Genomic DNA, 72089 nt, shown 5'->3' with positions numbered 1-72089 from the left:
CGCTGCATACATGTGTTGCTAGATGGGCTGCATACATGTTGAAATGAAACGCCGCCGCAGTCACTGCACCCCCCATGCACCTGCCGCAACCGCTGCTGCAGCTGCGTCGGCACCTGCGACGCTCGTGACGTTATAACGGAACAAGCGCCGGCCACGTGCACAGCCGACGTCGCCACAACTGCAGCTGCGCCGGCAATATATATATATATATATATATATATATATATTGCCACAGCCACTCCTTGCAAAAGGTGCCACATAATTAGCAAGGCGAAGAAACAGACGAAGACTCTCCGATCCACGTGCGAGTGCTTGAGTTTTCCGTTTGATCAGCTGGAGGTCAGAGACTTGGACTCAACGCTTCAGGTCGCCTGTTCTCTAAGAACGTGACAATTCTGGTGGAGGTGCTGCGCATCTTCGACCTATGCTACAGACCCCTCCTAGCAGAAAGAATATCAGCGCCATACCGGAGCTTGCACCAGTGCACCGTGCCAGCCGGAGAATTTGAAGACTGGCCCCCGAGATTTTACCGTCATCCGGGTGCACAATGGCTACACACAGCCCAGTACCAACTCATTACACGCTGCAGAACCCACAAGTGCTACGTTCCTACCACGCGACCTTTATAAAGATGTGCAATACTGTCTGGACAACATTGAGCGAGTAGCAGCTTTCAACGAGTGGGACGTCCGAACGAAATTAAGGAATGTGTATTTCAGCCTCTAGGATGGCGCTCGCACCTGGTTCCAGAACCGCGAAGAAGCCTTGACCTCATGGCGCGAGTTACGTTGGCAACTCTTGGACACCTACTCGATCCCCGATTGCCGAGAGCGAGCCGAACTGACCCTCAAATCACGTGCTCAAAGCCCAATGAAAGTGTCCTGATGTACGTTGAAGACATCACAAGACCCTAGCATGCTGCGTAATTTGACAGCAAGCTGCGTAATTTTATGCGAGGTGTCAAAGAACAGCTCTTCGGTGGGCTTGTTCGTAACCCGCCGAGGACGGTTACCGAGTTCCTCACAGAAGCCGTTGCTATAAAAAACGCGCTGCAGCAGTGGTAGAATCAGTATGACCCCCAAGTAAATGCTGCTTCGTCAACCGTCGGCCTGAGAGCTTTCGTGACTGACATTGAAGTGCTCCGCGAGCTAATACGATCGGTAGTCCGCCACGCGCTGCAACAGCTGCACCAAGCGCATCAGCGGTCAACTGCACCGCCGACATCGTGCATGACGAAGTGCATCATGCACTCGGGGTACATCAATCTCGCCCCCGGAAGAACACCCCAGGCGAGTGAATTTCGGCACACGACATACACTGACGGGGTGAGGCGCCGCTTCCCTACATCGTCAACAACACCACCCGCGGCGAGCGATTACCAGCGTGCGACATATGGAGTAACATTCAGCAGCTCCATCCCTGAATCAGCGCCGCTAGATCTCGTAACCCCCCCCCCCCCCCGCTCGTTGCGCGCCACTCTGCACGGGCGGTTCCTTACGTCCCCGACAACCACCGTGCCACACGTAAAGCGTACATTTGGCGCACGCGCGACCGACGACCAATTTGTTGTCATTTTGGTGAGGCGGGTCACGTATACCGAGAGTGCCACCACCGCCAACTTCGACTGCAGGGTTACGCTGCCGCTTCACGTCAATCCCGGTTCAGACAGAGGCCGCCCAAAATTGAAGCGTTCATCGCCTAGCAGCGCGCGCCACAGTCACCAAGATGCCAGTGGAGATCCCCATCACCGCGGGAGATCCTATCCAAGTGGTGAAGGTACATACAGGATGACGCAATGACGGTCGCCGAGCCCTCGCCTGGAAAACTGACGTCAGCGACCTTTCGAGGCGAGGCCGGTGATACGCGACGTGCTGAAGACCTCCAATCGACGCGACCTCGACCCGACGGAGATTTGACGACGCCTGTACCTCAGCCTGCAGACAAGTTCGCGATGAACATAACTGTGCTCGTCGACGGGATAAATGTCAGTGTGCTAGTAGACACTGGTGCTGATTACTCGATTATTAGTGGAAAATTGGCGAGCCTTCTCAAGAAAGTTATTATGCCTTGAATTGCGACGCCAGTTCATACAGCTGGCGGACACGTTATCGCACCTCTTGGCGTTAGCACTGATAGGATACGAATCCGAAATTGTACGTTTCTGGATAGCTGCATTGTCCTGCATGAATTTTCCCGTTATTTCATTCTTGGAGTGGATTTTCTCCGGGAATATGGTGCCATCACCTGACCTCAGGAAGCGTTACATCACTTTCTCTGCGAGGAACGCAACGACACAAGATGATGCCTGTCGCCATAGAGCGGCTCTTCGCGTTTCCGACGACAGCGTGACTATACCGCCCTGTTCCAGCATTATGATTCAGCTGATATCTGAAGAAGCGCGCAACGGTGAAGTCCTTGCAGAAGGCAGTATTTCCCTTTTTTCTGAATCTAGAAATTTACACGGCATGATGCATCGTTGACCTCCGAGATGACCGGGCTGAAATATTGCTCACAAATTTTACCAACGAGCATCGACACCTTTTTCGTGGCACTGCCGTCGCCTACGCTGAATCCTTGGAGGACGTCATTGAGTGTTTCACTCCTGAAGAAACCGGCACCGATGAAGCCTCGCTCGCAGGCATTGACATCAATAACGAGCTGATGCAGTAGAAAAAGAAGGACTGCGGCACCTATTATCGGAATTCAAAGCGTGCTTTGCGTCTTTGTCTAAAATTATTCAAATGCCAATCGCGCAACGCAGAATAATCACCTACGACGATGCAGCAAGAACGCGTGGCAATCAAAGCACAAGGAAATGATTGACGATGGCGTTACCCAGTCTTCAAGCAGTCCGTGGGCCTCATCGGTTGTACTCGTCAAGAAGAAGGATGGCTAGCTTCGCTTTTGGGGTGATTACCAAAAGCTCAACAACGTCACAGACAAAGACGTTTACCCGCTGCCGCGCATCGATGTCTATCTGGACCGGCTACGGTGAGCTAAGTACTTTTCATTCCTTGATTTCAAAAGTGGCTATTGGCAGATTGAGGTCGACGAGCGGGATCGTGAAAAAACTGCCTTTGTCATTGCGGATGGTCTTTACGAGTTCCGGGTGCTTCCGTTCGGTCTCTGCTCTGCTCCAGCAACTTTCCAACGGATGATGGACACTGTGCTCGCCCACCTGAAGTGGCAAAGCTGCCTCGTCCACCTAGATGACGTGGTAGCTTTTACAGCCACTTTTTCTGAACATCCTATCCGACTACGTCAGGTACTCGAGGCAATCTGATCGGATAACCTTACACTAAAGCCTCAGCAATGCCACTGCGGCTATAACAAAAGCTGAAGTTTCTCGGTCATGTCGTCAGCGCGGAGGGCGTCCGTCCCGATCCTGAAGGCCGTTTCACATGGTGTGATTTTCGTCGCACCGGAAGTGCGATTTCCGTCGCATGCGACGAAAATCGCAGTCGCAGGGCCGATTCTGCGATTTTCGGCTGCGACCAACCGGTTGGTCGCAGCGTCGCAACGTCGCAGCGATCGCTGCGATTTTTCGTCGAAATTGCGGCGAGAGCTATTTCGCGGTCTGTTTTGGAAAATGGCGTCGGTCGCTCAACACAACGTTTATAGATACGTTTATAGAAGTGTGGGTGGGTCTTGCATGTCCACAGCTCATAAAGTGTGCAGACTCATCACGAGGCATAGATATTGCCCATCAAAATGGAGGCAATGTTGTTAATGAGTCTGCACTTACATGTATTACTGCATAAACTTGTATAACCATATCTTATCATTACTCACGCGAGCTTGCACCGAGTCATATTCACCAAAAATCTACTTGCCGAGCTTGCTTTGACGCATATTCACCAAACTTATACTGAGATGAGCTTGTTCTGACTTATATTCATCAAAATTATACTCAGGCGAGCTTACACTGAGTCATATTCACCAAAAATGTACTCGCCGAGCTTGCTTTGACTCATATTCAATTAAATTATACTCAGACGAGCTTGCCCTGACTACCACATGACAATATTCACTAAAAGTTTACTCAACTGAGCTTGCATTTACTCGTATTCACCAAAATTCTACTCAGTCCGGCTAACACGAACTCAGACTCATGGTTAGTTCGAAGTCTTAGTGAGCCGACGTTTGAGTGAGTTCACCGTGGTATGTATACATTACATTATGTGACCTGTGCGGTGAATAAGCAAACATTGCATTTGAGTGGGTGTTGCATCGGGTGAAATAAGGACAACTGTACACACTGCAGTTAGTTTTCTAGAGTTTAACTGACCGTTGCGTGAAAGCTTCGCCTCATGTCGATTCAAGCATGTGCATTGAATCTGCATCATATTTTTTGCCAATCCTGCTGGCTGTCCTGGCCATTACTGGGTGGCCACATTTTGTACATTTCAACACAAAGTTGAATGGTGCAATATATTGCACTGTGGTGCAATATATTAAAAAAAAGATGCTTGCATCACTGCACCTATAACAATCAGAACATGATACAAACACATGCACATAAGATGCACACAAACGATATATACATAAACAGACGGAATCAGCTAGCCAACACCTATTGAAAAAAAAAAGAAAAAGCACAGGCCAATGCTGCAATGGGACTACGTAAAGCCATTCCCCTTGCCAGGTACATGGGCTATAGGAGAACCACACGGGCAACCTAGCAGTTACCAGGAGGTAGCAGCTATGGACGCTTTTGCATTCGCAGCTGGCCACGCAACCACGCAAACCAAGCGTGTTCAGTGTGTACTTGTACTTCAGCACACTGTTGTTGTCCATATCTCAAAAATTTCATGTGGCTCCTCAAAATTTTGAGAATGTTTGGATTCTGAGGCTGGCAAAGGTAACTATTTTTATTCCATTCTTGTTCAAGGTGAAAGCTCATACAAAAGCTTAGAGATATTGTCAGTGCCCCTCACTTTCCCTCAGAACATATGTAGTCTGTTATTGACATTCGGGCAGCTTTTAAACACCAAGAAAGGGAGTCAGCTTCCCCTGTTTTCAGCATTGGGTTAACGCCGGCAATTCAGGGAGGCATAAAGGTTTGCTAATACAATCAGTTTGGAAATACCAGACTAGATTGTACCTTGACGCTTTCCTTTCACTTTATTATTTTGGTCAAATGTAGTTTTAAATGGCTCCAATTAGCATTCTCTAACATTGGTATAATATAGGTTAAGTCTATGACTAGCTTAACAGACTGAGATGCTGGCTTCCATTTCCAGGAAAGGAACCATAGCACGCGCTCCAGTTGCATATGTTTTTGGTTATACAGGGTTTTCAGCCTCACTTTTAAGATGTGCTGAAGCAGGTAAAGGCACACGTGTGCTATTAGCGGATAGTTTCGATAGCTTCTTACTTTACAGTTGCCACTACGCATACAAAATTTTAGCGTTCGATTTTGTTATCAAACAAACAAACGTACTCCTAACAAGGTATTTTAATGTTGGCCGTGGAGCTAGGCGTGGACTGTTAAAATATCATGCCAGAAACCTCTAAACGGTTGTTTCGCGCCAAGAAAAGACTTATTTGAAGAGAAAATTGCGTGTGAAGCGACCGCGTACCTCTAACGCAATTCAAATCGCCCACCCGAGCGAGGAGTGCTGACGTCATGGCCCTATAGTGACGTTGTGCCGCCGGTGGGTAAAACGGCGCCCGAAGATGGCGCTACGTTTTTTTTTTCTTTTTTTTTTAAGGAAAGCGCTAACGCGCGGCCCGAAACAGAGCCAAGACAGAGCCTACGGCAGTGCACAAACGGAAGTATGGTGGCTAGCCACCACATAGAAAGGTAAAGCGCGCCGAATTGTGAGCACGGTGATCGTCGACGCTCGTCGCAATGAACCAACTAGTTGACGGCCCTGACAACGACACATTGGCTCGCGATGCTGGGCTCGATTTTAGTGATTTAAACTCCGATGAGTTTGACATGCTGCTGAGGGCTCGCGCTGCCAGCGTCGTTGCCTACTACGACTGCGGCTTCGACGCCGGCTCTTCCGAGTGCGAAAGCAGCGAGGACTCCTGCAATGCGACGTCGGGCGACGAAGCTGGTCACCGTCTGGACGTGCCATCGTGATTCTCAAGCTGCTAGCAAATTGAAGTGCGAGGTTAGCGAGCCAGCAAAACCAGCGTCATGGAGGAACGAAAAGCTTTTCCTCCATGAGCGCAGTACTACGCGTTAACGAAACTTCTGAAACTGGAAAGCAAGCGCGGCGCAGAGTAGATCGAAAACGAAACCTTTTGACCGCCCGCGTTGTTATCAAGTGTAACGCCAAAAAGGTATATTTTCTAAGAATCTAATAGAAGTAGACGAGTACCAATTTCTTCCGTCTTATAATCCAACGAAACAATCTTTTTAATATGAGTGGTTGAGTACTAGTGACATAATTTTTTGAGGAGTGCCTTCGTCATCGGGTAAGTACCGGAATGTCCCTGGGGAGTCTGTTATCGTGTCCTGCATTTACCTCAATTTCTCGCTTACTAAAGGTCTGTTCGCGATTATATTGCCGCCTTAGACGTTCTAGAGCATTGCTCTATCACTTTAGCTTGACTTTTTGTATGACTTTAGTGTCCCTTTAAGCTTCTTGATACAGATTCAAGGCACACTAACAGCGCGAGAAACAGGACGAGAAAATATACGACGCCCATGTCTGTCAGAATGATATGATACTACTTACACAAGTGACTGCAGCTCCCAAAAAATGTGGTGTCGGCTTTTACGTGTTTCGAAATATTCAGACAGCACTTCTATGAATATTTACAGCAGACGCGCCGAGACGGACGAACCAGGCTGGCGCCAACATTAACGTTCACAACACGAATTCCTGTTGCACTTTCAGTAATTACACACAAATCATTTGCGGCTTCCTTCAGAGGCAGACGTGAGCTTTTAGGATGGTGCTTGCTGCTAAGCTTGGTGCAAGAATATTGCTAGGAGCAGGAACCGCTTATGCGCAATCACGAGCAATACACACACATCCTTTTTTTTTTTCAGATGCACGGGTAGCGCGAGGGTCTCTGCCTTGACATGACGACTTCGCTGCAGCCGAATTCCGAATGCTGCATATGCCATGACAACAGCTATAGAGGCTTGTTGATAGGTCCTCTTGTAATTTGTTGTACCGCAGGAAGAACGACACGGGCATAAAACACACACGAGAGAGCACACAGCGCTGAACGGCCACCTGCGAACAGCTGTTTACGTCCGCCATTTCTCCTCGTATTTAACTTCACAAACCGCTGTTGCGTACTCCAAAACAAGTTAAACATTGAGGCGTTTTCAAATTACAAAACTCGCGTATTATTTGGTCCTAATAAATAGAGATCAATTATATTATAACGCGCGCGTCTTTTTCATTCCATTAACGGAATTATGCGGCGTGTGCGACAAAACCTGGCAGCAAGCAACCCTGGGCGTCGCACCAGTCGCATTGTTGAAATCGCAGTCAAGTGAATGAGCCCTCAAAAAATTGCATCGCGACGCGTGCGATCGCACCGATTGTTTTCGCTCCAGTCGCAACATGTTAAACGGCCTTGACAAAACTGCCGCTTTAGGCCGCTTTTCCAACCCCTTACGATAAGACAAGTGTCCGACGCTTCCTGGGTATGTGCGCCTACTATCGGCGCTTTATCATTAATTTCTCAAAGATTGCTGAACCACTTAATCGTCTCACAAGAGACGATATGCCGTTCATTTGGACCGCTAAAGAAGAAGCCACTTTCACCGAGCTCCGACACCACCTGGTTTCGCCGCCCGTTCTTGGACACTTTGACGAACAGGCTGAGACTGAAATTCGTACAGACGCCAGGAACGTTGGTCTGGGTGCGGTACTCGTACAACGGCAGGAGGGCGTGGAAAGAGTTAACGATTTCGCAAGTCGCACTTTACCGCGTCCTGAGTTCAACTACACCACTACGGAGAAAGAGTGTATTGCATTCGTATGGGCTCTTCCAAAGTTTCGGCTTTACCTTTATGTCAGCCCATTCACTATTGCGACAGATCACCACTCGTTGTGCTGGCTCGCAAACTTAAGGGATCCTTCTCGACGACTGGCACGGTGGAGCGAACGCCTACAGGAATACGATGCAACCATCGCATACAAATCCGGGCGCACACACGAAGACGCCGACACGCTGTCGCGCGCGCCTGTCGAATCTGATGATCAAGACATTGAGGACAATAACGTTTTCATTGGGGCTGTAAGCCTGACAGATTTGACCCAACAGCAGCGCGCAGGTGCGGAATTATGACCTATTATCGAACATCTCGAAGGCCGCAAGGCCACTCTGCCGCCACAAATAGCTCGCGGGCTGTCGTCCTTTTGTTTACGACAGGGCGTACTGTATAAGAAGAACTCTGCTGCCAGCAACAAAACCTACCTTTTGGTCGTGCCAGCAGAGCTTCGTGACAAAATCCTGTTCGCCTCCCGACTAGCCTCCGTCTGGTAACCTAGGCTACACCAGAACCCTTGCTAGAGTGCGAAAATCGTAGTATTGGCCGAAACCCACCACTTGCGTTAAACGGTATGTCCAAGCCTGTCGTGAGTGCCAACGCCGGAAGTCGCCAGCTGTGAAGCCTGCGGAATTACTAAAACCCATTCACCCACCTCGAAAAACATTTGACCCAGTCGGCATGGATCTCTTGGACCCGTTTCCTCGGTCATCTTCGGGAAACAAGTTGATAAGCATTGCCACAGATTATTTACCGCACTATGCTGAAGCAAAGGCTCTACCTCAACATTGTACTGCGTCATGGCGCCCCATGCTGCGTCATTACCAACCGAGGAACGGCATTTACGGCACGGCTCATTGAAGACGTTTTCCTATTAAGTTACACAACACATCGAAAGACGATTGCCTATCAGCCACTGACAAATGGCCTGACCGAAAGGTTCAACAAAGAGATGACTGACATGCTGTCTATGTACGTACACGTGCAGCAGAATACGTGGGATGGAGTACTTCAGTACGTAACGTTTGCATACAACACCGCGACGCAAGAGACCACACGCTTCCCACCGTTCTACCTTGTTTACGGTCGTGAAGTCTAGACCATGCTTGAAGCAATGCTTCCATGCGACAGTTTTGATGACCTTAACCAAGACGCCGAGCTCGTCATGCAGCTGCGCCGAGGAAGCACGCCAACTGGCTCGCACGAACATAAGCAAACAGCACTGCATCGACAAACGTTACTACAACCTCACTACAACCTCCGCCATCGACAAGTCGAGTAAAAGCCAAGACATCGGTTTCTGGTCTGGTCTCCTGTCCGCTGCAGAGGCCTATCCAAGAAGATTCTCAGCCGCTACTTTTGACGTTACAAAATGCTGCGGCGAGTGAGTGACGTCAATTACGAGGCTCTTCCTGACGGCAGCCAACCAACACGACGACGAGATGCTGCACGTTGTGCGGCTGAAACCATACTGCACTCTATAACAAACATAGTTTTAGGACCATGCCATTCTTTTGCACTTTTGGACCATGCCATTGCTTTAGCTGCTTGCACCCATTCTGTGTGTGCAAGCAGCCAACGCGCTCAGCGCACGCCATGCCTGGCCCGACAACACGATATGGCTGGTTGCAGCAGGGCGACTTCGAGGTGGCGCCAAGGCGTAGGACAACTACGACGGCCACAAGTACTGGTCCTGGGCAGAATAGAGCGCTGCCTTGATGGCTGTTTTTCACCCTCTGGCAGTGTGCCTGCGACGAGCCCGACCAGCACTGCTCAGCGACCGGAGGCTCGTGAAATACCCCGCTTTGACGTACCAGTCGTGCCCAGTAACGCCTCGCCAGGGAGGCCCGCAGGCTGCCCGCCCCAGAAGCCGGCTCCCAGAGCGTCGTCGCGGGCCCCATCGCAGATGGTAGGAAGCGCACGGCGACTACCGTTCCCCCTTCGAATGACCACCGAGCGGCAGATCACAAACTGGCATCATCGGCTCCACCACAACCCGTAAACAAGCAGCAGAACGCCGCTGCTACTTCGACTTGGCATTCTACTGGCACCCGGGACATGGCAGCCGGGAAGGTTTTGGCAGATTGCCTCGCCACTTGCCCAGCTGTAGACCCAGAATACGAGCCATTTGTACCACCACGGGTCTCGGACTCTGCGTCGACAACTTTCGACACTTTACTATCACTTCCAGAGACTGAGACCAATTTCGGTCTCCACAGCAGTCAATGAAACGACTCCCAAACACATCAACGCCTGGGCGCATGGAGGGGCTGACCCTACCACTCCGGAAACCCGACCCTTCCATGGATCGTAGCAGGGAAATGCTTCCTGGCGCGCCGGAGCCACGTCGTTGCATGTCCACGCTGTCGTTGGCCGAGTTCGCTGCCGTTCACCGCGCATTGAGGGAGGCCTCGCCGAAGGTAATCATCAGCAGAGACCTTCCCGCACGCAAAAGACGCGCAACACGCGCAAGGCACCGGAAGAATCGCGCAAAAGGCCAGTCCCGCTATGATCGCGTATTTTCCTTAAGCACGGCTGATGCGAGCGCAACGACGCGCCTCGATCATTTTGCGGCAACGTTGCGAAGAACGCGACGACTGAGCATATCAGCGTCGTTTCATTGTGCAGCATCTTCTGCCTTACGTGCACATCTGCGACGGTGTCTGCGACCAGCGCGCAAGAGTCAGTGCCACCCGCTCAGAGAAGCTGGGCCTGTATTTTGTAGCGATGCCTTTCCGGTAATAATGTCTTTTCGTGCTTATCGCGCTTTGTCAGTGGTCAGAGCGACGGTCCGCTCGCGTTATCAACGGGATCAGCCAGCCGTGAGCGGTGGATGATAAGACTAGAAAAGAATAAGTCATAAGGCATGACTACAAAATCGCGGCCATGGTTGCCCGCTAGACGGCTCACCAACGATTACCTCTCTCCCTGGACAAGTTGACTGCTTGCAAGCGCGCCGGAAACTTGCAGCGTGGCCATGTGTGAAGTTGAAGTCAGCTTGACCTCGGGCGCTCGAAAAGTTGGCGCTAGGAGAGAATAGAACAGCCGGCCCAGGAACGGGCGCTGTCTCTGTGCCTCCTAATCCATCACAATATATAAAGAAGAATAAGTGAGCTTGGCCCCGGGCGCTCGCAAGTCGGGCGCTGGAAGAGGGGACGACGCGAAGCAGAATAGGACAGCTGGCCTAGGAACTGGGGCTCTCGGTGAAGGGGGCTGTCGGTGAAGCAGTCCGTGAAGCGGTTCCCGAATTTATCAATGGCGGAGCACATGGAGGCACCGGATGCTTTAGTACTTGAGCAGCTAGCACTCCAGGAACCCGATATTTCCACGGACCACAGCAGGCAGAATCATCCGGACCCTCAAGATGCTAGAATTTCAACGCAGTCATTGGCCGAATGCGTGGCTGTTGGCCCCGCGCTGAGTGAGGCCTCATTGACAGAAACGAATGCAAGTAACACGCCTGAGCTCATCATCATCGAAGACCTGGCTGCACGCGAAAGACGCGCATGAGGCCTCAAGACGCTCAAGAGACCATCGCAAGTTATCATCACACGAAGGCCTTTACTGCAGGATGCCTGTTGCCCGAAGCCACCACCGCACCAGGGGAGAGTTAGCAGCACTTCAGTATCTTCTAGTATTCAGCAACAACCAGCCCCAACACCTCGTGTTTCCAGCAGCAGTGGAGGTGGCAATCCTTCAGTTCCGATTCCTGCTACTAGAGATCATGGTTTGGCGTTCAAGCAAGCGTCAGTGGCCATTGACCAGAGCCATCCATTACCACGGTCGCCTATTTCCGAGAACTCCCATGCTGCAGATGTCGGCGCTGTCGCTGTTAAGCGTAGCATCCTCGCAGGTGTCAAGGTGCTCCCTTCAGAATCAGTGCGGCGCCCAAGGTATAGTAGCAACCGCAACGAAGCGCTACTTCAGAATGGTTTCGACTGTGCCCTCCAGTCATTCGGAGCATCACTATCCGTGGACAGTCTGTCAAACTCTTCCACACATCCAAAATGCATACTCCTACTGGATCTTACAGCAGCATTTGACAACGTAGCTCATGAGGCCATCCTAAAAAACTAAATTCTATCTAAAATCTACAACTACATTCGAGCATCCTTAACGGACCGCACGGCAACGGTAGGCGTGGATACCCTGAGAACAAAGAGAAAAAGTTCCAAATAGAGGCACTCCTCGGGGATCAGTCTTATCACCTTTTCTCTTCAACGTCGCCATGAAAGACCTCCCGGAGCATCAAGAGAAGATTCCGCACCTTCGTCACGCAGTATACGTGGACGACATTACCATTTGGATAACTCGAGGCTCGGAGAGAGAACAGCAGGACGCCCTACAAGCGGCGGCAGACGCTGTCGCCGAATACGCCAAGGAGTGCACCCTGGAATGCCCCCCAGAAAAATCAGAGTTCCTCGTCCTCCAAAAGAAGTCAAGCAGAAGAAGCACAGGTAGAGAGGTCATAGAAATATATCTAAACCAAAAACCTATACCCAGAGTCAAAACACTCCGCATATTAGGTGTTTACATGCAAGATAATGGACGCAATAACCACACTATAAGCGCACTAAGACAAACTGCCTACAGCCTAGCTCGCATCCTCAATAGAGTCGCCAGTCGCAGACATGGCATGAAGGAAGCAGACCTCTTCCGTCATGCCACGGAGAAGAAGAAGAAGGCTCTTATTGTCAGTAGGGTCACGCAACGATACCTTATCTGAGCCTAACATCAAGAGAAAACTCCCAAATAAACGTGTTACTGCGAAAAGCGTACAAACAAGCCCTCGGACTTCCTCCAGGCACCGGAACAACGAAACTTCTATCCCTGGGCACCCACAACACCTTAGAAGAACTTATTGAAGCACACCGACATGCGCAAATCACACGCCTCAACCTCACTAGAACAGGCAGAGCAACTCCTCGAAGGTTGCAATACCCCGTGACGACAACCAACAGTCAAAAACACTCCTCAAGTCCCTACATGAGCAAATAATTGTGGCCCCTATACCGCGTAACATGCACCCGGAATATCACTTGCGCAGGATAAAATCACGAGCCAGAACAATAGAAAGAAGATACGGCACTCTATCCACTGCTCTCTGGACAGATGCGGCCATATACCCGAATGGGGAGGGCATGGTAATCATCGTGGCAGGACACAGACAGCAGGAACTGGTTACGCCTCCGTTCGTACACAGAACGTCGCCGCAGCAGAAGAGGCCGCCGTTGCCCTCGCCATCTCGGCATCAAGACAGGATGATGAAATATATATTCTTACAGATTGTCAATCAGCATGTCGAGTCTACGCGAACGGCCATCTACATAGTATACGATATTCTCAACCGCCTCAATGAAATACCCCGCACCATGATAATCTGGACACCGGGACACGAAGCCGTCAGCGGAAACCATCGTGCACACACGATAGCACGAGATCACTGCAACCGGGTACTGGAAGAGACGCCAGAAGACCCCAGTCCACACTTACTACACGCTTACTATGAGATACTTCAGCACTGCCGCCTTTCGAGAAGAACGATGCTGCCACCGCTTCCATCCCTGACCAGAGCTGAAGCCACGGCCTGGAGACAACTCCAAACCAACCCCTATTCTCACCTCACGCCCCTCTACGCGATGTACCCCACCCTTTATCAGCCCCTTTGTCCTTTCTGTATAGAGCGGGCTACCCTATACCATATCACATAGGCATGCCAAAAAATCCCTAATAACTCCCCCAACTGAAACGCAACGCACGAGCAGTGGGAGATGGTGCTGACCAGCTCCGCACTGGAGGATCAGCGAAAGCTGATCGCCAGAGCCCAAAGTGGTTCCACCGCCACTGGGACCCTGGACTGAAGGTTCCACCCCTCTCCGTGCCCCATCAAAATAGTTTTGTCTCTCTCTCTCTCTCTCCTGTGATCATCCTCGAAAACCTGAGAAGTGGGAAATACTGGTAGCAGTCGCACCAATCACAGTAATCAACGGAGCACCCTTTAAGGGAATCTCCTCAACTTCCGCTGAAATTGACAACGCTGAGCGACGGGATAATCGTCGGCGAGTCTTGCAAGCAGCGCGCAACAGCCAGTGCCGCCCGCCAAAGCAGCTGGTTTCGCGCTAGACGGCTCACAAATGACGACTTCAATACCTGGACAAGTTGCGTGGTTCGAAGCGCGCCGGAAACTTGACGCGTGGCCGAGTGTAAAGACGAAGTGAGCTTGGCCGCGGGCGCTCGCTGGGAGAGAAGACCACGAGAAAGAGAATTGAACAGCTGACCCAGGAATGGGTGCTGTCTCTAGCTCCTTACTTTCGTTACAATATATATATATATATATATATATATATATTGTGGGCGTTTATTACGCACGTCTTCTTCATCTGTATATTATTATCATCATCTTACGTTACGCGATCCTCATCTTCAGTTATGTGTGATCGTCATCACCATCGGGTGTGTCCTTTTGCTGGTTCGCTCCCAAGTACTCGGGCCGAATAAACGTCGTGCCAACAGACACGTCATACTATATATACAGTGTTTCTCTTACAACGCCGAATTTATTTGGTTATATTTGAACCGAAGATATAATTATTTTCCGTAGTTGGCGGGGTGATTCACCACCTGCTACACAGCCGCTGCGGATCAGCCCGGCATTGCACAATCTCCGGGATCGGCGGAAGCATTTCTGCCCACGCGCCGTGATGCGGACTTGAACCAGCCAGGGTGCCCCCCCCCCTCCCTCCCCCCTTCGCCGGGAACGCATGCGAGGGATGCCTACGGGGGCAAACGTAAAGAGCTTCGCTGTAAAAGGAAATCTACAGACGTGCCATCGTGGGCGGAGCCACCGACTTGACCTGAGGGAGCCTTCGGCTCCCCCTAGCCAGTTTCTCAGGACCAATAAAAGTTCTTGTCACTGTCACCTTAACTTCTGTATAAGGCGGTGGACCGCTGTGCTGGGGAACGATGGAACGCATGCTTGATGGCATATTTGAAATACTGGAGGTTGTCCTAGAGCTACAGTACGTGAAGCCACAGGAATCTATCACCATGCCATAAATATTTGTTAAAGTTTATCTATTTAACACTTTTTATTCTTTTGAGCACAAGGCTACAGTGTTCTAGATAGCCATGACTGAGTCTGCACCGCTATACAGGAAAACTCGGTTTCGTCCTATAAAGCAGTTTCAACAATGTTAGCGGGGGTTGACTTCATCAAAACCGTAGAATAAGCGGGTGCGCCGCTGGTTCTCTAGGAGGCGGCAAAGACCTATCGAGAGAGGATAGCGAAGGCACCCGAAAACTTTCCAAGACCGAGCGTTTGTTCGTGTAAACAAGAATTCGGTGTGCGTACGAAGTCTGTAAATGCTGTGGTTTGTTCTGTCTGAGTGCCGCAGGGGCTAGGCTTGCCTTTTTCCCCATTCCTCGAACTGTAAGGAACCGAGGAGGCTTTTCCAGGCAGCACGAATGATATCGCCTTTTTGCGGGGAGTGAGGATATGAATGACTTCTTCTTTCTGGGGTTTTACGTGCCAAAACCAGTTATGATTATGAGGCACGCTGTAGTGGAGGGCTCCGGATTAATTTCGACCACCTGGGGTTCTTTAAGATGCATACAACGCCAGCACACGGGCATTCTTGCATTTCGCCTGCATTGAAGTGCGCCCGCCGCGGCCGGGATTCAATCCCGCGACATCTTGCTCAGCAGCGCAACGCCTTAGCTAGGATGTCAATGACATAAAGTGCAGGTTAGCCACAACTGGTATTGTAAGTGCATCAGAGCAAGACGGTGGTGAGAAACTCTTGGTACATGGCGAACATGGGGCAAGAGTGCGTCGTCAGCTATTATCCTCGTAAGTCCTTCTGGTGCACTATATTGCACATTCCATTTCAATCTTTTTTCTTTCAAAATTAACTCGCAAGCGATTACTCAACACAATTACCCGGGATATGAAGTTGGGAGCATGTGATACCTTACGCAAGTGGGTTACTCATTGGTTTACTCATATTCTTGTCACAATTCATCTAGACATCTGCGTTGTCACAGACTGCGGAAAGCAACCTTGGTGTGTGTTTCGAATTCCTGGAGATAATTCAAAAATTTAGAACGCAGCAGCTGGATGTAAAACTGCGTTTTTTTGTCTGCTTTGTTAAGACAATGAAGGGCAGTTTTTTTCTTAGCGAACATAGGCGATGCTTACTTCTTCCACGTCCATGGAGCTGCAGCTTTTGGCACCGAACTACGGCATTTAAGCAAAAGAAGTGCCTTACACGTTCGTAATGAACAGGTCGACAATAAATACGAGCTTGAAATGCGATTGTGTACCATAGTTGCATTTACGTCGTAGCAGAATATATGTTGTTAGTGGCTTTAAGCACACCAAGGTTGTCCCAGACATATTCGAAGGGCTTGATCTTGAATGCTCTGTAGGACAGGTATTTTAGTTTTACAAGCATAGCACAGCACTGGTGTGCTTTATATAAAGTTTCCTTAGAAGAGCGTCCTGTATAGTTGAAGCACAGATGTCACGGATTTGCCCAACGTTTCACCGGGCGAGAAACTTTAGTATGCGCGCTATAAAGCAAGCCTGTTCTTCTCGTATGAGATGTGAAGGTTCTAAGAAAGGTCTCTGTCGATAATAACGCCTAGATGTCGATGAGATTTTGTATCTGAATCCACTTGATGTTAATAAATACGGGGTACCAGCTCATGGGCTTGCGCATAAAGCCCATTAAGGCGCTCTTCTCGTCGATATCCTGAGGCCTTGAGCACGGAGGTACGTCGATGTCCGGGTTACTGCTTTTTGGAGCCACGCAGGCACCTGGGGACGCGTTACTGCTGAGACTCACATGCATATGTCGCCAGCATATGAGGAAAGGTTGATTTTCTGTGGGAAAGCCTCGGCAAGTGCAATGAACGCAAGGCTGAACAAATTGGGGCGGGAAACACCACACTGTAGGTGTAATGATCAGGGGTTCGGTCTTTTACAAACTGTGCAAAGAAGGATGTCCTTAATAGGTAGGTTCGAATTCATTGAAACATTCGGCCCTCGATTTCTATATTGTCTAGGGCATCGCGAATGGCTTCTCGTGCTAAATTATCAGATGTGCCTTTCATATCGAGGCTAAGTGCAACTGATAGTCGTTTAAGGTGTTTTTCTTTTCACACGAATGTCACGAGATCGTCAACTTTGTTAACGGTGCGGCTGCCTCTTCAATGTTTCCTCATAGCGCCGAACTATATAAACGCTGTGACGCTCAAGATACAACACGAGGCATGTGAGGCCCATAGTTTACATTACCCCCCCCCCCCCCCCTAACGCAGTTGGACAGCTCAATGGGTTGGTTGAATGAGAAGTCGAGCGGCGCTTTCCAGGCTTCATGAGTGGTATCAAGCGGCTGTTCTTCCAGCGTTCAGGAACGGCAACTTCATTCCATGACTAGTTGCAACAGTTCAGAAGCTGACCACGGCCATCCTCATCATGGTGGCGTAACTCGTCCTATGGGATACCATCGGGCTCTGGGGACGATGAACGCCCGCAGGAGTGTTTTTAGCAACGCGTGTCGCGGGAACCACGCCGAAAGCTTCAGAATTGATCATAAGCCCATTACCTGCAGACCTAAGACAGAAATCTTCGGTTATATCGACTTGCCAACGGCTGTAACGGAAGGCCAGAGCGCACAATGCATGCGGTTGCTGTGGATACAAACGAAGGCTTCTTCTTCTTCTTCTTTCTGGGGTTTTACGTGCCAAAACCAGTTCTGATTATGAGGCACGCCGTAGTGGAGGGCTCCGGATTAATTTTGACCACCTGGGGTTCTTTAACGTGCACTACAACGCAAGCACACGGGCGTTTTTGCATTTCACCTCCATCGAAATGCGGCCGCCGGGGCCGGGATTCGATCCCGCGACCTCGTGCTCAGCAGCGCAACGCCTTAGCTGACTGAGCCACCCCGGCGGGTTACAAACGAAGGCTGCGCACCGTCCTGCATAAGAGCAGCACTGGCTTGCAAGGGCCGAGTGTTAAAAAAAATGGTTTCGCATGTTGGTCCTCCAGCCAGTCCATTCGACGTTGAATTTTCTTTTGTATATATCAGGCATCTCTATGGCCGCTAATTGACCTGGGGCGCCGGTATGGCCTCTTGACTTGCTGTCGAATCAGCTAAAGTCGCTCAAGTCGCGCGTGGAATTGTGTACGTTTTGTTGCCTACGCAAAGGTGCACCTAGCCATTTCCATCATACTTGGGATGAGGTTCTCAAGGCTGCAGGAGGGACCTTCCTTGCATTCCTCCTCCAACTCTGTCTCATACGTTGATCAATTTTCTTGTTGGGAAGCATAATATAAGTAGCTGCCAAAAGCTATGATTGTGAAGTAAGGGGAAATATGGTCACTGCCCTAAGTCTAAATGTCAGAAACCATAGAACGCGTTGGTAAAGACGTCGTGACACCAGATTGAAATCGAGCCAACAGCTGTAGGGAGAACGCAACTAGATATAACAAAAGTTTCACATGTAAACTATGTAAAGCGCGAATAAATGTCGCGTTTGTAATAATGCGAATAGCATTTTTCACCTACTTCAGCCGTTTTGAGTCTAATATATATATATATATATATATATATATATATATATATATGTAACGGTGCACAGATGGTCCGTGCATGGAAGCAAAGGAAGACGAAGAATTAAAGGCATTGTTTGGGTGACCATGCTGTTCTACGTCCGCAACATCCTGCTCGCGTCACACAAGTCGACAGGATAAAGACCTGGCAGCCACCGCATGGAGCTCGCATCATCATGCAAGAGTTGAACACCACGCCGTGAACCCCATGCGCAGAGATCCACCACCTACACAGACCAGCATCATGACCACACAATCGGAAGCCTTGGACGTCCCCAAGTACGCTGGATCAGCGGACGATGGGCCCGTGGAAGACTGGTTCCGCTTCTACGAGGTGCACGCAACCGCTGCATCATGGTCGGAACGGGAGATGATCGCCAGCTTCGATGAATACCTGACCCGTGAGGCATTTCGCTTCTACCTGACCCTCATATTTGAATATAAAGAATCATGGAACGAAATCAAAGAAGAGATGACCATTCGATTAAAAGTATGCGCTGCAGACTCCCTCATTATCCAAGAGCTGGAGAAATCGCCACTGGGTCGCCGTAGTCACCCGCAATCACCACGTAGCTATCATCATCAATGCCAACCAAAGCCACGCATGACTCGATCATCGACAATTTCCTCAAGTAGTGGTTTCAGTGCCGGTTTCAGTGCCGTGCAGGAGTCGCGAAGATGTGCGTCTTCATCATGCTATCGTACTCCTGCCATCGTGAATCCATCAGATGCGTTCACTGCGTCTTATACGTGCGACCCGCCGCCTGGTTTCCAGTCACGCCAGTCCTCTATGACGCTAATTCCGCAGCCCGTGCTTCACACAATTGCTTCGTTCGCGCATGACACAACGAATTTTCCAGAGTCGGACCTATCACTGGAAGCGCGTGGTGAAGTCACGTCTACAGCCACATCATCCAATGATAGAGCATCCAGGATTCCAAGCTGAATCAATTCAGACTACGGTACCGTTCACACCAGTCAAGCAAAGAGCGCCGCTATTACTTCCAGCGGTGACGTGAAACAGACTGCCTTCCCGCCAAGAGTACAGAAGGAAACCACCACGAGCGTGTCCCCTTTTCACGAAGAAGACAATACTCTTTCAGCAGCAACGGATGAGCCATGTACATATGGAGACCAAATCACTTCGCAAGAAATAAACTTTCTTCCGCGTACAATACTCCAAGGAACCGCTGCCACTGCAGAAGCGTCGCAAACCCTAAGCGTCACACTCTGCCATAATACAACACCACCCATTCATCATGTCGTCGCTGCAGCCTCAGAAGAGCCTTCTGAGGAGCCTGACACAATGCTTCTGCCACCAGACAAGTCTAACACAAGCGAGCAATGCACCAGCTACCCACAGAATACCACGTTGGTTTGTACAACAAATCAAAGGACAAATGTGCAGGAAAGACCACCGCAGCAGCTCCCGCATAAACATCAAAAAGATCAACATAAACTCCATCAACAACTTCAGCGACCCCGACGACGGCTTCGACATAATCTACGACGAAGAGAATCACCGCAAACCCAGATACAACAAGAAAGGCGTGAACGCGCAAGCCAGCTAAACCCAAGGCGAAACCAACTAGGTCGTGTCCCAAGAAACGAACATCACCAAGGACCTTTTACAACATCACCAGTCAAGCCTGCGCCTATTGCGGGGACAATCGCGACGACACCGCATGCGACGGCGAAAAGGACGGGTGTCATTTTCTCGCCTCAGCCACCTCGAACAACGAGCAGTCATTTCAGAAAGCACGTATCTGCAACCATCATAAACAAGGAAATTCACGAGCCAACGGTACCTTTCACGTGCGCGCAATATCCTCAAGAAAACTCGCAACGTGCATCCTTTCATCCGCACTAGTTTGAAAAGCAACCACCGTTCCTGGTATACTTCAAGGCGCTTGAACTGTACGCACTTGCATCAGGAGGCGAACGTGAACTACGAGCAGTGTTCACGAGATACGGCGCATGCAGACGTCGTCCGGAACACAACAATCAGCCTCGTCCACCAGAACCATGCGAAAAGTTACCGGACAGCTACGCTTTTCTATGAAGTTGATGTGGTTGAAGAACTATATTGGGACAATGGACTAACTGCGCATTTTTTTTTTCATTTATCAGCGTCCTCTTGCTTCCGCAATATGTTTGTTGCACGCGCAGTCGGCAAGCATGCAGTCGGCAAGCATGCGTCGTCACACCGCCATAGCGATGGCGCCATGGTCGTTCAATCTTGGTGACACCAGCTTCGTGATCCGACTCTTATCAAGTTGTCGTCGCCACGTCTTCTACTGCGACCCAGTGGCCCAAATAGCGTGGGTGACTAAGTCGTGATGCCTTCGTGGTCATTCGACTCTCGTCACGCCGTCGCCGTCACGCCATCGTCATCACACAGCCGTCGTTATGTCGTCGTTGGCACGCTGTCGTTTTATCGTTGTCATCATTCCTCATGCCATCATCGTAATACCACCTTCGTCGTTCCTAGAATTCGCTGTGTTGTATGGGTCAATGATTAAAGTATAAGTTTTGTTTTTCGCAATTTCTAATTAAGGGAGAAAAAAGAAGAAACTGTCATTACTGTGCGATTTTCGTATTCACTTTTGCGTTCAGTTGGTAATACTTTGCTAGACAGGCCATGGAGTCGCTGGCTGATGCGCGTGAAGAGCTCAGTTGTTATACAGTCATTACGGCTTCGTAATTGCGCTATACATGGCTTGCACCGACGTCACATCCGGTCACCGTGAGATGCCTGTCGGTCATGCTGACGAACCGCTGCCGGGCCACTCCTTGCTTACCGCCGCCTCTGTCAACTCGCATCGTGTTGGTTCACGACCACTCGCAGCTTCAATATGGTTTTCTGCGCAGTCGTTGGCTGCTCCAACCGTAGCGGCAGTTCCAGGCGTAAGAAGAAGCCTACTAACACGCACTTCTTCCGAATTCCGAAGATCGTACGTCGTATACAGGTGCGAGCGCTCTAAGACGCTCAGCACACATCGGCGCCCGTTGTGGCTGGCTCGCATTATTCGAGCCGATCTGGACCCCCAGAACCCCAATTTACGGGCATGCAGAGCGTACTTTATTACAGGTAAGAGGCTTGTGCCGTGAACTAAGTGTTGGCGAAAACGTGGGAAGCAAGGACTACGCTCTGAAGAAGTGAATGCTTTTGATTCGCAGGGACGCCATCCGATTTGTTCGATAGCACGAGCCCAGACTGGGCCCCGTCGCTGCATCTCTGCCACAGCATTAGGCAAGCAGATGCGGATCGCCACGAGCGCAGCGAGCAACGCCGGCAGAGAAAGCGGCGTGCCGAGGCCTAGGCAGCCAAACGAAGAATTGGTCGCCAGCATGGACGCCAGCGCTTGACTGGGGCCGAAGTGACGTCAAGTGCAAGCCATGTATAGGTGTCATTCCAGCGCCATCATGTCATCGTGATTGTACAGTCGTCTCTATGCCTTCGTGGTCGTTCTGTCATCACCCCATGACGTCATACAGTCACCATCATCCCTTCGTCATCATCATACTGTTGTCGTCATTCAGCCGTCGTCATCACATAATCGTCGTTGTCTCTTTGTCATACAGTGATCATCGTGCTCTCGTGGTCGTTTCATCGTGTTCATCATAGTGCCGTAATTTTCATTTCGTCGTAGTTGTTGTCATCTTGGCGTTGTCACTGCATCGTTTTCATTCCAGCATTCCCATCCCAGTGTTTCCATGCCGTTGTTGTTTCTCCTTCGTTGTCGACATTTCGTCGTCTTCATTCCATTATTATCATGCTTGGGGTTCACATTTTCAAGCGTCATAACTTTGTTTCTTAATAAAAGCGGTTAGAATGTGCTAATGTGCGGCGTTTGCACCTAGCCTGTCCATCTGAGGCCGAACGAATCTTCATGTATAACCGTTTCTCTCCCTTCACGGGAATGTATTGTCGTGATAGACTTCCGCTAACGTACATGTCACCTTAGTAGCAATGTTCCGGCGTTTCCTCGACGGTCTTGTCGAATTGCTTCTCGATATCGAGAACAGAAGGTCTTGGCCATCTTTTAAACACAGAGACGGCACTTTGGTTGTCACTTTCTCGGATTGGCGAGCCTTCAGGGAGCATGCGCTTTTTGTTTCTAACCACTGTTGTCTTTGAGCGCTTGAAACAAATATTGCGGTACACAAATGTCCGAACGCGCCAGAATCCGTAATTTCAATAGAAAAAATGGAGCGGAAGGAACCGAGATAGAGGCACACTTCTCGCGTTCTGACCATTTTAGTGCTATAGAAAAACTGCTATGCAGTCTCACACGGAATGCATGAATAATTTCTGCACTTTCGGCTCCGCTATTATCGTGGGAGTGGGCGTGTTGACAAATAATAATGTTTGTTCAAAAACGCACGAGCGTGTCAAAGGCATTTGGTTAGCCATTAGCTCGGTCTAGCTTCAGGCAACTTATACGAACATATACGATCCACTTGCTTTCGCATCAGTGCTCGTGTGCTTTGTATTCCTTTCATAAATATTTAAGGAGTTGTGATTCCATAGCACATTGTCCATACTATATAGGCCTTCAAGCCTTCGAGAAATATTTAATTGCAATATTCTTGGTTGCTTAAATTACTATTTATTCTCGCGTAGGCTAAAGAAATTTACTCTTATTCTGTGGTTAATACACATTTCAACGTCATATACTTAAAATATATTTGTGACTGATTTCGCTGTTTCTATCGTCCTCAGGGGACGCAGATTCTGTGGCAGCGTAATTAACTCATATATTAAACAGTTCTACGTAATATATCTCACGCAGTATAGAGGAGGCTAGTTGGAGTCAGATGAAATAATTTATTTGTCCACTAACATATTTGCTTTTTCTTTCACCACTGCAAGTAGGTACGAAGAGTGAAAAAAAGTAATATTTGTTGCCATCTCTGCAGCCATGCATATCGAGACACTAACCTGTACACCCCTTAGAACGCTCCAAGCGTCCCTGAGTTTCACGTATTCCTTTTATGTTGCGCGATGCTATGTGGGTGCTTGCCCAAAGAGCTTTTCTTCACTATAACCAGGGCACCATGATGGTCAGCATTGATACAGTCGTTGTCAGTGTACTTTCATCTAAGAACATTAATCTCTTTAATAATGTGTCGCCATTTACCACTGATCCTTTTTCTTCACTCCTTATTCATTCATGAGCACAGACGGAGAAAAAAACGCTCAGTTGCCGTGCGAGAAAATAATACGAATGTTGGCTATAGAGTTTACGAGACGCCACTGTGACTGAACAAGCCTAAAGTAGCATTTCCATTGCTTTGATCTACCATTGTTTTCATTAACGTAATCGGTTATTCTGTCTCTGTGTTGGCTGGCACAAGCTGTTGTGCGTGCGTTGTGTGTTCCCCTACAGAATGCGGCGTGTTGACTATCATTCGATGAAGCCATGTTGACTACCTTATTTCAGGGAAGAGATGCTTTGAGCGCTATGGATTCTTGTTGTTTAAAAAAAAAACGTCACTTCGAACATTTGAAGGCTTATTAGCAACGAAGGAGCCACACTTTAATTATAGTCACGTAGTAGTGACGGTGAAGAAAACAGTCGTGAAACTGTATGACGAAACTGATTTTTTATTGGGCGAACCTGTGCCCACAAAAGCAAGCTACACCCGAAGCACACTGATAGCGGCGAACAAAGTTGGCGATCGTCAAAATCCGATCAGCGGGGCAACGCGTCGGCTTTTATACTTGAGTCATCGAAGGTTCCAGACTAGCCCCTGGTGACCGCGTGTCTTCCAGGAAGTACTAGACAATTCGCGTCGGTCATACAATCAGATTACATAAGCGTCGATGACAACAGACAACGTTTAGAAGCATCGATAACGGTCGAGAAATTTCCGATAAATGCAGGCGCGTCCTGCGCCGAACGATAACGTTTAACATCTCTTAGCCGGTGAAAAGATAAACAAGTGTACGCGTCAATGTACACGTGTACATTAAAAACAAGACACGTGTCAACGAGTACTTGTGTAAGTAAACAAGTACACGTGTCAAGCACACATTCCCTTAAAAATCACCGTTCAGATTCTACAAACACGAAAGCGATAACGAAACCACGCGTAATATGAAAAAACAACAAAGCAAAAAATTCCCTAAGTTCGTCAGCGGGCCTGCAAAGACTTAAGACGCACTACGTGGATGACTTGAGGTCGTGCGCAGCGCCGCTCTGAATGCGAATTGCTGTCTGCAACGACGTCATTGTCCAGTGCGCCAATACGTCGGATCTTACAGGGTCGGAAATAGCATCGTAACAGTTTCTCGCTAAGTCCTTACGGTGTATTGGAGTCCACAGTGACGCAAGCAGCGTAGGACTCGGCGCTAAGTTACGCTATCGCAAAACTCGGCGCAAAGGGCTGTAAGTTACGCCAGCCGGTCGCTGTCGAAAGCGGAAGCAAATTATTCCACGACAGAAAAGGAGTGCATCGCCATCATCTGGGCTGCATCAAAGTTTCTCCCCTACCTCTATGGCAGGCCCTTCAAAGTTGTGAGCGACCACCATGCCTTCTTTTAGCTAGCTAACTTGAAGGATCCTTCAGGTCGCCTCGCACGATGGAGTCTGAGGCGTCCAACATTCGACATCACGGTCGTTTACAAGTCCGGGCGAAAACCCTCTGACGCCGACTGCTTGTCTCACGCCCCTGTCGAACCCACACCACAGGACGACCAGGATGACAACACTTTCTTGGGACCCATCAGTGTCGACAAATTCGCCGAACAACAACGAGCCGACCCGGAACTAAGGAGCCTTGTAGACTACCTGGAAGGCAAGACTGTAGTTGCGCCGAAGGTGTTCAGCCGAGGATTGGCGTCGTTTTTCTTGCAAGACTATATTTTCCTAAAGAAGAATTTTTCGCCACTCCGAGCCAACTACCTCCCCGTGGTACCCTCAGCATTGCGTCCGGAGGTTCTGCAAGCTCTCCATGGTGACCCAGCCGCTGGAAACCTCGGTATTTCCCGCACGCTCGCGAGGATACAAGCAAAATACTACTGTCCTCGCCTCACTGCCGACGTCGCCCATTACGTAAAGAGATGCCCAGAATGTCAGCGACGCAAAACGCCACGGACAATGCCAGCCGCACTTCTACAGCCGATCGAACCATCTCGCCGACGGTTCCAGCAGATCGAGATAGACTTACTGGGGCCTTTCCCGACGGCAACGTCCCGGAAAGGCCCCAGTGAGGCAAGGCATGTGTAACTGGCAATTATGTCTCTTTGCTGAGGTCGGAAAAAAAAGACGCAGTTTCGACGGAAAGGCGAAGCATCGATTGCGATAGCGAATTAGCACAGAGCCATAAGAAATAAGGATAACACTTTGATCCGCCCTATCAACTTGTAAACATTCACTTTTTTAACTAAATTAACAAGCATGATGTCAGTGCGCACAGTTAACTTGAACACATCACACCGAATAACCGCGGACACTCGCTGTCAAAACGTTGGCGTGAGGAAACGCGGCAGCAGCAGCGAGCGAAGTGACCTTTATGTTGACTATCGCTTTACCGCAAACGGAGCGCCGAGAACACACAGCCCGCGCAAAGCTACGAGCCGCCGACGTATGTACAGTCAACCACAAAAGTTTGCGGACCACGCGAGCGCGTGCCAGACTGCCTATCCGCGCCACCTAGCGGTACGCCACCTAGCGGCGACAGGGGCGCTCTCCCGGATATGAGCCCTCTTGGTACTCGCCTGCCTGTTAATTTTTTATTCCCGTGCATGACATTGTTAGTTCGTTGTGTTGACGCAGAGCGCTGTCTGCGATAAGACCGCCACATATCTGGCTTGATAGCAGTATCGGAGCAATCACTGCAACCTTTGTCGACTGGTGTGCGAGTGGGTAGATAAGTTTCACGAAGCGCTGCGACGATTTTTTTACGCGACGTTTACTGGCGCACTTTGGTTGGCAGCATCTTGGTCCAATGAGTGTTGCTTCTGCGTCTTGAGAGAAAGGGTAGGGAGGTGTTTCACTGTCATCAAAAATAAAGAAAAAGCGGATGCATAGAAAATTTTCTTTCACACATAGGCGCATCTTCGCATCAGTCGCTGAAAACGTAGTAGACTTGCTTCAGGCCACGTGGTGATTGCCTATTTGGAAAGATGCCGCTGCGTGTTCCACTTGACGAAAGAAGGCACATTGTGCGTTTATTTATAGAGGGAATACCTCAGCGCGAAATCTGCCGCCGAACCAACAGGAGCCGGACTGCCGTGAATAGGATTATTCAAGCTTTCCGCGACGATGACAGATTCACAGATATGGAGCGCAGTGGGCGTCCAAGGGCCACGACTGAGGAATAGGACCGCCTGATTACGGCCGCCATCGTGGCTGATCCTTTTCAAAGTGCAGAGGATATCCGAGAAGCGCTCTCGCTCACGGTATCGTCTGAGACTGTAAGAAGAAGGCTGAGTGAGCTTGGCCTGCAGTCTTTCGTAGCAGCACAGAAGCCCTGCCTCTCAGACAGCCAGCTACAAGAACGACTCATGTTCGCTACAGCAATGAAAGATTGGACAACAGAGAAATGGGGCGATGTCATCTTTAGCGACGAGTCAACTTTTTCCACGCGCTGGGACCAACGGAAGCGGGTTTGGCGTCCACTAAACTGCAGGTGTGTTTACAGTGTATTGGCAGTTAATTCACGAAGCTAATTCTGCATCACAACATGCTTCACGTAAAATGAGCTTTTGGACATTACGAGATTTTTCTGTAGTGGTATTATGTTGAAAACATTAACGATTGTTTCATAGTACTACTTACTCTGAAGCTAATTAAAAGCTGCCAGTGGGTCTTTCAGTACTATCTAATGATGTTTGCACGTTTTCTATTGCAACTCTATAACAGCATTATAAAGTTCATACGCAAGAGGAATCACAACATTTTTAGACGCGCCGCTGGAACCCAATTGTATGCTATTTCTTGCAGATATCTGCCTAATTACACACAGAGTGTTCTATCCAGTGGACGGTGTTCCGTGAGCGTGTGGGGAGCAATCAGCAAAGATGGCCTTGGTCCCCTTGTGCGTCTGGAAGGGCCCTTCACTGCGTCACGGTACTGCGACGTCATCACTAGACACCTCGTTCCGTATGCGCTGGACGGTCCCTTCAGCGACGGCTGCTATTTTTTTCAACACGACCGCAGCCCGATCCATAAAGCACGTATCGTCCAGTCATTGCTATAAGAACATGCTGTTTGCCAGCTTGAGTGGCCTCCATTTGGCGCCGACTTGAATCCCATAGAAAATGTCTGGGGCATGTTGAAGAAACGGCTGTCCACACGAGCCAACCGCGGCCGCACGGCCGATACGCTGTGGCAAGCGATCGCACAAGAATGGGAAAGCCTGCGCGGTCGACCGGAGATTACTGAATCTTTGTACGAGTCGATGCCCACACGCATCAATAAGGTGCTAGAAAACGGCGGACATTTCACTTCCTACTAGATCATTGAGAGACCTATGTTTCATGACACTTCTGTAAATGTCTTGTGAATAAATTCATCCCCTTCAGACACGAATTATGATGCACTGTCTGCAAATGCGTCAAATGCGCATGGCATCATTTCAAGACGCTCACTATTACATTCCAAGAAAGAAGACGAAGCAATGTGCTGTTTTGTGCGAGTTTCAGTAAAAAAATTAATTAGCGTATAACTCATTATCTAATTATTCTGAAATCCGTCAGCTTCAATGCTTGCATAAAAAGAATCAACTATTAGGCCCGAAACGCATGCACACTTGCTTTTTCGGCTTGTATTCGTGTCGACCGGAGAAAAAAAATACTCTTGACGTTGGTCTTGGAACGCGGCACGTCGAACGATTGTCTAACATGGTAGTGTCTCCAGCAAAGTGATCATCTGCAGCAATACGCAGGACAATTAAGTTAACTGACCGCTAGTTGTCCCATCAGGAAGCGGACACGAATGTGCACACTGAGTTTTAGGTCATTTGAAGAAACACGTGGCGTGGGACGCGCCTCTGAAGTTCGAGTCCCCAAACGAGGACGCCGTGTCGCAAAGGGTTATAAAAAGAGTCATCGCACCCGATTATTTCTTATTTTTCTAAATGTAACCACTATAGCAGCGCGGTGGTTCGGGCTTTGCGCAGCAAAACCTGGGCGCAGGCGATCAAATCCCGGCCGCTACTGTCACGTAGCGATGGGGGAGGAACGGAAAAATTCTGCCTACTGACTAAGCATCTGTGTCCCATGGCTGCCTCACCGCTCACTCACGCACTCACGAAAAAAAAAAACAGCGTGGCTACGCGAAAATAGAACTGATAACAGCCGAAGAATACGCTGTCTGATTACTTGTACTGATATTCTGCTCTCAAAATATAAGCAAGTAGCCCTGGCTAACAAAGAGCGCGTCACGTTGAAAGAGATAGGTAGAAAATATTTGCGCACAGTGCGAAAATAGACAGGCCATAGATTTAAGGAGGGATGCGTCTTCAACGTAGCGCTGCTGTCGATCGCTGGTGACGTAGCGGAAGTGTCGCGAAGAGGCTCTTGGCCACGCGCTCGCGTGGTCCGCAAACTTTTGTGGTTGACTGTACCTAGACTCTGCCCCTAACGCAGGTCGCTCTCAAGATACGGTAGCGCGACCGCGCGCTGCCGCCACATACGCAGTTTCAGCCGCAATTCCTTCATTATACGCGAAACTTTTCATACGCTGTACAATACCTGAGCTTTATAGATAACGCTAGAATTTTCCTATAAATTAGAGGACGCTTAAGTTTCGCTTATAGGAGTAGAACATTGCATTCAAAAATCCCTGACTGCTTCTCACGCTTCCCGGCAGCTGCAACTTATGCAACCGTAATGGTTACCGGGAAACACTGGCGGCGAACGCTATGCACGAAGGCGAGCTTCCTGGTAGAAACGCGGCCTCTTGCGTGAGCCGATCCCAATGATAGTGCACAGCTGAGCCAAAAAATTACATCATTTTTAAGGTTTCCGTTTTTGCTTCGCACTTTTAATATTTCCTTCTGAGAACATTTAACATAAAAGGCATGCGCTGTGAGTGTCTTATTTCATGACATTTGTTTGTGGATTGTCATTCTCAAAATTCCGAGCAAGAGCTTTGTCAAGAATTTAAGACAAGGTATGAGCAACTGTAGTGATAGTGTAGTATCAGCGAATACCACGAGCGCATGCGTGAATGCCTGAGTGACATGACGTCACGCCAGAGTTGACTACTTAAACGAATAACTCAATAAACCTGTGTTCATTCCTGTTTCGGCGTCTGTTACTTCAGTGGCGACGAGGTGATTAACCCCCACGGCCAGGGTAAAGCATGGCAACGCATGCCGGGCCTCCTATTTTTGACGAAGGGGATGACAAGTGGGAAGCATATCAGGTGCGATTAGAAGCTTTCTTCGAAGCCCATGAGATTGTCGATCCGAAGAAGCGTCGGGCCTTACTTGTTGCCGCCCTTAGTACCAAGACAATAGATCTCTTGGCAGGGCGTTGTGCGCCTGACAAGATTCAGGATCTGACGTACGAAGCAGCAGTTCCAAAACTGGCTGAGCACTTTGCACCGAAAGGCAACGAGATAGCGGAGTCTTATCGGTTTTTCTCAAGGAATCAACAAGCCGACGAGTCGACAAGCGATTTCATTGTCGAACTACGGAAGATGGCTAATAGGTGCAATTTTGGCCAGGCGCTAGATAGGATGTTGCGGGACAGGTTTGTTTGCGGTATACGGGATGCTGGAGTGCTTCGTAATCTGCTAGCAAGGCACACGCTCACGCTGCAGGAAGCAGAGGATGCGGTGGTAGCTGGTGAGATGGCGGCACGCAACGTACAGCAGATGGGAGATGGACCAATCACAGAGGGCGTCCACGCAGTACGAACAAAGCAAGAGCGGCAGAAGTTCGTCAGAAGGCCGCAGCCAAGTAGGATGGCTGAGTCCAGCAACGAGCACCAGACCGGCTGCCTTTGCTGTGGTAGCGACTCCCACAAGACCGCCAAATGCAGGTACCGCCGCGCTGAGTGTTTCTCTTGTCGGCGGAGGGGACACCTGGCTGCAATGTGCAAATCCAAGCCACGCCAAGAAAATGTAGCTCATTGCGAGGAGTCAGTCTCCGACAGCGAGGACTACGGACAGTTCCTGTTACACCTCCGTGAGTCGTTGAGAGGACTGGTCGGGCCTATATGGCGAACGCTACAGTGGAAAGGGGTGCCCGTGAAGATGCAAGTGGACACCGGATCACCAGTGTCAATAGTGACATGGCCAACTTACGCCCAGCACCGTCACCGTTGGCCCATGCTCGACAAGTCGTCGTTTCAACTGAGTTGTTTCCTCGGTAGACTACCTGTGAAAGGACAGCTGGAAGTTCCTGTCACCTACGCTGGAAAAACCGTCAACGCGACGCTAGTGGTGCTCGGCTGCTCAGGTCCAAACCTCTGTGGCCGAGACAAAATTTAAGCATTCCAGCTGACTGGAGGCCCAGTGCTCAACGTGGAGGTCAACGACGGTAAGCCGCCCCCTCCTGACGAAAATTCTATTGCTGCCACGCTGAGGGCAGAATATGCCGATCTGTGTTCTCCAGGGCTAGGATTAATCAAGGGGCCTCCGGTTCACTTACAGTTGCGCGAAGGAACCATACCGCGATTCTGTAAGGCCCGTTCTGTACAGTATGCGCTACGAGAGTCTGTAAATGAAGAAATCCGAAGGCTGGTTGACACGGGCATATTGAGATGATGATGATGATAAGTGGTTCTTGAGGGAAAGGGAAAGGTTGACGCTATCTTCTGCAGCCCTTGAGGGAGCACGGCTTAGCGCGAGACAGGTCGCCAGTGCCGAGTGGGCGGCGCCACTCGTTCCCGTCGTCAAGAAGGACGGTTCCATCCGCTTGTGTGGCGATTTTAGAACAACCGTCTATACAGCATGCCACACAGAACAATATCCGCTGCCAAAGATAAGGGATATATTTGCGAAGCTCAACGGAGGGGAAGTATTCAGTACAATAGATTTGAAGGATGCATACAACCAGCTACCGATAGATGACGCGACAAAGAAGCTGCTTGTGGTAAACACACCAAAAGGGTTGCATTGTTCAACCGGCTACCGTTCGGGGTTGCGTCGGCACCAGCGGTTTTTCAGAAGCAAATGGAAACTATATTGCAAGGTCGGCCGGGTGTACAAGTATACCTGGACGATGTGGTGGTCGCCGAGAAAAGAGCAAAATTGTGACACGTTGCGGAAGATGTTCCAGCGGTTCAGGGAAGCCGGTGTTAAACTGCACCCGCTCAAATGCAGATTTCTCCAGCCGGAGGTGGAATTCCTTGGTCATCGCATTAGCGCAAAAGGCCTGAGGCCAAAGACCGAAAACATCGACGCGCTCTTACGAATGCCTCGACCTACGGGTGTGACAGAACTACACGCACTACTAGGTCTGTTACGTATTACAACGCATTCTTGGGGAACTTGGCTACAGTACTTGCGCCGCTATACGAGTTGTTAAGAAAAGACGTGCCTTGGCAATGGGAAGCTAAGCAAGAGGAGGCATACGAGGCAGTGAAGCGGTTGATAAAGGAGGTGAAGGTTTTGGCCCACTATGACCCAACCAAACCACTCATCTTGGAAACGGACGCATCTCATGCGGCGTCGGGGCAGTCTTGTTCCACAGAGTGGACGGCGTAAACCAACCAATCGGGTTTCGATCTCGCACCCTCTCTTCAGCCGAGCGAAATTACGCTCAGGTTGAGCACGAAGCCTTAGCGGTGGTATTCGGCGTGACGAAGTTCCGCGAATATTTGATGGGAAACAATTTTACATTGGTCACGGATCATAAGCCGCTGATGCGCCTTTTTAGTCCCGATAAACCAATACCACCCTTGGCAGCAGCAAGGATACAGCGTTGGGCTCTTTTACTCGGTGGTTACAAGTACTCGATTCAGTACAAACCGGGAAAGGACCTAATTGTGGCCGACGCTTTGAGCCGTCTTCCCGCGCAAGTGCCACATGATGACAAGACAGTGAAGTCGATGCTGAAAGACGAACGAGAGTATGTGCTGCTGGCAGACCACCTGGACTCCGGACTTGTGTCGGCGCACAATTTGGCCGAAATGACGGCACGTGATGGCGTGCTCAGGCCGGTCATGCGTTATGTTCAGGAAGGCTGGCCAAGAAAATTGTCGGCAGCACAAGAAGCATTGCGGCCTTTGTTCCAGAAGAAAGACGAGCTGACGTGCAGCCACGGTATCCTTTATTGGGGCCATCGGGCCGTGATACCCGCCGCCGCTCAGAAATCAATGCTGCAGCTGCTGCACGATACCCATCAAGGCATGACTGCGATGAAAAATCTGGCTCGGGCACTTTTCTGGTATCCCGGACTGGACAAGGATATCCAGAATATTGTGCACGCATGTGCAGTGTGTCAGCAAAACTGCAGCATGCCACGCGCGCAAGAGCCGGTGCCGTGGCCGGACACATTTGAGCGATGGTCAAGAATCCACGTTGATTTCGCTGGGCCAGTCGAAGGGCGGATGTTGATGATCGTAGTGGATTCACATACCAAATGGATCGAGGTTGTTCCACTGAAGATAACCAGCGCAAATAACACTGTCGAAACCTTGCGGGGCATTTTCAGCAGATTTGGGTTGCCACGAACAGTTGTGTCCGACAATGGGCCCCAGTTTACAAGTAGACAGTTCCGCCAATTCATGGAAGATAATGGCATCCTACACCTACGATCCCCTCCATATCATCCGCAATCGAACGGGCTGGCTGAGAGGGCAGTGCGCACTCTTAAAGAAGGGCTGCGCAAAAACGTGCACGGTACCCTCGAAAGACGCCTGGCCCGATGGCTACTGCGTTATCGGCGCACCCCACTCCGAAACGGAAAGACACCAGGCTTCATGCTTCTTGGTTTTGAACCACGTTCGCTGTTGGATAATGTGGTGTCACGACCTTTTTCTGCCGCAGGTGCACTTCCCCGCAGACATTCGCCCGGAGAACCCGTATGGTGCAAGAACTATGGGGCAGGCGCCAGTTGGAGACGCGCAGTGATACAGAATACCAGGGGATCCCGCATGAGCACGGTCAAGACAGAAGATGGTGAACTATGTGAGCGTCATGAAGATCAGCTAAGGCACCGCTCGGATGGTCACCTACCAACATCGTTGGACGAGGAAGGCGCCGAAGGAAAAGGAGTGTTGGCCCCGACAAACGAAAATGCAGACTCTCTGGCTGACTTTTCGGACACCAGCCCCATTGCCTCGGCAATCGAAGAGCACGAAACAGGAGCTGCAAACACTGGAGTCCCGGAAGAGCATGACGCGGATACTGCCAATGCTGGGCCTCTGGCAATTCCCGTGCGCAGATCAAACCGGCGTCGCAAGGCGCCAGACCGTTTCTAGAGCTCCCCTTAAGGGGAAGGAATTGTAGTATCAGCGAATACCACGAGCGCATGCGTGAATGCCTGAGTGACATGGCGTCACGCCATGTCACTCAGGGGCTATGTGGTTGGGGATGATTCTCCAGGACGCCGACGCCGGATTTTCTGTGCCACGTGGCCCTTAAGGGACGTCACCACCTTCGAGAAAAAATTTTACAATTGTGGTCCAAAAGTTACACTTATATTTTTCGCTTGTAATGCCTAGGTAGTTTGAAACTTTAACATAATAAAATTGCTAAGAATGTAAAAAATATAGAAATCAAATTGTGCGAAAATCTGCATGTTGCTCCAACAGTCCCCACAGTCACCACATTTCTATGCTAAAGTGCGTTACCATAAAAAGATTGATAAAGCTGATATCCGGCAGGTTTGTTTTTCACACAATTGGGCATAGTATAAAACACGTTATTGCTCGTTTTGACTAATTGTGCTTGAATGCACAGTTCCATATACAAGGTGTCCCAGCTAAAGTAGCCAATGTTTTAAAAACGACCAAGCGTGCGAGGGGACTCAAACGAACTCAGTGGTGTTGAGGATCGCGTGTCCTAGTTCTTGGTATTTTATCGGTTTGAGAAGTCAATAATTAGCATGAACTAATTCCCAAAATTTTTAAATATTTGCTTCACCAAGACAGTGCCAATGCGAACGTTGTAGATCACATTTAAAAATTCTTGACTGAAGTGTTTGTATTAAGCACAATTGATGGAGCATCTCGTAATTGCCTTTGAAGACAGCCCGCGAAATAGAAGAACAACCGCGCCACTTAAATAGCGCCACTATTTCAGCGCCCCCACACGAGCGATCAGAAAAGGACATTGTTTGCATGCCTCTCTTCGAGACTACCTCATAGAGTAACATACGAATTACAAGAGCAGCCACTCCAGCCTAAACGCGGCCGAGCTACGCAACTTCATGCCGACCGCTAGAGGGCAATACAACGTTCCCTGTTTCCAAGGGAACGCGCGTACTAGTTATCTACTGTAGTAACTTTGCTAGTGTACTATACGTCTACTTGTCTATGTGGCTGTAGAAGTAGACGTTATCAACGGGATCAGCCGGCTGTGAGCGGTGGATGATAACGCTAGTATATAGAAAAATTTGTCAGCAGTCTCACCCGAAAGGCGAAGCACCAATTGCGATGGAAAATTGGTAGAGAGCTATACGGAGTAAGGATAGTAGTTTTATCAGCTGTATAAACTTGGACATGCAGCAGCACAAGCAACGTGCAGAACTCTTGTAGACGCCGTCGGCGTTTTGCCCGCGTTGGCACCGGACGAGCGCAGCGTTTTTATATAAATACGTATTTGGTGCCGTATTTGGACCCCCACCCCTGTACGTAAGGGAGAGAAGTAAATAAAGAGGCCGACAGCCATCTATAACAAGGGATACAAGTTCAAGCTCCTCAAAGTATGGAACAAATAAGCCACAGCAAGAGCAACAGAAGATCAGCTGGGCGGAAGTGATCATCATCAGCCTATATTTATGTCCACTGCAGGACGAAGGCCTCTCCCTGCGATCTCCAATTACCCCTGTCTTGCGCTAGCGTATTCCCACTTGCACCTGCGAATTTCCTAACTTCATCATCTCACCTGGTTTTCTTCCGTCCTGGACTGCGCTTCCCTTCTCTTGGTATCCATTCTGTAACTCTAAGGGTCCACCGGTGATCCATCCTACGCATTACATGGCCTGCCCAGCTCCATTTCTTCCGCTTAATGTCAACTAGAATATCGTCTATCCACGTTTGTTCTCTGATCCACACCGCTCTCTTCCTGTCTCTTAACGTTACTCCTAAGATTTTTCGTTCCATCGCTCTTTGTGCGGTCCTTAACTTGTTCTCGAGCTTCTTTGTCAGCCTCCAAGTTTCTGCCCCGTATGTTAGCACCGGTAGAATGCAATGATTGTACACTTTTCTTTTCAACGACAGTGGTAAGCTCCCAGTCAGGATTTGGCAATGCCTGCCGTATGCACTCCAACACAATTTTATTCTTCTGTAAATTTGTTTCTCATGATGAGGGTCCCCTGTGAGTAATTGGCCTAGATAAACGTATTCCTTTATAGACTCTAGAGGCTGACTGGCGATGCTGAATTCTTGTGCCCTTGCCAGGCTATTTGACATTATCTTTGTCTTCTGCATACTCATCTTCAACCCAATTCTTACACTTTCTCGATTAAGGTTTTCAATCATTTGTTGTAATTCGTCTCCATTGTTACTGAATAGGACAATGTCATCTGCAAACCGGAGGTTGCTGAGATATTCGCCGTCGATCCTCACTCCTAAGCCTTCCCAGTCTAAGAGCTTGAATACTTCTTCTAAGCATGCAGTGAATAGCATTGGAGAGATTGTGTCTCCTTGCCTGACCCCTTTCTTGATAGGTAACTTTCTACTTTTATTGTGGAGAACCAAGGTAGCTGTGGAGTCCTTGTAGATATCTGCGAAGATATTCACGTGCGCCTCCTGTACTCCTTGATTGCGCAATGCCTCTATGACTGCTGGTATCTCTACTGAATCAAATGCCTTTTCATAATCTATGAAAGCCATATAGAGAGGTTGATTGCACTCCGCAGATTTCTCGATTACCTGATTGATAACGTGGATACGATCCATCGTAGAATATCCTTTCCTGAAGTCAGCCTGTACTCTTGGTTGGCTGAAGTCAAGTCAAGTGTTGCCCTGATTCTATTGGAAATGATCTTGGTGAATATTTTATACAATACTGAATGCAAGCTAATGGGTCTGTAATTCTTCAATTCTTTAACGTCTCCCTTCTTATGGATAAGTATAATGTTGGCGTTCTTCCAGCTCTCTGGTACACTTGAAGTTGTGAGGCATTGCGTATGAAGGGCCGCAAGCTTTTTAAGCATGATATCTCCTCCATCTTTGATTAAATCTACTGTTATTCCATCTTCTCCAGCCGCTTTTCCCCTGGTCATGTCTTTCAAGGCCCTTCTAACTTCATCGCTAGTTATAGACGGAGCTTCTGTATCCGGTTCATCACTATTTCGAATGAAAGTAGCTTGGCTATTTTGGGAACTGTACAGGTCAGTATAGAATCCTTCCGCTGCTTTTACTATGTCATCGAAATTGCTGATGATATTACCATGCTTATCTTTCAGTGCATACATCTTGCGTTGTCCTATGCCAAGCTTTCTTCTTACTGATTTCATGCTGCGTCCATATTTTACTGGCTTCCTCAATCTTTCCCACGTTATAATTTCGAATATCCCTTACTTTCTTCTTGTTGATCAGTTTTGACAGTTCAGCGAATTCTATCTGATCTCTTGAGTTCGAAACTTTCATGTTTTGTCGTTTCTTTATTAGGTCCTTTGTTTCTTGGGAGAGCTTCCCTACTGATTGCTTTGGTGCCTTACCTCCCACTTCAATTGCTGCTTCTGAGAACAGCCTAGTTACGGTATCGTTCGTTACCTCTATGTTCTTCATCTTCTTGTTCTAAAGCTGCATATTTGTTTGCAAGCACCAGCCTGAATTGGTCTGCTTTCACCCTTACTGCGTCTAGGGTGGCCTGTTTCCTCTTGACTAATTTCACTCCTTCTCTCTTCAAATTGAGAGAAATCCTATACCTCACTAACCTATGGTCACTGCACTTTACCTTACCTAACACTTCTACATTCTGCACTATGCTCGGATCGGCAGAGAGTATGAAATATAGTTCATTCCTTGTTTCTCCATTAGGGTTTTTCCAGGTCCACTTCCTGTTGCTGCGCTTCCTGAAGAATGTATTCATTATTCGGATCCTATTCCTTTCCGCGAATTCTACCAATATCTCTCCTCTTGCATTCCTAGAATCGATGCCGTAGTTGCCAATTGCTTGCTCGCCAACCTGCTTTTTCCCCACTTTTGCATTGAAGTCGCCCATGACTACAGTATACTGAGTTTGCACCGTGCTCATTGCAAATTCAACATCTTCATAAAACTGTTCTATTTCTTCATCATCGTGACTGGAAGTTGGGGCGTAGGCTTGTACTACCTTCATTTTGTACCTCCTATTAAGCTTTATTACGACGACTGCTACCCTCTCACTAATGCTGTAGAATTCATCAATGTTGCCGGCTACGTTGTTATGAACTAGAAATCCTACCCCGGATTCTCTCTTATCTGGAAGACCTCTGTGGCAGAGGATGTGGCCGTTAGTCAGCGCTGTGTAAGCCTCACCAGTTCTTCTAACCTCACTAAAGCCAATAATATCCCAGGCAATGCCTGATAATTCGTCAAATAGTCCTGCTAAGCTAGCCTCACTCGAGAGGGTACGTGTGTTGAATGTGGCCAGGTTCAGTTTCCAGTGATAGCCAGTTCTAAGTCGACAACCGACCCGTTTCCCTCACTGCCGACACAAGAGCGAAATTCAAGATACGAGGAAACCATCTCTTCCCTCAGAAGGCAAAACGCCGACCTGATGAAGCGGAATGAAGGGCTCATAAAGCGTCTAGAAGAGCAAGAAAGACGTCAGTAGTAACGGGACAGAAGAGCTCAGGCCAGGGAACAAGCCCTGGAGATGAAGCTCCAACATCTCATTGACCAATTGCAGAAGCAGCAGGAACCCACCACAACACCAACGCCGCCGAGCGAACATACTCCCCCGATAGAGGACCTAGAATCGGGAATAGAGCACAAGATGAACAAGGCCCGAACCGAAGACAAGGCCGAACTGAGAAATGAGTTCCGAGCCGAACTGGCTCAGGCCGTAGACACCATAAGTAAACCTGTGGCAGCCAACGTCCAAGCAGCCGTACAAGCGCTCCGCCAGGAGATCACCCAGATGGGCAACGAGCCCAGCCAATGCGTCTCCATCCTAGAAAAGGACAAAGAGCAGGCAAGAAAAAAGCCAAAATACCCCATCAGAGAAGCCCAGATGAACGAGACTCTGGGAAGCCAAGATGGCGAGTAAGATAGCAAAGAAGAAAGAAGCGACCCAAACCCTCAAAATTTGGCAGTGGAATTGCAGAGGAATAAATCGGAAACGGCAAAATTTGCTTCACCTATGCACCCTACACCAACCTGACGTCGTCACGTTACAGGAAACAGAAACCAACAATATTATGATGCGCGGCTACGAAACACACATTGCCCCAGGAAGGACCCGGACCGCCGTCCTGATCAAGAAATATCACACGACGCAGCAGCACCAAATCAACCACAGAATTGAACACACTCTGATTGAGCTGGTTCCTCACAAGAAAACCCTGCAGAGCCTCTACATCCTGAATGTATACAGTCCTCCGCGCGACACCCTCAAGGACTTGGACAAGTTCCTGAGAGCAGTGAAGAAAGTCACGAAGGGTCAAAAACTCCTTGTGGTGGGCGACTTTAACGGTCCACACGTGGCTTGGGGCTACCGATCAACCAACAAGAAGGGTATGGACGTGCACAACGCGGCACAACACCACCAGCTGACGTTGTCGACCGATCCTCAAATACCAACTAGAATCGGCAACAGTGTCTCCAGAGACACCAGCCCAGACATGACCTTCTCCACTGTATTAGGGCAAGTCGAGTGGTCGAGACTGGACGAGACTCTGGGCAGCGACTATCACATCATCCAGACCGAAATCACGCACCACAAAACCCCCGTGAGATTAGGTCAGGCCAAAATTACGGTCTGGCCCGCTTTCCGGAAGTATGAACACCCCAGAAGCCTAGAGGACATCGAGGAGTGGACCAAGAACGTGATGAACTTGGTTACCAAGTAAACAAAGACCATCCAACTCACTGCGGACAATGCCGACGTTGACCCACACCTAGTTCACCTCTGGGAGGCCAGGCGAGGACTTTTGAAGAGATGGAAGAAGCAGAAAAGAAACCGCAAACTCAAGATCCGCATTGCCGCAGTCTCGCGGCAGGCCGAGGAGTATGCTGAAAAACTCGGACGTCAGAACTGGAATCAAGTGTGCGAACAATTACAGGGAACCCTCTGCAACCGAAAGACCTGGGCCATTCTAAAGACCCTTTTGGCGAAGACGGAATCAAAAACTGTCACGGGGCAACACATACAAAGACTTATACACAACTTCCAGGGCACCGAGAAAGAAGTGCTCGAAGCCATCACCGCGAAATACCTCGGAGACGAACAACAATGGAAGGCGCAGCCAGTCATTCACCCAGAGTACGAGGGGGAACGCAATCCGGATCTAGACCAACCTTTCACCAAGTCGGATATCGTGGCAGCCTTAAAAAATCTCACGAGAAACACGACGCCCGGTAGGGATAAAATTGACAACAAGACCCTCCGTAACCTGGACGACGGGGCGATGGAGAGTTTACTAAAATATCTCAATGAAAGCTGGCAGACCGGCAGTATACCGGCTTCCTGGAAGCACGCGGACGTAACGATGATCCCGAAACCCGGCAAGCCCGTCAAGATACAGAACCTGCGCCCGATCTCTCTGACGTTGTGCGCGGGAAAACTGTTCGAGCACATGGTCCACAATCGACTCTCGCCCTATACCTGGAAGAAGGGGGGCACCTGCCGAACACTATGTTCGGTTTCCGACCAAACCTCTCCATCCAGGACATTCTACTTCAGCTAAAGGAAGAAGGCATCGATGGCCTCAGCACACGCCACAAGAGTGCCATTCTGGTACTCGACGTGAAGGGAGCCTTTGACAACGTCTCATGCGAAGCAATTCTAAACAGCCTACAGCATACCAACAGCGGACGGCGGACATACAACTACGTCCGGGACTTCCTGACGGGTAGAGCGGCGACCATAGGCCTGGGGAACCTCAGGACCGAGAAGTTCCAAATACCGCAGAAAGGAACCCCCAGGGGTCGGTGATCTCACCGTTGCTGTTCAATATAGCGATGAGGGGATTGCCTAACCTCTTGGAGAACATCAGGGGTATCCGTCACGCAATGTATGCAGACGACCTGACCATGTGGACGTGCACGGGATCGGTGGGCGAACAACAAGACGCCCTGCAGGAAGCCATCGACAGGACCGAGCATTATCTACACCGCTGCGGTCTTTCATGCGCGCCGGAAAAGTCGGGGCTCCTGATCCTCAAAAGGAGGACAAGGGGGCGGCCTCCGCAGGAGACACCGGACCCAACGTTGACCCTACATGGAGTCAACATACCCAAGGTGGACGTGCTCCGTTTTCTGGGCCTCACTTTCCAGAAGGACGGTGCCGGTCTCGCCGCCATTAAAAAGCTGCAAGCGACAGTTACCCAAGTCGCGCACTTGGTGCGAAGAATGACTAACAAAAAGCAAGGCCTGAAAGAGCAGGACACAATCAGATTAATACAAGCCCTGATAATCAGCAGAGTCACTTACGGCACCCCGTACCTAGGTCTCAAGAACAGCGAGAGAGACAAATTGAACACCCTAATACGAAAGACCTACAAGCTGGCACTGGGGCTTCCAACGACAACGTCGACGGAGAAGCTACTCAGCCTGGGCATCCACAATACTTGGGAGGAACTAGCAGAGGCCCACAAGACGAGCCAGATAGAGCGACTCAAGCTCACCAGCACGGGCAGGGACACCCTAATAAGACTGGGCTACTCAGTCGAATATGAGTCCAGAAAACAGCGGTTTCCTCTACCCCTGAGGGAGAAGATCATGGTGGCCAGCATCCCGAGAAACATGCACCCTGAATAAAACAGAGAAAGGAGGCGAGCGAGAGTGCAAGCTCTACGTATATAAGGCCTACGCAGGACCAAAGCAAGGAGAAGTCAGATACACCGACGCGGCAAAGTACAAGAACAGAGCGGCCCACGCTACCAGCGTGATCAACGGCCAAGGACAAGAGGTAGCAGCGGCCTCGGTAAGCACTCCAGACATCGACTGCGCGGAAGAAACGGCGATAGCCCTGGCAGCCACTACAGGCAAGCGAGAGGAAGATCACATCACGGTCATTACGGACTCACAAACAGCATGCAGAAATTACCAAAAGGGCCGCATTTCCAAACAAGGCCTCAGCATCCTCGAAAAACTAGACAATTTTCAAGAACTGTACATTGTCTGGGCCCCGGGACACGAGTCCCTGGCGGGTAACGTAGCGGGTAACGCTGCTGCCCGAGATCGCATTCTCCGGGCTATTCCACCGGATTCACGAGCACCGGCAGACCAACATGATAGTGTCCCGAAAAGATACGCCGATATCCTGAGTCATTACAGACTGGGCAGGAGGATCTACCCACCCCCGCATCCCAAGCTAACAAGAGGCAGTGATCTTCCGCAAACTACAGACCGGCACATTCCCGCACGGCACCCTGCTACACGCCATGAATCCTACGAGTTATACTCACAAATGCGCCTTCTGCTCGGCGCCCAATACCCTCTACCACATGATATGGGAAAGTCAACAAAACCCATCGACACCACCCATCACCGGACCAACCGTCGAGCAGTGGGAGGCCCAGCTGACAAGCCCGAGCCCTAAAGACCAGCATCGCCTGGTGTGCAGGGCCAAGCTATCGGCTCAGGCCCACGGCATCCTGGACTAGGGACGCCGCCCACCTCGGACGATTTTAGCGTCTGCTCATTTCTCTAAATAAAGTTTATTCCTCCTCCTCCTGGTGCCACAGCTAAACGTCGCCTCCCCTCCCTCCCTCCCGCCCCCCACAGCCTTTCGCGCGACGGAAAAACGTTTGCTCTCTATATACGGAAAGGAGGAAAGAGACGCTTAATTATGCAGCCCTTCAGGGAGCACGGCGCAGAACGCTCGTTTGCTCTCCGACGTGCGTTCGCTCCCCGTGAAAGCGCGCGTCCCTCGCCCCCTTTCACTCGCACATACAGCGTCCGGAGTGCGGCGACGATTTCATCGCCGTTGACGTCATACGGAACCTCACGGCGACGGCGACGGCAGAAATCTGCTTTGGAGTGTCCATATAATTGCTACAGTAATAATAAAAGGATAACGCATCGCTACAAAATATCGGCCATGGTGTGATCAGGCAAGGCGACGCTACAAAAGATGTGTGATAACGTCTGCGTGGTCTTTGCGGGGTTCGTCTGCCAGAAAGTCTGTCTGCTTGGCTGCTGCTTGGTAATACCCCTGACACACGGGGGGCAAAAGTAAACTCCTTTGCCGGAAACCCCTTTTGTTACTCCGAAGGAGCCTTTGCAGAAAGGAGTTGCGCCGATGACACACGGCACCGCACTAACTTCTTTAGGTGGTTTCTCAGATTAACCGCTCAAAATAAAATAGCGCTGCTTGTTAAAGGTACGTCTGCACTAGCGACAAAAACGCGCGCGGCAAGATTCACCAAAAGCGGCAGCAATGCGCGGCTACGGTGGCTAGAATAGCGCGGCAAACGCTAGAATGAGTGCGAGGCCACATTTTTGCGGCAGGCGCAGAACGAGCACCAATCAGATCGGAATCAGAAGCGAACCGCGCAGTTGCACCCACCTGTCGCACAAGCAAAGAATCATAATGTATGGGCTCTGAGATCGAACAGTGACGCGCACGCCGTACGCCGTAAAATCTCAGAGCCCATGTCCAGTCAGTGAGGCCGTTTTCGTTAAGCCTTACCACACCGCTGTCGAGACGTCGAGGAAGAAGTCACATCTCAATAGAAGCATTTTTGGAAGCTGTTCGCGCATATGCGTGCTTGTATGATAAATGCAACGTTGATTTAAGGATAAGGAGCTGCGCGCTTTCACGAGAAGATATTTCTCGCGGGTGTACGTGCCTTAAAGCAGCAAAAGATAAAACATTAAAAAATAGCTGCGTATGTAGATTACATTTAGCGATTGTAGAACTTAATAAAGCACATCATCTCACCCTACGGGCAACCATGATGGGATGCGAAAACATCGAGTTTCCGTTTCGTTTCACTTGGCAACACAACCCAATGAAAGAGTGAGAGAATGTATTGAGAAGAGAGGAGACGTTTGGTACGGAGTTGTTGCGTCTTTATTTAGAGATCGTACGTGATTCCTAGCGTCGGTGCGCGCGGTATATTGAAGACGATCCTGAAGTTCAGGGTCCGCTTGCCGACCCTGACGTTTACGTTCGGCTTCACGAGCCTTCCTCTGCTCCGCGGCGGAGGCGCTGCCGCTGCAACTAGCGCCGACGTTGACGTTGATCATGGCGTTTCGCACATCGTTGCACAGAGAGAGAATGACGGAAGCACAGCGAACGCGCTCTTTATACTGCGCCGCGACACTTGCGCCGCCTAGCGGCGTACCCTTAGAGAGATAGGCAGAGAGTGACAGATATATGCAATAATTTGCTGCGCCGCACATGTGGCGGAGAGGGGGAGAGGGGAGGAGGAGAGCGTACACCTGCGTAGGAGAGAAGAATGAGGGAGAGTTGCGCATGCGCAGTATGGGTGCGGACGCCGCAGAACGGACACTGCCCCGAGCATAAGATGCTCTTGCATCTAAAACATTTTTATTTCCATTTTCGCAAGGTACAAAATGCTTACGAGGCACAGTAGTTTTGCGACAGGTTTCCTTCTATTGATGAGTTGTGCACGCTGTATGCGAGAGTTCACCTTTCCGCTCGAAAAGTAGAGGCCCGATCTTCTTTCCCGCAAAGGAACTTTGCCGGAAGGGCGATACTCCTTTGTCGTGTGTCACTGCGCTTGAACGCCTTTCCGGTAGATGTCCCTTTACACAAAGGACTTTAGAGTGCCCGTGTGTCAGAGGTATAAGAAGGCCTTCATTACGTTTTTATTCCCTTTCATTGCTTTGTAAATTGCTTATGTATTTGTCACTTCAGCCGTAAGTTGACATTTGTCGCATTGTGCTGTTCGGCGCAGAGAACTTTTTTGGCTTATTCACTTCGCGCATGATGTTCGTGGATTGCTTCACATTATGTAAGAAACAGCAATTTGGAATGCTGCGCAGCACGTTTGCGAGAAATCGTTTCTTGGCGCGAGAAAGTGAGTCGGCACACGCCGGCATACGTAGTCTGAATTAAATGCATGTGTGTGCAATTGTGTGACAGAATTCAGTTGTGCTTAGGATCGTTATTCGTGGCGTGCGCAGATTGCTTGAAGCCTTTGTTACTAGCAGAATTAGAGAGAACTTGCGAGTTGAGAAGAAGAAGCTGTGGCTACGACGTATTCTAAATAAACACTCCTGCGTCAGCAGCGTATGCATTAAACCGAAGGTTGCTTTTTTTTAGCTGCGACAATTGCAAGTGACGCTTTTCGCGAGAGGGAGATGTGAAGTGCCTAGGTGAAAATTTGTGTGAAGGCGGGATAGAAGACACAACCAATACTTTTTTTTTCGGTCATGCTGACCATAGTCAAGTACTACGGGAATTACTGCTATGTTGCGCGCTGCAGTAACAACGGCAGGAAAGGGAGAGAACGTGGTTGGCTTACAACTGCAGTGAGCAGCCTTCATTCCTTGTTTGGTATGCAGCCCGAAACTACCGCTTAATAAGAAAGGTTAGGCTTCACAGGACGAGCGCTGTTTTCCTCTTTAATGCTAATGCTGTCTTCTGCAGTTTTACTGTTTTGTGGGGTTTTTCATAATATCGCCTGTTTATTCCTTTTGTGAAATTTATTCTCAACAAAAGGCACCTGTATGGGCATGTCTTGCACTTTGCAGTGCAACAATCTTTCTGTGCTTGCTTTCATCAAACGTTGCCAAAAAAAAGTGTGCATGTGCTTACTGAGAATATGACTTGAAAATAAAATGTTTCGTCTCTTCTAACTTTTGTCATGTTTATTTATAATGTCTGCATAAACACACAGTGGCATCTTGTGCTTGCTGCTCTGGCGATACAGCTTATAGGAAGCTAATCGATGCATGCAAGCAACGCGTTAAAAAATAAGAAATATAGCCTCCAGGACGAGCTCTCGCACGGAAGCCGTCTTGGAGGCCGTGTAATTTTTCTGATCACCCGAAGATAGCCTTCGAGACTAGCTTTTTGTGGTCCCAATCTCTTAGTCTGTGTAGATTCCACACACCCGCTAGGTGCGCTGCGAACCAAAATCGGCCGCAGGGGCCTATGGAAGTTTCCTCTCTCATCTTTTTTGTATATTTTACTCTATGACTCACTCGCGTGACCTGTCGCAATCGCACAGAGCGAGCGGCGGTGATGAAGGTGTGTCGCACTTCGACGTGACCTGGCATAAACATATAATTAGCTCCACCTGTGCAATGAAGCCCGAACACACAAAGGAAGAAAAAAAAAAGAACGAAAAGGAAGAAAGAAAAGAAGCTCGGGCTTGAGTAAACCTTGACCGCAGATCTGTTTAATCGGGCAGGAAAATGCATTTGTCATGTTCTTGTATTCATTCGCGATCCTTTCTTACTAGCGAGAGTTGCTGGCCCGTACCTTGCTTCCACCCGAAATGCCAAGCTCGTCACGGAACCGCTGTACAAATATGTGCATTTCATTTCTTGATCGATCGTCCGCGGGGAGCGCTGAAATGGTGGCGCTATCACGTGGTTCTTTTTGTATTCCGCGGGCTTTCTTTAAAGGCAATTACAAGAAGCTCCATCAATGGTATTTAGTGGCAAGCACTTCAGTCGGCCATTTTGAAATGTGATCTACAACTTTAGTATTGACACTTAAGATGTTAAGCCAATATTTAAAAAGTTAGGTAAAATTTTAATACTAATTATTTGGATTCGCAAAGCGATAAAAGTACCGCAGACTAGGACATGCGATCCTCAACACCACTGAGTTGGTTTGAGTCTCCTAGCACATCCCGCCGTTTTTAAAACATTGACTACTTTTAGCTGGGACAACCTGTATAAAGAAATATGCGAAAATATTCATTAGAAGGAAAGTTACCACTGTTCGCGTAGCTGTAGGATGCAAAAAATCTTGTTTCGAGAAATATGGCTTCAAATATTTGAAGCGAATGTCTATGTAATAAAAAACATCTTTTAATATGTCTCAAATTCACCAGGCTCTTAGCTTGGACCCTCCTTGGAAGCGGCACGATATCCTTTTGCGCGAGTTGAAGTACGTATTTTTTACTTGCCCGTTTTACATCTCCAGCTGACTCACGTGCGGTCTTCCTCACACGGCGACAGTCACTGCGTTGACGCTTCCTTTTCGTCCTGTACTTTGCCTTATTTCATGGAATACTATAACTTTCTCCTTGAAAGGCAAGAACTAAATCCGCGTGCTTGAAATGGCGTACGAGAAAGCAGAAATGGCACAGACAACCCAGACGCAAACGCAGCCCAACGCAAACGCGGGCCATGTATACAACAGAGCGCCGAAATTCCCGTTAGCCCTCTAGTAGAAATTTGGAAATCAATCGAACATTGTGTTCCTCAAAATGGTTCATCATGTCCCACAAATTCACTTCGACTACACGGTTTTCGCTCAAGGATGTTGAAGGTCGACTGCACGATGAGACATATAAGGCTTTCATGAAACACTTTGCAGAAAACATTGCTGATTACATCTCGCTCATTAATGAGCACTGTTCTTGCTTTTGTTAAGTTCTTCTAATATTATTTACACTACACCGTAACAAATTTGCCAGATGTCTTGTGAACATAGCTTTAGCGAAGAGTTGGGTCCTATAATTTGATAAACTGCCTTTTCCTGACATACTAGGTGATGTGTTTTTCATGGGGTAAATTAACATAAAAACATTCATAATTCATGAGTCAAATATATGCTCTTGCTGTATTCAACGAGTATGAAAGATATTCCTAACTGATGGACCAAATTTTTAGTCTGCCCTAAAAATGTTTGGTTCAACAGAGATCACAGGACGAACAGCGCCTGAAAGAAAACTGCAAAATAAATTAAGCAGAATTTCAGGGATAAAAAGCGAGCGTTCTTTTGTTCACACTCTAAGTTCGTGAGTGAAAAGTTCATTTGTACTATGAGAATAAATGTGGTTTAGTAATTTTGCTGAGAACATCCTATGAATATTACAATATCTGCAGTTTATCACCTGTTGAGAATGCAGAATCATTTCTCAAACACGTAACAGAAATTTATTTTTAGCGTCGGATTTATGCCTTTTAATATCCATGCAGACCCTTTCGAAAAGGCCTAACGTGGCTTCAATGAAACACTTTGCAGAAAACATTGCTGATTACATCTCGCTCATTAGTGAGCACTGTTCTTGTTTCGTTAATTTCTTCTCATCTTTTTACACGACACTGTAACAAATTTTCCAGATGCCTTGTAAGCATAGCTTTAGCGAGGAGTTTGATCAACTGCCTTTTCCTGACATACTAGGTGATGAGTTTTCCATGAGGTAAATTACCCTAAGAACATTCATAATTCATGGGTCAAATATATGCTTTTGAAGTATTCAACGAGCATGAAAGATATTCCTAAGTAACGCGCCAAATTTTTAGTCGTTGTATACTGATTGCAAGGTGTCTTTGTATGTCTTAAATATTCACCTTATCGAAAAACCTGTACTTCTTTAGTTGTCAGTAAAAAAAAAGCGTCAGTGAGCTTGTCGCATCAAATCAGTTGTCGAAATGTAGTGTATACTTCTACATTTTTGTTCGCCTATTTTCACAAATCGCTTTTGTCGTTCGAATGGCCGATTTAGTGGCGGTCAAATAAGTAGAACGCTGAAGGAGCTTATGAATGCTTATCCACAGAGAGGAGGCATTCTGCTCATAACAACACCGATCATACGGTTGAATATGAACGCCTGTACCAGAAACGTTCGTAATGTAAATTGTCAATGTTTGTGCCAATAAGTTCGTTGCTTGTTTTTCTTTTGCAGGTACGATGTGACATGTGAAGGTGAGAAAGCACTCTTCAAAACTCCAGGTTCACTCTAACAGATGAGCACATCCTTATTCTGAAGCGAATACAAGGCATACTAACCTCCATTCGAGGAAGTACTTTTCCTGGTATCTTCGAGCTCTCTAGCCTCTGGAACACTTGAAGAAAATTTTTTCTGCGATACTGTGCACTATATTGATATGTTAATGAACACAAAATAATACCAGTTTTTTGTGCAATTTACTCTGACAACTTGTAGGGAAACATTTGAAGGTCTATTCACGTAAATAATGGAATTTTAGACATGAAATCAGGAACAAAGCTGGATTTTATTTTTAGCACGTGATCAAAATACCAGTCAGTTATAATAGGCGCTGCGAAGAGTAATTTCAGTCGCTGACATTGCGCATGAAAATGCTTGGTAGCACCACATTTTTCAGTCGTTTGTCTGCACGTCAACGGAAATTGAACGCGAGCTAAGGTATTTGATTTTGTCATTATATTAACTAATGTAATGTTCATGAATTAGTTAGCGCACTTAACAAGGAAGATATATAATCAGGAAAGCTATGAAAGCGAGTTTTGTCATGTATAACATATAATTTCTTAATATTGTGCTTCAAAGACCTCGTAGGTTTCCTATCGCTCTAAGCTCTTCATCTTTTTGCAATGACATTTTCATCTTTGATGTTATTATGTATTATTTCAAGTATTTCACATATTTCTCGCACCGCACAAAATACTACACCAGATGGAAATAATCAAAACTTATTTGCCACGCTACAGCCCTACTTTTCCAGGCACGATGTGGTCGCAATCGCCACGTGGAAAGGCTATTGGAATTCAAACAGCAGTTCGTTGTTGCGCGAGCTGCCTTGGGCTTCAACGCTGTGGACGCTGCCTACACCAGCTTTTCGCAACTATATCAATGCCAATGTTAATGCGGGAATCAAGACAAACTTGGTCGCGCTAAATGTTGTTCCGAACAAGTTGAGATATCTAAAAATGTGTCCCATACGCCCAGTTGATCCTTTCTTTCTTGACTGCTTCTTGATTGAAGAGAGGGCTGGAGAACAAACAACCTCGAATGATTACTTGAAAGTGTGGCACACGAGAATATTGTCTTGCGATATCCAAAGACTCTGTCGGGCAAAAGGAAAGGCAATACCGTGTTTACTTTTGCCGCCCGGACGCGCGCTTGCACGATCTACTACAGAATGCAATCTTTATTTTGCTAAAGGTCATTTCAATCTTCTGCGGCAGAGCCAGCTGAGAAATAGCGTAATATACTTAGGCTGCGGGACACGGTATCTGGGCGAGGCTTGTCAAATAGGGGTTACTGGATTCATCATAGAGGCACTTGATTATTACAACGTAACCTTAAAGTGGTTTTATAGTCCCACCGCTGTTCCTCTTGCAAAAAAGCTTGTTTTCGGTGATCTTGATATCTTGGGAACCGGGGTCGTTCTTAGCTATCAGGTCGCACACCAGTACGATATCGATGCAGTCACTTCTCAGACATATGATGTATTCTACGTCAAAAGTGAGGGCGTTGTCTTGACGTCTTTTACCAGCATTCTCGTCCAGTCCAAACTTGCATTGGGTCTCGTTCTAGCCCTCTTGATATGCAGTTCCATAGTTCTGACCATTGCTGACGTCAGAGAAAGAAATTTGTGGGTGTTCAGATCAATTCTGGACTCCCCATTACTCCTTCTGGCATCCTTTTACGGAACTTCGTTGCCTATACCCCGCAGAAGAAGATTATTCTCGGCACGAGCAATTGTGTACGGCGTCTGGTTCATCGCCATTCTTCCGCTGTCAAACTATTTGCGCAGCGAACTCGTTTCCAGGCTCAGTGTGCGCTTTCCGGTGGATGTTATGGACACACTCGATGAAATTGCCGATGCGCTTAGCCGGAAAACTATTACTCCGTGTTTCCGTGTCGGCACTATGACGCATCACATAGTTGTACACAACCGGAGCCACACAAATTTACACGCAAAACTCAGCTTAGCATTCTATGCGGCGAAGCAGAGAAAGACTTTAGAGAGCGACCACGCTGTGCAATGCCTTTTATGTGCACGACAAAAAGACCATGTCTGTTTCACGGATAGGTTGTCCAACTGTTGGCAAAAAAAGACTCATGGATTTGTTGAATCTAAGGATACGCTAAATCCAGTGCTGAGCAGTATGCTTGTTCGAAAGAGTTTCGCGCATAAAGAAGCATTTCGCAAAATGGTACGCCGAATTCTCGAAGCCGGATTTTTCCAGAAAAAGGAAACATGCCCTTCAGAGAATGGGGATAGCGCAGTGATCGCACAGCAAGTTGATCAGGTAGCTGAACATAGCGGTTTTCTAGTGCTTTTTGTAGTGTTCTTAGCGGCCTCTAGCGTTGTTTTATTGCTTGAATTAGTGATTTCGAGACGGTAGTTCACATTGGATAATCTGTTTTCGACTTGATGGTCTGGTTTCGTCATGAACAGAGCCTTACAATTTCTTATCGGTTGCAGGACAAGCTACTCTTTCGAAAAAAAAAACACCATATGCGTATTGGGATATGGTATTTTTACACCATATGCCGCAGAAAGTCAACAGAAATTCTGCGAATTGTCTACTAATGCGTAATCATTCTTTGGCTTGGCTGCTACTTCTCATTTGCTTACCTATTTAACTAGCTTATACATATCTGCCGATCGCTACCAATCCTCTGCTATTACACTATTTTAACAAATACATGTGTTACTTCACAATTATGCATTTATTTTGCAGATATATTAAGTTATCTGAAACGCCGCTACAACAGGTTTTATTGTGCGACAATACAGCCTTTTTTTTCATTTTCATTTTCCTTTCGGTTACGACCTCGACGTGGCGACGGCGACGTCACCAGATTTCTTCTTCTAACGCTACGGATCATCCTATAATAATTCATTATAACGATTAGAGATGTTAACTTCTTTATCTTCCCTTTTTTTGTTACGACCTTGACAAGGAGACGGCGACGTAACCAGCATTTTTTATGAATAGGAATAATCTATTATTACAATTTTTTTACGAATACAATTGTCACTTCCTTATTTTCCTTCTTTGTTATGACCTTGACGCGGCAACTGCGACGTAGACAGCTTGAGCTCTTGAGCCCGGTGTGATCAAAGCTGAGGTCAAAGTAACTTCCATTTCATGAATGTTATGTGGCTGACACAGTAATCTGTCTGCCACGCTGCGGTACATTGTTCGAATCCCGGCCAGAAGTATTTTCTTTCGTTGTTTTCCCAACGCTAGCAATACTGTACTATTATAATACTTTAATTGTAGGAGTCATGAGGGAGGTTATTACGCCAGAAACGGCTTTTAGAATACTATTTGCTACTTACTGCTAAATAATGCTTACGCATAAACAAAAACTAGAGTTGTACGCACGCAATTCATGATCCTATTAAGAGGCACGCATTAGCAGGAAACTCCGGATCAATGTCGACCACCTGCGCTTCATTAACGTGCACCCAATGCATGGTACATGGGCGTTTTTGGATCAAAATGCGGCAGCCGCGGTCGTTCTTTGCAGCGTTACGCCACAGCCACTGAGCAACCACCGCAGATGCCTTTTTACGGTATGACCTATGATTATTTTTTGAATATTAGGTGTTGCAGTAAGTAGCACATTGTAATCTAAAAGCCGTTTCTGGGGTAATAACCTTCACCTGCAGGATCACGTCGGAAAGCTGCCGATTTCAAGAGCCCATTACTTGTGCATGATGTGATGTCATTTAAACAATGGCAGCATATTACAATATATGGGTACTCCACTAAAGCCAAAAAGCCAAATGCTTTTTCTGATTGCACTAATAGTTGTCGTCGTTGGCGTTTTGTCCTGCCGTCGTCGTCACCATACCACCGCTGTGCACATGAAGTTTTTTATGTGTTTTTTTTTCGTACAGTTGCAGTAGTTTGCGCAAGGCTGCATGTGCATACATTGCTCGCCTGGTGTTCTTGGAGAAACGCCGAGACTCAAACTGCATGGTAATGGTGGAACCTGTTACGGGTAACGAAAAAATAGAGTTTAAACTTTGTAGGGGAATATACAGCGTTTAATGAACAAGCATGCAATATTTTTTGCAAAACCATTATACGTTTTGTTTTTCATAATATCACAAATGTACATGTAGTACAAACAGGCAGCTTGATAGGAGTGATCTCTGTGGAATTTTTCAGGTTTTTTATGTTAACTACGGGCTTTGCGGTATATTACCGCATAATCTTGTCTCCTCTTTAATCGTTATACGAAGCACTACCTTTCGGTGATGTTCTTGGTGCACCAAACTTGGCACTGAGCTTACCTTTGGTGAAACTGGACAGCATGATGGAGGTGGTTTTAAAACATTTTGGGGGGTAATTACAGGCTTTACAGGTAATTAATAAGTATCTCTACCATCTTTAGGTTAACGCGCTATGTGAACCGCTTGGGTGGTCCATGCTGTCTTGTTGTTAGGCTTATCGCAATACCGAGCTTGCATTTGATAAAAATAAGGACCGTGTTTTGCTGATATAAAATTTCAACTACTGTCATTCGAATGAAGCGGCTTAGCTGTGACTTGAACTTTATTTTGGCAAGGTTTCACTAGCCTTAATGGTTGTTCTTGTTTCAATTTTTTTTCGTTATAGCAGTAAGAAATCCAAAACTTGGTTTCCAGGTTTTCCGCAGCCAAATTCAAAAGTTGGCCATCTATATATGGCCCCCAACGTTACAGGACATCGAGCTTATGTTCCTGCCATATAAGTGTCCACTGGAGACAATAAATAATTTGTGGCGATTTATCTTCCCCAGAACCCCTCACACAATCGCTCACAGTAACGCGATAAGCATTCAAGCAATATGTGGATACACCGTATTGCTGAAGTGACGTTTATTCAAAATATGTAGTGGTCGTATCGATACATTCGTTGCTTCGAACATATGCGACACATAATGTCTCAGCTATCGGCTCACTGTGCTGTGGCACTCGCTTGCCAGAATCACCCATGAATATGGATACATAATGGTGACTGTATGATAACGATGCAATGACGACAGTGCTAAGACAAAGGAATGGCGTCAATTAAACGACAAAGGCGCCACGACTACGACCACATTACAAACATGAGATGATGCTTCGGAAATGATGGCAGTGGTCAAAGAAGGACAGTGCGACGTTGACTGCTTGAAGGCAATGGTATGACGAAAGTGTGACGACAACGGGACGAAGAAGCTAGAATGACAACGAGGGCACGAACACGACGACATGACGACGATAGGAATGAGGACGGATGCACGACAGCGACTGTCTGACGATGACGATATGACTATTGTGGCATGACAATGTCGGAATAATTATGATTTACTGACTACAGTATGGTTGCGATAGCATAACGAAGAAGGAATGACGTTGATGGAACCAAGAAAGTCAAATGAAGACAGCATTATGATCATCGGTCTAGGTTTCTGAAGTTATGGTGGCCGTATAATGTCAGCGTGATGGCAGCGTGACGAAGATGGCATGACGACGGCTGTGTGACGACGATGACATGACAAGAGTTGGATGAGGTAGTTAGAATGAAGACGATGGAAGGACCGTGACTGTATCACAATATGACAACGAATGCATGACGAGGACTGTGTGACGACGACGCAATGACGGCGTCGGCATGACAGCGGTTTAGGACAACGGGATGACGACGACTTCATGACGATGATAGCGCGATGAACACTTTATCATGAAGACTGCATTGCTGCTATCGTGCGACGACGACACGATGAGGGGCGGATAACGAAGCTGGAGTGACGACGATGCAATGACCACGATGACATTATGACCACTGGGACATACTTAGGGCCAGAGCTAGTAGACAGCTTGGGTCACTGGATTGGCGAAAGAGGAGTCACGATGAAGGCACGACGAAAGTGGCATGACGAAGTCGTAGTGAGGGTGATGAAACGACCACGCACGGCTTCACGATGACGGTATCACAACGAATAAATCACGACTGTATGAAGATGAAGGCGTGATGACGGCAGCATGGCGTGAGTGGGATGACAAAGCTGGAATTACGACGACGCAATGACCAAGGCGGCATCATGATCACGAGCCAATTCACAGTGGTGCAGGGTGTCAGACAACATGAGATTGGCCGCTGTGTAAGCGTAGAGGGCGTGACGGCGATGGCAGGGAGAGAGTCAAATGAGGAAGCTGGAGTGAACATGATGGAACGACCACGGCGGTACCTTGACCATATTTCTAGAGAGAGAGAGAGAAAAAAACTTTAATGAATAAAATGAAATTTTAGGTCCCGTGGTTGGGGCCCCTAGTCCAGGGCTCCACTGGCACGAGCGGTTCGCTGGGCTTGGTCCAGGAGAGCCAGTTGGCTGTCCTGGTCCTCGTCCGCAAGCCGCGCCTCCCACTGCCTGTTAAAATCTTGTGTTTTTAGTAGTGTGGAGCTTATATGTTTCGGTCTGTTTGGGCATATCCTAGAAGCCGGAGTTTCTTAGATACATTCGGCCACTGCGTTGACAAGGAATAACTGATGACTATTCAACGACGATGGCGGCACAACGTCAGTGGAATGTCAAAACTATAACGACGACGATGCAGCGACCACAGCAATGCAATGACCAAAACGGCACCATGACCACGAGCAGTGACCACCCAGTGGCTAAAGCTGTTAGACAACTTGGGCCAGTGGACTGGCATAGAGGCCGTGACGACGATGACAAGAGTCAGATGACCTAGCCTGATTGACCACAATGCACAACCACGAGGCTATCACGACCACAATCACATGCCTAGTGGCCCAAGCTGGTAGAAGTCCTGTGCCACTACGTTGGCCTCATGGGCTAGAGACATGATGGGGATAGATAGATAGAAAGATATATATATATATATATATATATATATATATATATATGGGCAGGTAGGCACAAAACGCATGAAATAGGCAAAGAATTCTAATCGCATTCTTATAAAATTCGCAATGCATAACCATATCGATAGAAAGTTTGCGGACTTGTTACGGTTCTTAATAAAAAGGATTGAAGAATTTTAGGATGTGTTATAATTATTACTATTAACAACTAATGTGCGCCTAAACACCACAATGGTGACACACTTTGAGGACTGCATTGGAATCTGCAATCCAGGCATGCTTTTCATCATTATGATGCCCACGAAAGCTCACCTTTTGGGAAGAGTGGGCGCTGCGTGAATGCACATGTATGCCTAATTTTAATGATCCTCTAAATAACCTCAAATACCCGAGTAGATATGCTCAAGTAGGCACAGCAGGGCCGTCAAAAAGTGCGTGACGAGTCATGCGCTTACTCTGTTCAGAATATATTTGTTCCAGAGGTACTTTCGCGGTTAGAATGATCTAGAACGCGCAAGAGCGTGGCAAAGCGGTCGTGCGTTGTAGCTCATACGTGATAGTGATATCGCTTGCAAATCTCTTGAAATAATATGTTGTCCTGGCAGACACTGTAAAGAATGTAATGTAAATGCAAATTTGTCTTTGCTCTGTTTTTTGAAACTGTTGAGAACTCATATGGACATGTGATCCCTCTATTTGTATTCGAAAATTCGTGATTAGCCAAGTGGCCTCAAAACTTTGCTGAAAGAGCAGCGCTTTTGCAAATAGAAGACATGAGAAACGGTTAGCCGGAATAATATATTGATAACAAAATATTCTACCGCATTTAGTGAACTTAGACATACTGTCTCCTTTTTACCTACAATGTGTCTGTGTTATTAAGACTGTTAGCGTGAACCCTGCTGATATGATGATGACCATCGTGTGTTCCCTTTGAAACAAAAGGGAGGGGTTTTTTCATGAGCTACGGGTGCAGATGCGATGCAATACATAAAACAAGAATGAAGATGAAAAAGGTACGAACACGCTCGATGAAATGCATAGCAAACTATGTAGACACACAAAAACGGTACAGTGGCGCCATGGATCCTTGCTGAACCAAGGTGGCGATGCCAGGCCAGCGACGCAAGACCAAAGGGGCGCAAGAAGCTGCCTTCTGGACCCGTACGAACTGTTTTTAGGTAGGGTGCTCCTGGATTAAACTTCTGCTCGACCTCTTGGAGTAAAGCGGTGAACTGTATGCAACCTCTCGGTTCTCGTCTTGTTCTCCTCGGGATTCAACTACAACCAGTTCGATTTTTGCACTCTACTGTGCTTTTGCTGTGAAGTGCTTTCACCCACAGCGTACATTGTATGGCTGTGAAAACTCGTTCCGGCGACATCCTGGTAAACCGCACTACACCATTTCTATGTGAAGTGACATTTTCTTTCACTTAGTTTAAGGAGTGAGAGCGTCTTATGTATGTTATATTTGAGTGTATTTTTAATGTATGTTTGATGTGTTACGGGTTTCGAGGATTTATAATATGTGTGCGCTTACGAAAAAAGAATGCTCGCACTGGTTACGCTTTATATATCTCTTCGCACTGAACACATGTAATAAGTGCTCATGGGTAACACATTGACAGTGTGACAATGTTGTAATGAGCGTAGTCACTTACTGCTCCTTGTGGATTCATTATTAGTACATAACACCAGACATGTTTAATAGTTAGACCTTGTAACTTTCCAGAAAAGCAGCTTTACGGGAGCATGAATGATTTAGCTAAACCATCACAGCAAATATGGCTGAATACAAAGCAGTTTTGGTATCGTGCTATCTGGAAAATTGCAAAGCACCCTCAGCGCATTTAGTGGAACATTTGGTCAGACAGTCCATTATTCCTAAATTCCAAGCTGTTAATGGTGCTCCAAGCAATAAATATGGCTCGCACAAGGGGCAATTAGCTTTTTCATCCACATTCATTTCTATTTATTTTATCTTTTCTACACCTCATCTAAAATCAATAAAAAATTTTCCCTATGCTTTCCTGGAATAAAAAAATTCAGGTGTATATGTTGCCCTTAGGGTTCACAGATAGGGATGTCTGTTTTCAATGTGAGAAAACAAACTGCGTTCTTTATTTTGTACATCTTTAAATCTTGTAAATCTATATTTTGTACATAGGATTTCCTAGAGATTGTATCTATGATAGAGATTGTTTCTGTGAACAGCATTTATTTAAACTAGTTTCTTGGGGCACTTTGTGTTGAGAACGTACTTCAGGCAATTCCGAGTTCAGTGTGTTTGATGCGTCATGTTCAATATTATTGCCCGAGCGTTAGAATGAAAACGTATATCTCAGTTATAGATGTGTAAACATTTCTCGGAAATACTTAGTGTTATGAGAAAAGCGATAGTGAATGTTTGGCCGATAAATGTTTTTTTTTTCAAAAAAGGCCTCTTGGCATGTGCTCCAACCTCGTTAAAAAATACATAATTACCAACAATAAACAAAAAAGTTGGAGCAAATTGCAACGAAGGCAGTACAAATTATGCTGATTCATACCATGTCTTAGAACACACGTCAAATAAATCTTTACAAAAAGGAGTTATTGAAATGTATTAACATTGTAGGCAATGTGTAAAATTCTGTTATTTCTGTCCTATCTGACGTCAATTGTGACGCCAAGTGTAAATTCATGCACAGTGTTGATCAGAATTTTATTCTCATGCGATGTTTATCCCCTCTCTGTGAGTATTCGCAATGAGTCGCTTTTAACATGCCCTGGTAAACATTTTTACATCGTGATAAAAATATATTGCGAATTTTTCACTTATTGCACCTCGTGCTATAATCACCAGTGCTTCAAGTTGATGGCAGCGTACACGGAATGTTAGTTACTCGATTTGGTTACCAAGCATAAGGAGAACTTAAATGTAGCTGGAGAAATTTGGCAAATGAGTGCCATAGCAAGCATGTTTGAAATATAAGGAACATCTTTTTTGATTGTATGGTATCTGTAAATTGAAAATGTCCTGAGCATCTGGTGAGGTTAGAAGCGATATTTGACGTATATCATCAGTCTTAAATACTAAAAAGTTAAGGGTGGCTTTTTTGCATACCAGAGCACCAAGTATATATGACATGACTGTTAAACATGCGTAAGAAGAGTTCGGACTTTTGGAATTATAGAAATTCTTACTGCGGTATATTCAATGGTGTGAAGGGTCAGTTTGTCACATTTTCATGACGATGTGGTGTTTTGTGGGACAGGCGCCAGATATTGCCCGGCATTTGGATGACGTGGCGTTGAGATTGGGTTTAAGATAATTTAAAGTAAACCACTACTTCTCACTGCGGTCGAGCCGTAGTATGGAAAACCAAAGCTCAGGTAGATATGCATAGACATTCTTAGTGAACATAAAGAGTTGTATAAAAATTGGTAACCTATGTTTTACTTTGTTGGTCTATTTACAACTACTTGAAAGCAGTGGCCCAAAATGGGTCATCAGAAATATAATAGATTTATGAAAACCACCGAATGTATTGATTTGCCTAGGCTATTTTTAAAAGATATGTGTGCTGTAAAGATACCAGTGAGCGGATATGACCCAGCTATGTAACGGTTTTATTTTATGATTGACTGTTTTATTATGCAGGACAAATGTTGGCGCATTGGCTTTAACTTAACGGAGAGAATTGTGTGCTATAGAATCTGAAGCGTCCTCCAGCACACAAAATCTGGTCAATAATGGAGAATACCAAACATATAAAGTTTAGGAAAATCAATGAAGCTGTTAAATATCGTGTGCAATTTATCAAACATGTATGTGATTTGGGCCTATGCATACACCAGTAGCATAATTTTAAACATTCCGATGGTGATGACTCGCCGTATGCTCAGAACTCAATTCATTACGTGATAGCACGTAATTTTTGATCACTTATCCCATGTAGAGTGTTCTTTCTGACATTTCCAGTTGAAATAAAAAGGTGTCCTGTGTGCAAATGTGTCTGTGTCTCGTATCTTCTGAAATCCGTGGTGCATGAGAAATAGCGATCTCAATGCCGCCGAACTCCTCACGTGGCAAACAGCCTTTCACGTTCGCGATAGTGTCTCTGAGCTCTCGTGAGTACACCGACCTACTTTAGCTCCTTACAAGGATAGACCCTGTCTGGGCCTCACTGATACAGCGACCATAAGAACCCAAGGCTCCTAGGCAACTCGGACATCTCCGACCTAGCTACCCTCCAGCAACCTTGACCTCATTCAACAATGGTGGGACGTGTTCTTAGCGATGCTTAATTTGTCTAAGTGTTACATTATGTCACTTATCCACTGTCAACAATGTTTAATGTTAGCTATAAGATTGTCAAGAATCTCCTAGAGAAAGTAGCACCGTTCAAACACTTAGGTCACACTTACTCTTCACATGATATGTAACGCGCATGTTAGTAACCTTAATCAATCAGTTAACCAAAAACTGTTTCTTGAAGCGCTATTTTCGGCATGCGGGTAAGGATGTCAAATTTCTTGCACACAAATCAATCCTTCAGGCAAAACTATAGAGTTCATCAGCAATTAGACACCGGCACCACACGTGGCTCACTAATTAACTCGAATGTATTCATAATCGTGTGACACGCTTATTTTATTCCTCATATCTAATTTATACGCTTCAGTGTTTCTTCTGTATGAAGCAATATATCAAAGCAATATATCGGCGGAACGGAACAATCAGTGAACATCAGATTAAACGGACATGGCGCGGACATTGCTAAAAAGCTTTCCGAAGCCATCGCCGAGCATTTCTACCAACCAGGTGAGAACTTTGATGAACTTAAACTCTACATACTACAGTCAAATTTCTGTCCTGCACGAGACAGAAAATATAAACAATCGTACGTCATCCATAAGACATTGCAACCAATAGGCATGAAGGGCGCTTTAGAATCTATTGGCTATTGTCGCGGTACAACGCGAACAGAAGACAGGGAGACGTTCTTCAAGAACAGCAGTTCAAACAAAACAAAACAGAGACACGTCGTCTTCGTCCTCGAAGAATCTCGCTGATCCACTAGAGGAGTCTGTTAATGCCCCATCGTCGTTGTAGTCTGCCCAGAGCACATGCGTCATTTGTCCCTCTCTAAAGAGGATCCCTCCGATGCTCTTGCGGAATTGAGGCTCTCTCCCATAGTCATTCGCTCACATACGGCTTCATGTGTACAACATGCACAAGTCTGCCTAGAGTCTGCCTGACGCGTCTGCCTAGAGCACACGCGTCACTAAGCTAAACTTCAAAGCATAGGCAACAGCTCTTAGTTGTTTTTCATTGAGTTGAATGTTCTTTCTTTTTGTTGTTCAATTGTCAATAATATTCCTACCTCCCTTTGCTTTCACTCATTCCTTTCATTCTTTTATTTATATATTTGCCCATCTACCCTTTTTTTCTGCTTTTTTTATGAGCACCATTTTTGCGCCGCTACTTTTATTCTCTCTGTCAGATACGATGGTTCTTTAAAATCCAACGAAGGAGATACCACCCCTGCCCGTAGTCCAGGTCCCTTCCGCGAAAAGACGAACCTACACTGACACGTCAACCGGCTAACATATGGCGCTGCCTCAAAATCCTCCACCGACTATCAGTAGCGCATGAACTTTCTTTTCAATTCTACACCCTCGCAGGCAAACATACTGTCGCTCGTTACCTCACCTACCCGCATTACCTTCTCTCACCTTCAGAAGAACCCTACCTATATATACTGTGCCGAGGAGAGCATATGTCACCTTGAAGAAGACAAGTCCACTTGTCGAAACGTTGGCTCCTGCTATCATCTGGTTCTCGTGTTGCTCATCGTCTTGAATTTCCATATCCCGCATTCCCCGTGTTTCCCTTATATTCATTTGACACTTGTTAAAATGCCTAATCAGCATCATCATCATCAGCCTATATTGAGGTCCACTGCAGGACGAAGGCCCCTCACTGTGATCTTCAATTACCCCTCTCTTGTGCTTGCTGATTCCACCTAGTTTTCTGCCGTCCTCGACTACGCTTCCCTTCTCTTGGTATCCATTCTCTAACTCTAATGGTCCATCGGTTATCCATCCTGCGCATTACATGGCCTGCCCTGCTCCATTTCTTCCGCTTAATGTCAACTAGAATATCGGCTATCTCCGTTTGTTCTCTAATCCACACCGCTCTCTTCCTGTCTCTTAACGTTAGGCCTAACATTTTTCGTTCCTTCACTCTTTGTGCGGTCCTTAACTTGTTCTGGAGCTTCTTTGTTAACCTCCAAGTTTCTGCCCCGTATGTTAGCACTATTAAAATGCAATGATTGTACACTTTTCTTTTCAACGACAGTGGTAAGCTCCCAGACAAGATTTGGTAATGCCCGCCGTATGCACTCCAACCCAATTTTATCCTTCTGTAAATTTCTTTGTCATGATCAGGGTCCCCTGTAAGTAATTGACCTAGATGAACGTACTCCTTTACAGACTCTTGAGGCTGACTGGCGATCCTGAATTCTTGTTCCATTGCCAGGCTATGGGAAAATTGTTTGTATTCTGCATATTCATCTTCAACAACACTCTTCCTCGGTTAAGGTCCTCAATCATAATCATTTGTTGTAATTCGTCCCCATTGTTGCTGAGTAAGACAATGTCATCTGCAAACCCAAAGTTGCTGAGATATTCTTAGTTGATCCTCACTCCTAAGCCTTCCCAGTCTAAGAGGAGGAGGAGGAAATAACTTTATTGAATCCTGAGAAACCCCTCCCCACCCACTCTTGGTTTAGTGGTTGGCAGGGGTCGCGGGCCGCACCCACGTTGGGACGGGAAGCCCGTGAGCCTCCACCCTTTCGTGAGCCCTCTGGACCGCCCGGTCGAACAGCTTGAATATTTCTTCTAAGCATGCAGTGCATAGCATTAGAGAGATTGTGTCTCCTTACCTGACCCCTTTCTTGATAGGTATCTTTCTACTTTTCTTGGGGAGAACCAAGGTGGCTGTGCAATCTTTGTAAATATTGCCACATGCTATATCGTCGCCGCGGGTATGTGCCCGGCCATGGAAACGACGCTGAAGTAGCGCGCGGGTAGAAAAACAGAGACGACAACGACGTTGCGTTTGCTGCTTATATAAAGTGCTTTTATACGTGCTGTACGCCGGCTTCCACGTCTCCTGCGAGGTCGTGACACTGGTGGAGGTGCGGGGTAGGATTGCCGCATGCTTAGCACCCCTTCGCGGAGCCATCCATCGAACGCGGAATCGCCTTCGCTCGTCGAAACTCCTGTTCACCGGTACAGCCGCTGCCTGCTAGGCCTGACGCCCGAGTTCAACCCCTTTCAGGATCATGCCGGACGGCGTCAAAGTACTACCGCCATGGCCACTGCAACTCCATCGCAGGTGACGCTACAGCATCCTATGGTCCCAGAAAGTTTTCATGGTGACGCCATTGAAGATGTCCAAGATTGGCTGGACCAGTTCGAGCGTGTCGCCAGTCATAATGAATGGGGCTCCCGGCAAAAGCTGTCTTATGTCTATTTTGCTCTTCGAGACAGTGCGCGGACATGGTTTGTGAACCGGGAGAGGAGCCTGACCACATGGGATGCCTTCCGCACCCAGCTGCTAGACACATTCACTAGCAGCGACAGAAAAGACAATGCGCAGCGCCTTCTTGAATCTCGTGTTCAGAAGCCAAATGAGACCGTTGCCATGTTTGCAGAAGATATGGCCCGCCTTTTCCACAGAGCAGATCCTGAGATGGGCGAAGAAAAGAAGTGGCGCTATCTCTTGCGGGGAGTGAAGGAGCAGCTGTTTGCCGGACTCGTGAGGAATCCACCGACGACAGTGGCTGAATTTACCAAGGAGGCTACCGCTATCGAACGGGCACTGCAGCAGCGGTACCGCCAATACGATCGCGCGAACTCGCCAACAAATGCTTCACTGCTACCTGAGGGCGGCGGCACATCTCTGCGTGAAGTTATCAGAGAGATTGTGCGAGAGGAGATCCGGCAGCTCGGAATTGCTCCCATGGCACCAGCGGTGGCTTCTGTCGCTGATGTCGTCCGGGAGGAAGTTCGACAGGCCTTTTCTTTGCCCGACTGGCAAGCGGCGCACCCTTATGAAAAAATTTAATGTCTTTCTATAGAGAGGCTGATGTCTTTATGCAACAGAATCATTTGAGTGGCTAATGACTGTCTAATGCGCTTTCTGATGTATTCCTAATGTGAGTCTATTACAAATTGGCCACCGTATTTCTATAGAGTACCTGATGCATGAGTTTCTGATGTGCACCTGACGCATGAGTTTCTGATGTGCACCTGACGCATGAGTTTCTGATGTGCATCTGACGTACGAGTTTCTGATGTGCACCTGACGCATGAGCTTCTGATGCGTTTCCTAATGACATGCAATTGAACGTTAACATTAGGTTGACATTAAAGGCCGCAATGCAGATATCTCTATTGCTGGTCATGCAAGCGAATGTTTGCAGTACACAGGTCAATAGATATTTTTTTGGTTCATTGCTATTCTAACACAGTGCATTAGTAACCCTTCTGAATGCCTGCACACTTGGCTTTCTATGCACTACATTAACATTCCTCAATTTGCATGGCACAAATTATCAACATGAAAGTATGGTCACTACAAAGAGTTGTAATGTAAACTCCAGCAGACCATTTCTGGCAATGAGTGGCTATCCATCGTTCTATATATGCGAGTCTACCCATGCCCATCAATCTTGGATGCCTAGCGATGCAGGCATTTGGATACAAATGCTGCATTGTTGAGCCAGCTATAAATTAAACAGGGTAATAAATGAGCAGATGTATATATAGTTGAGTTGGTTCATATTTATTTAAGAATGTGCTGACATAGAAATCGCAAACATGACTAGATAGCACATACGGGGTGTTCTTTTTAGTTGCACCAAATTTTTGAAATTAGAAAGATGTGAATCTTGGTCACGTTATCTTTACCATTCAAGTGTACGGATTGGCAGCCTCTAGATACATAGCAATTTCAGCACTTACATGCATAATTACCGAAGTTACACTAATTAATTTTCTAATTATCAACAATAGGTAGCTACAGCAAATGAGTACTGAGTACAAATGAGTACTACCTATCCCAACAGTCAAATTTTGAATAGCGGAGTTCATGTGGGAGCTACGCGAACAATTAGTTCCCCTTGGCAGGCTCCTTGAAACCGAAACTGGCCGCAAAAAGAGCGTCTGTGTCGTCGCCCCCCCCCCCCCCCCCCGCCTTTCGTCACGTCTCCGCCGGTCCAGCCCAACGAGCAGCTTGCATTATTTCCTGGCTGTCTGCAGCGGTGGCCTAGCGCTTCAATGACGGTGGGCCGCCAAATTTACTTCGTCATTCTGTTGGGCATCATGTTGCGCTGTAGCGCCAACCCTGCTCCTTAAATTGGGCTTTTAGATACTGCAGGCACGGCATCATATCAGTCTGTAGCGTCGACTGCGAACGCCGCAGATAGCAAGGAAATAATGCAAGCTGCTCGCGGGGCCGGACTGGCGCTTACCTCGGAGATGTTACGAAAGGCAGGGGGGCGGTGACATCGACGACACAGACGCTCTTTTTGCGGCCTAATTCGGTTTCAAGAAGCTTGCCAAAGGGAACTAATTGCTCGTGTAGCTCCCACATGAACTCCGCTATTCAAAATTTCATCGTTGGGATAGGTAGTGTCGACGACGGGCCCCAAAGTACTCATTTGCTGTAGCCACCTATAGTTGATAATTAGAAAGTTAATTAGCTTAACTTCACTAATTACACACTTAAGTGACTAAATTGCTCTGTATCTAGAGGCCGCCAATCCGTACACTCGAATGGTAAAGCTAACGTGACCAAGGTATATATTTTTCTAATTTTAAAAATTTGGTGCAGCTAAAAAAAACACCCTGTATTTACAGGACCACCTGCTTTCCAGGCTACTTAATCTCCCTGCTTAGCATGGAGGACAGGCTGCTTTTGAGCTGCACATTTGTCGTCCTGAACTTGCTGGAGGATGTAACCTGCAAGAAACAAGATGAAAATTTAGCATAGCATTGTAGCACACTAGCAGAACAATACTAACTTTCTATATCATTCGGTGGAACGTGAACGAACAGATGCTGAACTTCAACCAATGTCAGATGCATGGTGCCGCCATTATTTATGGCTGTGCACACGAAGGTAGCGAGAGTGTGTCCCCTGGTGGTCAGACGTGCGGAGTGCCTTAACGGGAAGAGGAATGGCGCATGGCAAAATTCCCGAACGACCTGCTAGTGTGTGCATATGTTTGTGAATGACCAGGTGCGTGTATAGCCACTGTGTGTGTGGGTCCACTTGCGCAGCCCTGAAAAAGCAAGGGGTGTGCGATAATGGACCAAGAGGCACAGCAATGGATAGTAGCGTGCAATACGAGCTAATTGAGTGGATGTGCACACATGAAGTGTGTTGTAAATTACACCTTTTTTAAAAAATGTATTGTAATGCTGTTCTAATTACATTTACACTTTTCTACTTACTGTGCACTTATTTTGGTCATTGCTAACATTTACTAGCAAATAATTATAAAATTGCAGCACCTTTCTAGACACTATTTACAGAAAAATGTATAGCTAAAATTTCATTTCTTTACGAACAATATTTTGCATAGGCCCCAGTAAACAATGCGCTATACAGTTTGTTTTAGTTTAGCTGCACCAAAATTTTCAAAATTGCCTGTGGCAGATAGCACAATTCCAATATTTGACCTAAACTACTCAATTAGACAGCCATTACTTCCATGAGAAATCAAAATGCCTAATTGAAAAATTAAAATAATTATGCTAATTAACATTTTAATTAATTCCAATACAGCACATATTTATATATACGAATTATAGCCCGCAGGTTCGCAAGTCGATCCACTTGGAACGAATTTTTGGGACTGAACCAGTTTCGAGATAATTTTCAAAGTGTCCGACGAAATGAATGGGCGTTCCAGTTAACTTTTTAAAGAAAACGCTGTTTTCTGCATTGAAGCACAAAAGTAACTGGAACACTAATGCATTTCGTCAGACACTTTGAAAGTTAATATCTTGAAACTAGCGCAGCCCAGAAAATTTGTTCGAAGTGGATACACCTTGGAAACTCATTAGCTACAGTTTGTAGATTAAGATATGTGCCGTAAATAATTAATTAAAGTTATTTATTGTAATTTGGTTAAATATTCAATTAAGCATTTTGATTTCTTACGTAAGTAATGGCCACCTCATCGAGTAGTTTAGATCAAGGATTAGAACTGTGTTATCTGCCACAGGCATTGTTTTTAATTTGATGCAGCTAAAATAAAACACCCTGTATATAAATATAGTAGTATTTTTACCAAAGTTTAGGTGCTAATAGAGCACTGTAGCAGCTACTTGGTTCATGACTTCAGGACAAAAAGTACTGTGCTAAGCAGACGAGGACGAAGTTAGACAAGGAATGACATTACAGGCGCCAACTTCCAACTGTTTATTCGGCAGAAAACACGCCGTTTTATACATGACACCGTCCAAAGTAATCATAGTAAAAATAAACGAACAGGAGTGAAGGGATCCAACAAGTGCTCGTGAGGCAGTGATCATCACAGTAGAGAGGAATGCAAAGGTTACAGCAGGGACCTAAACTGAACCGTCAGGCAAGCACATAGGAACACGCGTCCATTACAGGCTCAAATCAAGTGGCATACAAACACGACAGCTGCATGTTCTAATCTTGGCGGTGATTACAGGCTATCATTAAGAACGACAATTCTTTGTCACTTAATATTATTGACTGCGTGCTAACACACTGACTGCCTGCTCTATTTATTAAGAACGCCTCGATTATTTCCATTTCAGTGCGGTTTCTTGCTTTCCTTAGAAAGGGCATTTGCTCCAGTTGTGGCACACAACCACAGCACCTGCAGTGCCCGCCCGTGTTGCTGTTGACCACCAGCATGTGTATTGGACAAATAGGACGATGCTTCAACGATCGTGCAAGAGAGCACTGGTTGGTGGTCAACAGCAACACGGGCGGGCACTGCAGGTGCTCTGGTTGTGTGATTTGAGCCTGTAATGGACTCGTGTTCCTATGCGCTTGCCTGATAGTTCAGTTTAGGTTCCTGCTGTTACCTTTGCATTCCTCTCTACTGTGATGATCACTGCCTCACGAGCCCTTGTTGGATCCCTTCACTCCTGTTCGTTTATCTTTACTATGACTACTTTGCACAGTGTGATGTATAAAACAGCGTGTTTTCTGCCGAATAAACAGCTGGATGTTGGCGCCCCTATATGTCATTCTTTGTCTAACCTCGTCCTCGTCTGCTTCGCGCCGTAATTTTTGTCCTCGAGCTTATGGCAATCATCACAGAGAATGACAAGACTATTTGAATAAGAAATTTAAGAAAGGTACTTTTTGTTTTAAGCAAAAGAAATCTTTAAGTTAAGAAACTGGATTGATGTGCACTGCGCTAAAATGCAGGAGAGTTTCACTCCACCAAAATTGAGGGCACAACTATGCAGTTATAGAATGCAATATTGCGGTTTGGCTACACTTGGTCTTGCCAGCACGCTTTTTTGTATGAACACTCAAAGAGGTGTATACAACAAACATCAACACACATTTTCCCACAAAACTGTTTAAGTCATTGCATCCAACTATTCCAGATTTCTGCAAGAAACACCGGGGCTGTTTATTTCGAATAATTAAAATTACTGCTGAGTGTAGAGAGGCATATCATTCCAAATAGAGGTGGGATGGTTCATAAGGAATACATTAAAATCCTCATTCCTGCACATTGTGTGCACTGAGGCAGCTCAGGTAAAATTGTGCGTATACATCACGAATATTAAAGCTAGTTACAGCCGCACCACACTACAACAAATGCTGCGATGACAAAATTTCCACCATAAACATTTTCTATTCACCATCAGCTGCCCACACATGATAGAAAGAAAAATGTATCATTACAAATAGCTATCAGTGAGCCATGTCTGCCCTTCGACAGTTCTCACAAACACAACCAGTTAGGGAAGGGGTGCTCGTTCAGGACTTCGCCAAGGATCAATGGACCATGGCAACTCGACAATTTAGCAAGGGCTGATGATTTTGGGACAGTTGGCGTGGAATGACCCACACAAATGGTGGCTTTCCTTCATGAGAGTGCAAAGGTGGTTTCCGCTTGTGAGCCTCATCTACAGAAATTATGAAAGTACGCTACACTGCCCGAAAGTACAACTTTCCCATGCAATATTATTCAGTCTTCACAATGAAAATAATACATACCAATTACAGCATTCAGATGAACTGGATCCAATCCCTCCTTCACTGGGTCCTTCTTGTGCCTGTTACTGCCCTTTCCATAAAGGCTCTTGCCCTGAACCTCAGCCTCCCCAATGCGGTCGTGCATTGCCGCCATAGGACTTCAGGCCAGATAAGATCGTTCACCTATTGTCACCCACAGTGGAAAATTGACACGAGAAATCAGTGAGGCATACCGCATAAATAACGCATGTGTGAGCCAGACCCATTATTAATGCGTGAAAAAGGCCATCCTTCGTAGATAAAAAGGGATAGAAATTAGTCTATGTCTGCTTACTTTTTTCTATGCAAATACTGTTTTAATGCAAGCACACATCCAGTCTTACTTTATTTAATCCTTCCATCAAAATGCCAGTTGTTAGCCGAGGTCAAGTTGTATATTTCCCTTCCCCTCCCTGTGTATACATATATAGAAACTTCATTTGACTGGAAAATGTGTTAAGGAGCGGTGTTCAAAGCCCTCAGTCCAGGGCCCCACTGGCCTCTGCAGCCTGCCTGTGTAAATTTTGTCCTGAAAAGTTAAATGAACTGACCGGTATGCTCAAAAGGACACTACAAATTTGACCTAGTGGACACGGGTGGTTCTCAGAAAATGTACAAAAACAGTGATGGGTATCCGTCGGCATACTGTAGTAATAGCGGGTGCAAGCTAGCTTTGACATTGCTGGAGTACTTCAGCTGTCACACGGCTGCACCTCCATATTTCAGTTTCAGAGAAATTCAAGCTCATCAAAGGTGTATTTGCCAGTGGCAATTATTCTGAGAACAAGACAGAAATAATTGTAAATAGCAATGTTAAACAAAGGTATGCACGCTGTATGCTTAGACCTGTGGCATATTTGACACACTACACTTCGAATACTAACATGCACAAAAACTGCACATGCATGTAGCATAAAAAGAGAAAAAAATACAGAAATAAAAGCTACAGCATCGGAAACAGTTTCAAAACAATAAAACCAAAATAAGAAGTAAAATATACTGTATGCAAAGCAAAAATAAAACTTAATTTGCAGCCAAGTGATCAAAGAGAGAAAAAAAATACTAAACATTAGGACATGTTAGGTTTAGTTTTATATAGAACATGATAATTTGTGCATAATGTTACGAACACAAACAAGCAGCAAGCTTAATATACTTGCATAAATATTTAGCCTATTTAGTGCTTCGTTATGTAATATGTCTGTTAGCTTACACACAAATCATACCGAGATCATACTTTCAGGTACACATACACTTCATACATACCTGACGTGACATCCAGATTACACGCTGTGCTGCTGTAGCCAGGGCCACAGGTTCCCTACCATCATGTGGACACTGCTGTGGGTCACGGCCTCACCACTACAAAATGAATTCTGTGTCAACATATATAGCACTGGCACAATAAAACTGTCATATTGTGAACACATGCAAGGTGGCAACAGAGCACAAGGTCGAGTCATTGATGAATGTCATGATAATAGGGACCCCTTCATCAAAGTAAAATTTTGAAGACGCACGCAGCAGCACATTACAAGAAATGTTTGTTTACATAACAATTCTAGGGTTTGCTTTCATGACTTGGTTTAAGCAACTTTCCCCTATCATGTTTAGATACGTCAAAGTTATGGAAACATCCCTTGTCTTGAAAAGACAGCTCTACTAGTATGGAAGCTGTGACTGCTTACTTTCCCCTAAAACTGCTCGTAAACCGAAAACCTGGTAAGCAGATATTATTTACTACGTTGAAGAGTTTATAAGCGAAGAAACGTAATTGCAGTAAGTATTGGTGAAGAGACTGATGGGTCGTTATATGCAACTTCAGCAGAAAAGCGGGAGCGCACGCACAGGTGCACATGATGACCACGATTATTTCAGAACGTAATGTCTTCCCCCCCCCCCTCATCGTAAGAAAACGCTCATCAGGATATTCAATTGCGCATCGAGGCCGAGATCATACCGAGATCATACTTTCAGGTACACATACACTTCAAACATACATTTGCAAAACTAAATTCTGACAACCAGCACGCAACATGCATAAGCACAGGCGTCACTGTTTTCCTACGTTCGCAAGGCACCCTATGCACACACGATGAGTACGCACAACACGTGTAGTTAGCAAGCACGATTGCTTACCTTTTCAATGGCACGACGCTCTCCAAGTTGCCGGTGCTGCGTCGACGATGTTACTCCCAGCATACATGCCGCTGCGTAGTGGACGATCTGAGGCACGCTACCAATAGAAATGATTTCTTTGCTATGTCCACCCAACTTTCCACGACAACCCGACACAAAGGCCACGGCACAAAACTCGTTGGTCCATGTTTGCCTGGCGCGCCACGCATACGGCGAGTTTGCAACGAAACACAAGGTATCTTCTGGCACTTTTGTGCACGCTAACTACGTCCCATTTCATTAAAGCAAACACAAAACCACACGATCAAGCAGCTCACACAGACGACCGGCACGTTGAAGACGCAGGAAAAACAACAGCGCCACCTGCGTACTTGTGAGGTTGTTGTGGCCTCCGTGATGCCAAATATATTAACCAGTAAACTTATATTTTCTGTCGTGTTGCGCCCAGCTACGTATATATGTTGCGAGATAAAACAAACCACCGAACACTCCATATTTTACGCTATAGTTTATCGTAGAAAGAAATTTTATGATGTATTTTAAATTTTGAATTGCTTCTGCCGTCTGCAGCCAGCAAAAGCATGGCCTTAGAGATTGGGGTTATGTTGTCCTTTGAAAGCCATCGCTGGGGCGTGATTTGAATGATTTGTGTACCACCTTCCTTCTAGATAACTTCCTGATGTCGTTAACGTCAACTTTAGCCCCGGAAATTGTTGGAACGATCTCTGAGGTACACATGTGCAGTGTGCGATGTTTCAGTGCGCGTTGTAACTGTCGGAAAGCATCAAAGCTACGATATTCCCTCGCTCGTGTGGCACCCGTGTCGTCCGAATCTTGCTTTCGTGTTTGTGTGCTTAATGAGCATGGGATGCGCACCTGTCGTCCGTGCCTTCTATGTTTATGTATCGTGCGACGCACGCAGATTCCTCGAAAAAGCAATGTCTCTGCAGCTTCCATGTGTCCTATGTCAACAAGAATAGCTCTTGTACTAAAAAAACAACTTTAAATGAAATGTGGAATACTCATTTCTTATATATTGGTTGTTCAATGAAATATCAAAAATAATTATCGTACAATGTTCGTGCCATGGAGCTTGGACCCTTT

The 72089-nt window shown here is 47.0% G+C and overlaps 1 long non-coding RNA gene across 1 annotated transcript; it reads right to left on the bottom strand.

Annotated features, from left to right (window-relative positions):
• Nucleotides 1-63652: 63652 nt before the first annotated feature.
• On the bottom strand, nucleotides 63653-71342 carry LOC119455012 (uncharacterized). Its single transcript, XR_005192720.2, has 4 exons — nucleotides 70986-71342; nucleotides 70113-70208; nucleotides 68829-68990; nucleotides 63653-65566 (listed from the first exon to the last, which is right to left on the bottom strand). It is a non-coding gene; the product is annotated as an uncharacterized LOC119455012 (long non-coding RNA).
• Nucleotides 71343-72089: the final 747 nt, after the last annotated feature.

This window comes from Dermacentor silvarum, chromosome 6 (genome assembly GCF_013339745.2).
Source record: "Dermacentor silvarum isolate Dsil-2018 chromosome 6, BIME_Dsil_1.4, whole genome shotgun sequence".
In the NCBI taxonomy this organism is placed as follows: Eukaryota; Metazoa; Arthropoda; class Arachnida; order Ixodida; family Ixodidae; genus Dermacentor; species Dermacentor silvarum.
The sequence above is the reverse complement of the archived record's forward strand: the minus strand, read 5'-3'. Positions and strand labels throughout refer to the sequence as shown.